Here is a 60,000-nt window from a genome sequence, read left to right on the forward strand (position 1 = left end):
AGATGACTGCTAACATGTGTGTGAAGGAATTCACTTTCATAAAGTTTGCAAACTCCGATTGGCGCGTACACAGCCATAAAAGATACGAAGCCAAAAACAAGCTTCAGTCTCAATACCACAATACGCTCATCAGCTGGTGTTACCTCTACTACCGAGGGTTGAAGTCGGCTGGCATGGCTATAGCTACCCACTGCAGAGGATGAACATATATAGATAGATAGATATAGAGAGAAAGAGATTTATACTTTCATGTATATATGTGTATATATAAATATATATATATATATATATATATATATGTGTGTGTGTGTGTGTGTGTGTGTGTGTGTGTGTGTGTGTGTGTGTGTGTATGTAGAGAGAGAGAGATTTATAAAGCATGAATATATATATGTATATATATATAAATGCGCGTGTGTGTGTGTGTGTGTGTGTGTGTGTGTGTGTGTGTACATATATATGTATGTATGTATATATGCAGAGACATATACATATATATACATATGTATATATACATATACATATATATACACACATATGCGCAGACAAACACACGCACACACGCTCAGAGGCAATGTAGCAAGCACAGCTAAATGGCACAGCGATCGATTTACAATCGCAAGGTCATGATGTCACAACCAGACAAGTTCTCTTAGTCGACTCAGCAAGAGAGTACTGGCTTCATGCTGGGGTCAAAGTCGGATCGGAAAGCAACTGGCCACCCTATCGCATCATCCCGTGTTCCTCTGCTGACACGCTGCGGTTGTTCAGTAAAATAATCTCACCGTTATTTGATGATGATATATGCATATATACAATACATCTATCGATCCTTCTATTCATCTGTACTTGCATATATATATATATATATATATATATATATATATATATATATTTATACACACACACACACACACACACACACACATATATATATATATATATATATATATATATACATGTATCTTTATCTATCTTTCAGCGCGCGCCTGCGTATGTGCGTGTGAGAGTAAATGTACCCCTAACCGTCTGAGTGGCTTGGCATGTTTTGTTCCTAGCCCTAGCATGTGAAATGTCACATTTCTCGCTTGAAAGTCATACCTTTAAAAAAAAAGGACACAAAATATCCTTGGTGACCGCATCCTCGTCTCCTCGAGTCTTGTTCACTGTTGTAACTTTCCCCCGCCCACTTGTTTCCCGTGTTCACCGCTGGGCGAAATGTTTTCTGGATGAATAATGGAGGAAAGTCTTTTGGGTTGGGGTTGGTGTCCTTCGAAATTCTTTTGTTTGTTTCGTAGGTTTTGGCACTACATGTCTGAATAACACAGGATATGATAATTAATATTGATAATACTGCCCGGTAGTGTTGGAGATGATTTTCAATAACGAAGTGCATTGATGTTGATGTTATGGATAATGAGGATAATGATGATGGCAGTCACTGATTACTGATAGTAATGAATGTAAATTTCATTAAGATCGTAGAGACAAAATTATTGTTGTCATATCAAATATCGGTAAAATGCATTATATTCTAATACAAAAAAACATACGAACAAGAACAGTGCCCGAGGTTGACATGTAATGCAAGTCAAGTGTTGTATTATGGTGCGTGTCTACATGTCATTACACACACACACACACACACACACACACACACACGCGCGCGCGCGCGCACAGATATATGTATATGAAAGATGGAATAATGCAATACCACATTGATATAGATATAAAACAGCTCTCCCTGGTCAAGACTCGAGCCTAGGTCACTCCAGGTATAAGGAGTGTGCAAGTAGGAAGGGTTGGTATATATCTATATCAATGGGGTATTATTCCATCTTTCATATTTATACACCTCAGTAGATCTGACTCCGGTTTCGAATTTCTTAAATCAATCTCGACCGAGTGCCCACGGGGAGTCTGTGTAGGGGGCGAGGGGGGGGGGGTAAACGTTGGTAACAGGGAAACTTAATACCAGCGTAAAAGACTGACTTACTTATTTTACCGGTATAGCCTCTATTCCCCAAGTTATGTTAAAAGAACATTGATACTGACACAAACGTATGTAGCACTTTGCTCCTTATTGTGTGTCTGTTTATTTGTATGTATTTTACAAATAGTGTTTACCAAGTATGCTCTACAGGTGGCACTTCTTTAGCTGTCTACATGCATTTGAAGCACATAGTTCTGGCACCCATGCAAATTTTCTTTTTCTTTTTTTACTGTTGTTTTCTATCTGACAAAATTTATTCTAATCCGCAATCTCTATTTTATGAAAAATATATCTTCCTGCACTTGCTGGAGGGCTTACAATTTTTATTTCATCAATTTTTTTTTACCTTTTTACGTAAAGTGAAATGATGAAATGGCTCAAAGTGGAAGAATAAAAAACGCGGAAATGTGGAGCGCATTTATTTTATCACTCAAATTTAGAATTCATTATTTTCGAATAATTCTTAATTATCTCTTCTCATTCGTATATATACAACTATTTACATACATGTATACATACATATATTCTTATATATACATACACATACACACACACATATATATGTATATATAGATATATATATATATATGCATGTATGTATATATCCATATATATATATATATATATATAATATGTATACATAAATATATTTATATATATAGTATATAATATATATAAACACACACTCGCGAAAATCTTATCGACCTTGCCAGGATTCGAACCTGGAATCTTCTGATCCGTAGTCAGACGCGTTATCCGTTGCGCCACAAGGCCACTTACTTTATTGGAGTTTGTATAGGCTTATAGATATAAATTTGTTTGTGTATTGGAGGGAAGACGATCGTGCTTTTGGCCAAAATTAGCAATTTGTTGTTGCGTACCGAGAGCATGCGTGGTAATAATTAGCTTTTAAAACGCACCTCGGTACCACAGCCCGGGGCCATGATAATCTTGTTCACGACCAAGATCCGCAGTCTTTTCTTCATGAAAAATTAAACTCACATACACACACCTTTTATGTTTGATTATACATACATGCATATATATATATATATATATATATATACATATATATACATAAATACATACATATATATACATACATATATATATATATATATATATATATATACACACCCATATGTAAACATATATGTATGTATATGTATATATATACACATTATATATATATATATATATATGTATACATATATAAATATTCATATATACATACGTATATATATGTATATAAAGACATACATTTACATATATATATAATATATATGCATATATATACATATATATATATATATATATATATATATATATGCATGCACATTCATACATACACATATAAACACATACGTACATTCACATATATATAAATATATATAAATATATATATATATATATATATATATATATATGTGTGTGTGTGTGTGTGTGTGTGTATACACATATATATATACCACACATATATACACATATATTCAAATTTATAATATATTTATATATATATATATATATATATATTCAAACAAAGATACATGCATACCTACTTCTTTGGGTGGTGCATATTTTTTCTTTATTTACCTGCCATCTTGGCAGGTAAAAAAACGTCATGTTTCCGTCAAATCCAACCAATAAAATATACAGTTTTCTTAGATAAATATGATGTAACCCCACTAGTCACGGGAGCTCACAAGAAGAGTTCCCCTCTTGACAGCTGCAGCACTTGGCTCAGCACCATCTGTGGGTATATGTGGCAGCCACCTGTGTTGATCTCATCCATGGATCATTATTTTACTGTATTCTTTTATCTTTTGCTTTTTTAGCTTTTTTCAGATTCTTTAAAAAGTTGAATAAGTTTCACTTTTATTTGTATTTATTTTATTTAAAACATGCAAGACAAACGAGGATATATAAACAAGAGTCTTGCTGCCAAACTCTCTCTTGGATGTTTTGTTCGTCTGATAAGTTGTTTACGAAGCGCTAGGCCTCACTAGACGCTTCCCTCTTGTTTTTATTGAGTCTACGAGAAAGAGAGAGAAGTATATTTTAATTGCACATAAGAGGCTATTTAGGATGTGTTGTATATATTGTAAAGTTTGAGAATACAGACTGAGAGATCTCAGGTTTTCCTTTCAATGTTGGGTTTCGTTTTATCCTTGCTTTCATTATTTTACTTTTCGTTTGTTATATTTCTTATAATTACTTTTAAAGAAGTAAGCACTGACCAACTAGAAATATATTTGTGTATATAGATATAAGTAAATTAATATTGAACACACACACACACACACACACACACACACACACACACACACATTATTTAGATGGCCGCGCAGCATTTTGACAGAAGTTTAAAATGGCTGCGACATCTGCACAACTTATGAATGACATTGCAGTAAATGCGATGAGAACCGAATTCGCATCTCCTGGAAAAGCGAGGGAAAGCCGTAAGGAAGAGGAAATTTTGGAACTTATTGCCTCGTTTTAAGCACGTAACGGCGAGGGTGGCAGCGAGGCGCCGGGCGGAATGACACGTCATAGACCGAGTAGGGGACGGCGTAATGCAGATGCCAACGAGATTCTTCAAGACAAGAGTCTGCCTCTGAAAAGGGGATATGCAAATCAGATTTTGTTACATACATGTCAGGAAAATAAGGATGGACCTCGTATCAGTTAAAATGTACAGGACGGGTACAGAACGAAGATGAATGCAAGTCGTTTGCAGTTTTAACCCTGCAAATTAAAGTTAAAGTACAAAGGTACACACATTCTCTCCCTCTCTCTCTCTCTCTCTCTTTCTCTCTCTCTCACACACACACACACACACACACACAACCACACAAACATATTGTGGTGACAACAGGGGCCTCAGAATGGCAGCAGTACCGAGGACAGAGGAGTGTGTATATATAAAAGAAAATAATAGTAATTTCAGAAATCATTCTTTATAAGAAAGTAAAATATAAAAACATCAATATACTCAATAAAAATAACAATAAAACTACATACGTCCCCTGTTACTAGCTCGACTTCTGGTCGTGGACTGCCTGACAGCCGACTTCGGTGACATATCCTGCCTGGGGAGAGGGAGAGTCGTTGAGGACGACTGGCCAATTCGACCCTGAATCTACCCCTTGGCAAATATCTCAGGTTGGGCGTTTCATAACACACCAAACATACTAACGACATCCGCCCACCCTTCTATGACGAAAACCTTCGTCCCTGCTATCATTATATTGGTCTTATGGATAGTTGGAAGTAAAGTGCCTTTCACTAAAATATAAATATATATACATACAAATATGTATATACATTTATACATACATATACACTTATATATACATATAGACATCTATATATATATATATATATATATAAATATGTATTTGTAGACGCAAATATATATTGGATGGTTCATAATTTATTTCTTCTTTTACCTGCTAACTTTGGGCGAAATGTTAGTTTTACCCAAAATGCAAATCTCTCTTCTGTCAAATCCAGAGAAAATAAAATATAGTTTTCTTAAATATATATGGCCTTGTGGCGCAACGCGTCTGACTACGGATCAGAAGATTGCAGGTTCGAATCCCGGCAAGGTCGTTAACAGTCATGCAATATCACTTGCTGACTCGAATAATTTTGAATTGAAATGCACTGATCAACTAGAAATGTGTTCGTATGTGTGTATGTATATGAATAAGTAAAACCAATATTGAATATATATGTACACAAGTCCATACACACACTACACTCTTTATGCTTAATAATTAGCTAGATGGACGCGTAACATTTCGACAGTGACATCTGCAGAGCTCATGCATGAATTCCATTGCAGTAAATGTGGGGAGAGCCGAAGTCGCAACTGCTCGATTGGCGAGGGAAAGCCCCAAAGAGAGGGAAATTTTGGGACTTACTGCCTCGTTTTAAGCACGTAAAGGCGAGAGTGGCAGCGAGGCAGGAGTGTATTACAGACGTGTCAGGAAAATATGGTATGAGTTAGAATGTACAGAACGAAGATGAGATGTCTGCAGTTTTAACTCTGCAAAGTAAAGTTACAATACTTTCTCATATATATGTGTGCATACATATTTGTGCTATCACCAATACCGTGTATGACGAACTACTTGGCGGCATGATGACATGTAGTTATGTCAACATGCCTTTATATTAGAGTGGCTAACCCATGATCCTTCCCCAGGGGAGTAGTTTTTAGGTAATCATTGTTGGTGGTTCTCAACCCATATAGCTATAATAGACTCACTACCGTATCTAGGTTAGACTTACCCAATGTATGCAATTCTGCGCGCGTGCACACACACATTCCGCGTGTATAAGCACGGAGACGGATTTTATATAAATACATACATCTATATATTACTTCTATATACACATATGTGTATACATAAACATAAATATTTTTATACATTTATATATCTATCATATATATACATACATATATATGTACGTATACATACATTATATATATATTCATAAAATCAAACACACCTGCTTTTTTGGGTGGTGCATAATTCTTTTAATTTTTGTTTTGTTTTTTACCTGCTTTCTTTGAACGAAATGTTAGTTTTACTCAAAATGTAAGTTTTATTTCCGTCAAATCCAGACTATGAAATATGGCCTTGTGGCGCAACGGATAACGCGTCTGACTACGGATCAGAAGATTCCAGGTTCGAATCCTGGCAAGGTCGTTTACAGTCACGCAATAGCACTGGCTGACTTGAATAATTTTGAATTGAAATGCACTGATCACATAGTAATATGTCCGTTTGTGTGTATGTATATAAATAAGTAAACCGATATTCACGCGCACGCACACACACACACACAAACACACACACACACACACACACACACACACGCACACACACACACACACACACGCACACACACACACAATGCCGTAAGGAAAGGAATATTTTGGGACTTATTGCCTCGTTTTAGTAAAGGTAGCGAGGCCGGGCGGGGGGGGGGGGCACTCCGTAGACCTAGAAGGTCTAGAAGGGGACGGCGTAATGCTTCGTTTTACACACGTAATGGCGAGAGTGACACTCGATAGACCAAGAAGGGGACGGTGTAATGCAGCTACCAACGAAGTCATTCTTCTGTGACTGCCTTTCTAAAGGGATATGCAAATCGGATTTTATTACAGACGTGCCAGGAAAATAAGGAGGGACCTTGTATCAGTTAAAATGTAGAGGACGGGTACAAAACGAAGATGACTGCGAGTCGTTTGCATTTTTAACCTTGCAAAGCTAGGTTACAATACACAGGCACACATATTATATCACTATATATACATACATATATATACATACATATATATACATAAATATATATGCATACATATATATATACACATACATATATATACATACATATATATACATACATATATATAAATACATATATATATACATATATACATACATATATATACATACATATATATACATACATATATATACATATATACATACATATATATGCATAAATATATACTTACATACATATATATACATACATACATACATACATACATATATATACATACATACACATATATACATACATACATATATACATACATATATATACATATATATACAAACATATATATACATACACCATACATATATATACACATACACACATATATATACACATACATACATATATACATACATACATATATATATATACATACATATATATACATACATATATACATACATATATATATTATATTGGTCTTATAGTTGAAAGTAGTTTGTCAATATATATATATATAAATATACAAATATACATATATACACATGCATATATACACATTTATATATATATATATATATATATATATATATATATATATATGACCGATATATATATATACACACAAACATACATAGCTATCTTTGAAGATGAATGGGAGCCGTTTGCACATATATACTCACCTTCACTCACACATACATATACATAAAGTCACACACACATCTTTATTTCTACACACACATCTATATATCTACACACACACTTACGAGGTATGTTCAAAGAGTATCCTACTTTAATTTTGTGTGTAAACAAATGAAGCTGCTAGAACGTGGGTTGTACATGTACAAAGACGTTCCTTATGTGCATGCATTAGGCATTCGGGGAAGAATGGGCAACACACCTGGGAAACACACAAATAAAAAGTAGCACAACTGCTTCAAAGAGAGCTGCACAACAGTGGAGAGTAAGGCACATTCTAGTAGGCCTTCATCGTCCCGAAATGAGGTCGCCATTGATCATTTGGATACCGGACACATATATAAGCACATTTTTGGCAGCTCAAGTTAGAATGTATATGATGATGTAGTATGTCGGTATTGCGTGTACAAATCGTTTCGACTTTCCCAGGATTCGAACCTGGAATCTTCTTCGTAGTCAGATGCGTTATCCCCTGCAACAAGTATAAATATAAACTTCTGTGTGCATTTAAGGGAAGTCAATTGTGTTGTTTGGTCAAAATTAACATTTTGCTGCAATGTACCGAAAAAATGCAAAGTAATAATTCGTTTTTGGAACGGAACAGAGAGCTCGATAAAACGACCAGATGAGACTTAAGACACATATCGGCTTTAGGAGCTACGGGACCACTGATAATTTTTTTTGGCGGACCTTTGTTTTTCGTCAAGATCTGTAGAGTCGCTTTATTACATGACAAATGATAGAACGATTTACACACACTTGTTATTTTTGTTGATTATATATACTTTTATATACATAACGCATACATACATGCATATATATACACACATAAGTATATACATGTATCTACATACATCTATGTATACATATCTATTCATATATATACACACATATATTCATATATATATATACACACACACACCTTTGGGTGTAGATGATTTTTTTTCTTTTTTTAGCTGCTGTGAGCGAAATGTTAGTTCAACCCAAAATGCAAGTCTTTTCCCGTCAAATCCAGGCAATAAAATATAAATTTGTCTTTGATAAACATGGCCTTGTGGCGCAACGGATAACGCGTCTGACTACGGATCAGAAGATTCCAGGTTCGAATCCTGGCAAGGTCGCTTAGTTTTCTTATATGAATAAACGGTTAACGAGTCTAACTACGGATCAGAAGATTAATTTTGAATTGATATGCTCTGATCAACTATGAATATGTCCGTTTGTGTGTGCATATGAATAATTAAACCAATATTGAATATATATATGTATGTATGTATGTATATATAAATATAAATATATATATATATTTATATATATGCACACACATACACAAACACTTTTATGCTTGATAACTACCTAGATGACCGCATAACATTTCGACAGCTGTTTATAATGGCAGTAACATCTACACAACTTTAGAATGCCATTCCAGTAAATGTGATGAGAACCGAAGTCACATCTGCTCGTAAGGCGAAGGAAAGCTGCAAGGAAAGGAACAATTTGGGACTTATTGCCTCGTTTTATGCACGTAACGGCGAGGGTGGCAGCGATGCTGGCCGGGGTAACAGTCGACAGACTAAGAAATGGACAGATGGCAAAGATATTCTTTAAAACAACAGTGATTGTCTTTGTACAGGGGATATGCAAATCAGATTTTACTACAGACGTGTCAGGAAAATAAGGATGGATCTCGTATCAAGTACAATGTACAGGACGGGTACAGCATGAAGATGAATGCGAGTCGGTTGCAGTTTTCACCCTACAAAGTAAAATTACTCACTTTATACTCACTTTCCCTAATATAAATGTGTGTGCGCGGGCCATCACCAATGCGGTCTTTGATAAACTACTTGGCGGTATGTTGACATGTGGATCGATGGGTCTTTAGGCGGCTGACCTATGATTCTTCCACAGTGATTGGTAATCATTGTTGGTGGTTCCCATTCAACGATTGATTCACTCACTAGGTGATTTACATAATTTATGCAAATCCGCGTACGCACACATATATGAGTGTGTGTATTCATGCACACATCGCCCGCGCGCGCAAACGGGTATATATATATATATATATATATATATTCTTATCTATACACATGTATATGTGTACATCATACAAATATACTCATACACAAATATATATATCTATATGTATACATACATATATAAACACACACACACATTGTAAAGGATTAGTCTATTTTATGAAACCGGTACCTGGGTAGTTCACAACTGAACTAAGTCTGTGAAGCTCCACGAACCCGAACTGATTCCGGTTCGGTTTGTGTTGAGAACTATGGTCGGGCTGAAAGCTTCCGTAGACTTTCAGTTCGCTGCTGACTCGAAACGGCTGTAGTCCATCCCCCACCCCCTTATATTATTTCTTTCTTCTTTTTTATACTTCAATTTAAATCTTAATACCAACTTGATATTATATGTATATATGTATATATGTGTATATATATGTATGTATATATATGTATATATATGTATATATGTGTATATATATGTATGTATATATGTATATATATGTATAAATATGTATATATGTGTATATATATGTATAAATATGTATATATGTGTATATATATGTATGTATATATGTATGTATATATGTATATGTGTATGTATATATGTATATATATGTATATATGTATATGTGTATATATATGTCTATATGATAAATATGTATATATGTGTATATATATGTATAAATATGTATATATGTGTATATATATGTATGTATATATGTATGTATATATGTATATGTGTATGTATATATGTATATATATGTATATATGTATATGTGTATATATATGTCTATATGTATATATATGTATATATGTATATATGTATATATGTGTATATATGTGTATATATATATACCATATAGCCACAGATGTTAAGTTATTAAGGAGCGGGAAGAGTCCGAAATAAACAGAAATTAGAAGACAGAACTAGTGTTTCTGAGATCCCGTGTTTGTTCCCGTGTTGTGTGTTCCTGTGATCCCGTGTTTGTTGTGTGTTCCTGTGATCCCGTGTTTGTTGTGTGTTCCTGTGATCCCGTGTTTGTTGTGTGTTCCTGTGATCCCGTGTTTGTTCCCGTGTTGTGTGTTCCTGTGATCCCGTGTTTGTTGTGTGTTCCTGTGTTCCCGTGTTTGTTCCCGTGTTGTGTGTTCCTGTGATCCCGTGTTTGTTGTGTGTTCCTGTGATCCCGTGTTTGTTCCCGTGTTGTGTGTTTGTTGTGTGTTCCTGTGATCCCGTGTTTGTTGTGTGTTCCCGTAATCCCGTGTTTGTTCCCGTGTTGTGTGTTCCTGTGATCCTGTGTTTGTTCCCGTGTTGTGTGTCCCTGTGATCCCGTGTTTGTTGTGTGTTCCTGTGATCCCATGTTTGTTGTGTGTTCCTGTGATCCCGTGTTTGTTGTGTGTTCCTGTGATCCCGTGTTTGTTCCCGTGTTGTGTGTCCCTGTGATCCCGTGTTTGTTGTGTGTTCCTGTGATCCCGTGTTTGTTGTGTGTTCCTGTGATCCCGTGTTTGTTCCCGTGTTGTGTTCCTGTGATCCCGTGTTTGTTCCCGTGTTGTGTGTTCCTGTGATCCCGTGTTTGTTCCCGTGTTGTGTGTTCCTGTGATCCCGTGTTTGTTGTGTGTTGTGTGTTCCTATGATCCCGTGTTTGTTCCCGTGTTGTGTGTTCCTGTGATCCCGTGTTTGTTCCCGCGTTGTGTGTCCCTGTGATCCCGTGTTTGTTGTGTGTTCCTGTGATCCCGTGTTTGTTCCCGTGTTGTGTGTTCCTGTGATCCCGTGTTTGTTGTGTGTTCCTGTGATCCCGTGTTTGTTCCCGTGTTGTGTGTTCCTGTGATCCCGTGTTTGTTGTGTGTTCCTGTGAACCCGTGTTTGTTCCCGTGTTGTGTGTTCCTGTGATCCCGTGTTTGTTGTGTGTTCCTGTGATCCCGTGTTTGTTCCCGTGTTGTGTGTTCCTGTGATCCTGTGTTTGTTGTGTGTTCCTGTGATCCCGTGTTTGTTGTGTGTTGTGTGTTCCTGTGATCCCGTGTTTGTTCCCGTGTTGTGTGTTCCTGTGATCCCGTGTTTGTTATGTGTTCCTGTGATCCCGTGTTTGTTCCCGTGTTGTGTGTTCCTGTGATCCCGTGTTTGTTGTGTGTTCCTGTGATCCCGTGTTTGTTCCCGTGTTGTGTGTTCCTGTGATCCCGTGTTTGTTGTGTGTTCCTGTGATCCCATGTTTGTTCCCGTGCTGTGTGTTTGTTGTGTGTTCCTGTGATCCCGTGTTTGTTGTGTGTTGTGTGTTCCTGTGATCCCGTGTTTGTTCCCGTGTTGTGTGTTCCTGTGATCCCGTGTTTGTTCCCGCGTTGTGTGTCCCTGTGATCCCGTGTTTGTTGTGTGTTCCTGTGATCCCGTGTTTGTTCCCGTGTTGTGTGTTCCTGTGATCCCGTGTTTGTTCCCGTGTTGTGTGTTCCTGTGATCCCGTGTTTGTTGTGCGTTCCTGTGATCCCGTGTTTGTTCCCGTGTTGTGTGTTCCTGTGATCCCGTGTTTGTTTTGTGTTCCTGTGATCCCGTGTTTGTTCCCGTGTTGTGTGTTCCTGTGATCCCGTGTTTGTTGTGTGTTCCTGTGATCCCGTGTTTGTTCCCGTGTTGTGTGTTTGTTGTGTGTTCCTGTGATCCCGTGTTTGTTGTGTGTTCCCGTGATCCCGTGTTTGTTCCCGTGTTGTGTGTTCCTGTGATCCTGTGTTTGTTCCCGTGTTGTGTGTCCCTGTGATCCCGTGTTTGTTGTGTGTTCCTGGGATCCCGTGTTTGTGTGTTCCTGTGATCCCGTGTTTGTTGTGTGTTCCTGTGATCCCGTGTTTGTTCCCGTGTTGTGTGTCCCTGTGATCCCGTGTTTGTTGTGTGTTCCTGTGATCCCGTGTTTGTTGTGTGTTCCTGTGATCCCGTGTTTGTTCCCGTGTTGTGTTCCTGTGATCCCGTGTTTGTTCCCGTGTTGTGTGTTCCTGTGATCCCGTGTTGTGTGTTCCTGTGATCCCGTGTTTGTTGTGTGTTCCTGTGATCCCGTGTTTGTTCCCGTGTTGTGTGTTCCTGTGATCCCGTGTTTGTTCCCGCGTTGTGTGTCCCTGTGATCCCGTGTTTGTTGTGTGTTCCTGTGATCCCGTGTGTGTTCCCGTGTTGTGTGTTCCTGTGATCCCGTGTTTGTTCCCGTGTTGTGTGTTCCTGTGATCCCGTGTTTGTTGTGTGTTCCTGTGATCCCGTGTTTGTTCCCGTGTTGTGTGTTCCTGTGATCCCGTGTTTGTTGTGTGTTCCTGTGATCCCGTGTTTGTTCCCGTGTTGTGTGTTCCTGTGATCCCGTGTTTGTTGTGTGTTCCTGTGATCCCGTGTTTGTTCCCGTGTTGTGTGTTCCTGTGATCCTGTGTTTGTTCCCGTGTTGTGTGTCCCTGTGATCCCGTGTTTGTTGTGTGTTCCTGTGATCCCGTGTTTGTTGTGTGTTCCCGTGATCCCGTGTTTGTTGTGTGTTCCCGTGATCCCGTGTTTGTTCCCGTGTTGTGTGTTCCTGAGATCCTGTGTTTGTTCCCGTGTCCCTGTGATCCCGTGTTTGTTGTGTGTTCCTGTGATCCCGTGTTTGTTGTGTGTTCCTGTGATCCCGTGTTTGTTGTGTGTTCCTGTGATCCCGTGTTTGTTCCCGTGTTGTGTGTCCCTGTGATCCCGTGTTTGTTGTGTGTTCCTGTGATCCCGTGTTTTTTGTGTGTTGTGTGTTCCTGTGATCCCGTGTTTGTTCCCGTGTTGTGTGTTCCTGTGATCCCGTGTTTGTTCCCGCGTTGTGTGTTCCTGTGATCCCGTGTTTGTTGTGTGTTGTGTGTTCCTGTGATCCCGTGTTTGTTCCCGTGTTGTGTGTTCCTGTGATCCCGTGTTTGTTGTGTGTTCCTGTGATCCCGTGTTTGTTCCCGTGTTGTGTGTTCCTGTGATCCCGTGTTTGTTGTGTTCCTGTGATCCCGTGTTTGTTCCCGTGTTGTGTGTTTGTTGTGTGTTCCTGTGATCCCGTGTTTGTTGTGTGTTCCCGTGATCCCGTGTTTGTTCCCGTGTTGTGTGTTCCTGTGATCCTGTGTTTGTTCCCGTGTTGTGTGTTCCTGTGATCCCGTGTTTGTTGTGTGTTCCTGTGATCCCGTGTTTGTTCCCGTGTTGTGTCCCTGTGATCCCGTGTTTGTTGTGTGTTCCTGTGATCCCGTGTTTGTTGTGTGTTGTGTGTTCCTGTGATCCCGTGTTTGTTCCCGTGTTGTGTGTTCCTGTGATCCCGTGTTTGTTCCCGCGTTGTGTGTCCCTGTGATCCCGTGTTTGTTGTGTGTCCCTGTGATCCCGTGTTTGTTGTGTGTTCCTGTGATCCCGTGTTGTGTGTTCCTGTGATCCCGTGTTTGTTGTGTGTCCCTGTGATCCCGTGTTTGTTCCCGTTTTGTGTGTTCGTGTGATCCCGTGTTGTTCCTGTGTTCTCGTTATATTTGTTATATCCTATATCCTATTTTGTGTAAAGTTGGTAGGATAACAAAAATCCGTCGCGTTATTTTCCTGTAATCCTAGAGAAGATTCTTACTTAAATTAAAAATCAAAATAAAATTCATACTAATGAAGTATAACAAAGCAAGATTTAAATTAAACAAACAGTAACGTGAAACAAAAGAAACAAAAATGAAACAAAATCGTAACATTCATACAACCTATCATACATTTTTTTTTTTTTTTTTTTTTTTTACCTGCTATCTTTCAGGGAAATGTTACTTTGAACACAAATGCCAGTATCATTTCCGTCAAATCCAAAAGTTTTCTTAGATAAATATGGCCTTCTGACTACGGATCAGAAGATTCCAGGTTCGAATCCTGGCAAGGTCGCTTAAAGGTTCGCAATATCACTTGCTTACTTGAAAGTTTTTGATATGAAATGCACTGATCAAAAGAAATGTGTCCGTTTGTATGTATATGAATAAATAAACCAATATTGAAAACACTCACAAGCACGTAAATGTAGCGAGGTCGGGCGGGACACTCCACAGACCGAGAATGCAGATGCCAACGAGGACATTCTTCAAAAAAAATTGACAGTCTCTCTGCAAGGGAAATACAATTCACATTTTATTAATGAAATGCCAGGGAAAAAAAGATTAATACAATACACAGATACACATATATATATATCGATAATACATACTGATATATATATATATAAATATATATTGTGAATGGTCAAACGGCTTCGGTGACGCCAGAGGTTCACCAACCGTGGATATATAGAGGCTGTAAAATGGTTAAGTAGCAGTACCGAGGACTGAGTGTATATAAAAGAAAAGAAAAGTAATTTATGAAATCATTCTTTACACATAAATAAAAAGGAAATAATAACAAATAAAAAGATAAATAATAAAATTACATGAACCCTGTTATTACCTCGACTGCTGCAGGTGGACTGCCTACGAGCCAACTTTGACGACACACCCTGCCTGGGAAGTGGGAGAGGCGTTTGAGAGCGAATGGCCAATTCGACCCTCAAACTACCTCAGGTTGGGAGCTCCCTAACCGCTGCCCGAAAGGCGAGGGAAAGCCGTACGGAAAGGAAAATTTTGGGACTTATTGCCTCGTTTTATGCACGTAACGGCGAGGGTGGAAGCGGGACTGGGCGGGAATGACACTCGATAAACCAAGAGGTGGACGGCGTAACGCAGATGCCCCTCTACAGTGGATATGCAAATCGGATTTTTATTTTAGACGTGTCAAGACAATAGAAATGGATCTCGTATCGGTTAAAATGTACAGGTACACAACGAAGATCGATGCGAGTCGTTTGCTGTTACAATACACAGGCGCACACATTTTGTACTTACAATTATATATATATATATATATATATATTTATATATATATACCTTTATATATATGTATATATACATACATACATATATATGTATATATACATACATACATATATATGTATATATACATACATACATATATATATCCATACACATTCATATATCTTTATCTATCTATATATTCATATATATGTGTATATATATACACATGTATATACATAATATATATATATATATATATTATATATAACATACTTCTATGGGTGGTGTATAATTCCTTTTTTTCTCTCATTTTCTTTCCTTACCTGCTATCTTTGAGCGAAATGTTTGTTATACCCAAAATGGAAGTCTCTTTTCCGTCAAATCCAGATAATAATATGTATTTTATTCTTATAGGAATATGGGCTTGCGGCGCAACGGATAACCCGTCTGACTACGGATCAGAAGATTCCAGGTTCAAATCCTGGCAAGGTCGTTTACCGTCACTCATTAATACTCTTTCTGACTGAATAATATGATACGACGGGGAAAACTGTTGGAAAAAGTGCTGTGAGCTCGACCTCATACTGGTATCCCTGAGAGGAGCGTCATTTGGGAAAAAGGGGCATTTGTCCCTCTTTAAACTGTCCCCCCCTGGCCCTCATTTTTTAACTTTTTTACTAATTGCATCCATATAGATCCGGTTATAGCTTAAAATGTTCCTAGAATAACTAATTTTACTCACTTCGCTCGGCTACATTTTAAAAATTTAGTGTTTTGAAATGTATAATGCTATTAATACTTCGTGTTACCGCCACCAGCTGGCAAGTCTGGATGCCACTAATGTCCCATTAACTGGCGTCCCTCTACAGAGCGCAATCACTCCTATGTGTGTGTGTGTGTGTGTGTGTGTTGATAGATAGATAAAAACAAAAATAATATATTTGTATATATGTATAATATAAATATATATATGTGTGTGTGTGTGTGTGTGTATATATATATAGTGTCTGTGTGTTTCTATGTATATATATGTATATACATATACTTATACTCACATACATTCACACACATATATATGAATGTATATATATTTATGTATATATATATGTATGTATGTATGTATATATACATACATACATACATACATACATATATACATATAAATACATGTATGTATGATTGTTCATAAAATGTGTGTTTGTGTGATCGTTCTATATTTTGGCATGTAATAAAGCGACTCTACAGATTTTGCCTGTAAACAAGAGTCCCCCCCAAAATAATATCAAGGAACCCATAGCTCCTAAAGCCGATGTGTGTCTCATCTCTCATCGTTTTATCGGGCTCTCGCTTCCGTTCGAAAACCTAATTACCACACATGGTTTCGGTTAACAACAGCAAAATTTCAATTTTGGCCAAAAATACGATGGTCTTCCCTCAAATGGACAAATAAGTTTATATGTATACTCAACATCCGTAAATATGTGGCCTTGTGGCGCAATAACGCGGATAACGCGTCTGACCAAGAATCAGAAGATTCAGGATTGAAAGCAATGTTATTTTCTTTGGATTTTACAAAAAACCGGCTTGCATTTTGGGTAAAACTAACATTTCCCTGGAAAACAGCAGATAAAAGAAATACATTATGCACCACCTAAAGTAGGTACATATGTGTTTTATATGTATATATGAATATATATTCACACATTTTTATGTATTTATCTATTTAAATGCATATATATACATACATATACATATTTATAATGAGATCTGCATTTTGGATATACAAAAAATTCACCATCCAAAGTATGTTTCCGTGTATGGATATATAGGTATATAGATCCATCCTTATTTTCCTGACAGGTCTGTAATGATTACTTGCATATCTCCTGTAGAGCGGCGATCACTGATGTTTTCAAGAATGTCCTCGTTGGCATTTGCGTTACGCCGTCCAATTCTCGGTATATCGAGTGTCACTCCGACCCGGCCTCGCTGCCACCCTCGCCGTTACGGCTTACGGACATCTAGGTAATTATCAAACATAAAATGTATGTGTGTGAATGTGTGTACATATATATTTATGTATATATTAAATATTGGTTTACTTATTCATGTGCATATACACAGACGGATACATACCTAGTTGATCAGTGTGTTTCAATTCAAAATCATTGAAGTCAGCAAGTGGTACTGCGTGACAATAAACGACCTTGCCAGGATTCGAACCTGGAATCTTCTGATCCGTAGTCAGACGCGTTATCCGTTGCGCCACAAGGCCATATTTAGCGATGTTATTGAATTTAACCTACAGAAGACTTGCCTTTTGAATGAAACTAACATATCGCTCAAAGATGACAGGTAAAAAGGAAAGAAAAAAATATGCACCACCAAAAGAGGTAGGTAAGAAATCTATAATTAGTGGATTTTACCGGATTTGCCCCCCATAAAACAAGATTTTGGATAAAACTAACATTTCGCTCAAAGACGGCAGGTAAGAAAAAAAAGTTTGCACCACCCAAAAAATAGGTATATATGTTTTCATGTATGAATATACATATATATATATATATATGTACATATATGATTTCATAAACAACTTTATATATATACTCCTCTGCTCTCGGTACTGCTGGTTAACTATTTTGCAGCCTCTATCTCCAAGTAAGACCCTGGTGTTACTGATGATGATTTGCCCTTCACAATATATATATATATATATATATATAAATATATACTTGTGAAAGTATGAGTGAAAGTGTGAATATGTACCTGTTTATTGTAACTTTACTTTGCAGGGTTAAAACTGCAAACGACTCGCATTCATTGTCATTCTGTATCTGCCTGTACAATCTAATTGGTACAAGATCTATCCTTATTTTCATGACAATGTGATTTACATACCCCCTGTAGACAGACGATCATTGTTATTTAGAAAAATGTCCTCGTTATTTTGAAAATTTTTCGGTTTATTGAGTGTCACTCCAGCCCGGCCATGCTACTGCCCTCTCCGTTGCGTGCATAAAACGAGGCAATAAGTCCCAGAATTTCCCTTTCCTTACGGCTTTCCCTCGCCTTTCGAGCAGATGCGACATTGGTTCTCATCACATTTACTGCATTCCTGAACTGTGCAAATGTCGCACCCACTATAAACTGCTGTAGTAGTATTATGCTGCCATCTAGGTCATTATCAAGCATAAAATGTAAGCGTAAATGTGTACATGTATATATTCAGTAATGGATTACTTATTCATATACATACATGCACAAACGGATACATTTCTATGTGATCAGTCCATTCTAATTCAGAATGATTCGTCAAGCAAGTGATACTGCGTGACGGGAAACGACCTTGCCAGGATTCGAACCTGGAATCTTCTGATCCGTAGTCGGACGCGTTATAAGTTGCGCCATAAGGACTTATTTATCTAAGAAAACTGTATATTTTTTTTCAGGATTAGACGGAAAAGAGACTAGTATTTTTGGTAAAACTAACATTTTGCTCAAAGATGACAAGTAAAAATATACAGGTATATGTAGGTACATGCCAAAATATAAAACGATTCACACAAACATTCACTAACTTTTTTATGTTTGATAAAAAATTATACATAAGTTTATATATACACATATGCATGTGTGTATACACACATGTATATACATACATAAATTTATATATATACACACATAAATACATATAGGCATACACATAAGTGTGTATATGTAAGTATATATATTTAATATATGTATGTGTGTACGTACATGTATGTATATATACACATATATTATACATATATATATATATATATATATATATATATATATATATATATATGAATATATCAACAAATGTTTTACATAAAATTTTATATATCAATATATGCATATATATTATTATATATACACATATACAAATATATCTATAAACACACATATTCATACAAGTAAACACATACATACAGAACGAAGATGCATGCAAGTCGTTTGTAGTCTTAATCCTACAAAGGGAAGTTACAATACACAGACACACATTCTCACTTTCACTCACACACGTGTGTGTGTGTTTGTGTGTGTGTGTGTGTGTGTGTGTGTGTGTGTGTGTGTGTTTGTGTGTGTGTTTGTGTGTGTGTGTGTGTGTGTGTGTGTGTGTGTGTGTGTGTGTGTGTGTGTGTGTGTGTGTGTGTGTGTGTGTGTGTGTGTGTGTGGCAGCGAGGGTGGCAGCGAGGCTGGGCTGGAGTGACATTCGATATACTGAAATGTGGACGGTGTAATGCAGTTACCAACGAGATTCTTCAAAGCAGTGATTGCCTCTCTACAGGGGATATGCAAATCAGATTTTATTACAGACGTATCAGGAAAATAAGGAAGTTCAGTAGACAGGTATACATTCGCTTATATATATATATATATATATATATATATATATATATATATAAATATATATATATACATATATATACATATATACATATATATACATATATATTCATATATATACATGTATATATATATATATGCATGTATATTAGTGCCATCATCGATGCGGTGTTTGACAAACTACTTGTAGTTGGCTTGTCATCCTGAGGTGGCTGACCCATGATCTTTCCCAAGGGGAATAGTTGGTTAGGTAATCACTGTTGGTTCCCAACTAACGATGGATTTACCCATTACCGAACGTATGGGTAAATTTACCCATTTCCGAGCGTATGCACACACACATTGCAGTGCATATGTGTGTTCATGACGCACATCGGCCGCGCGCGCTTAAGTACATGCACAAATTATGCATATATATATATATATATATATATATATATATATATATATATATTATATATGCATATATACAGATATATATACATATTTATATCTATCTGTATGTATATGTATACATACATATATATATATAAACATACATATATATGAACACAGTAATGTTTACACAAAAAGGAAAAGGAAAACATCTACAATAAAAAAATGAAACGAAATCTTAACATTTCGAACTCTTCATGTGTTCCTCTTTAGACGAATAAATAACCAAAATGGAATAATTTAACCCGAAATGGATCAATTTCGGTTAATTAATCGTCTGGAGAGTGATTTCTGAAGAATTGGAAACGTTACGATCGTTTCATTTTTTTGATTGTGGGTGTTTTCCTTTACATGTATATGTGTATATATATTCATACAAACAAACATACATACTTCTTTGGTGGTGCATAATTCTTTATCTTTTTTTTTTTTATTTATCTTTTACCTGCTATACTTGAGCGAAATGTTAGTTTTATCCAAAATGCAAGTTTCACTTCCGTCAAATCCAGACAATAAAATATACCTTTTCTTAAATAAACAAGGGGGGGGGGGGGTTGGTTTGCGAAGTTCTAGCTTCGCCCGGGCCTTCTAGATATGGCCCGGCCTGTCAGCTTTTTTACGGCTGTCTCATTGAGTTGTCTGACACTCGGTGCTTACCGTGGCGGCGGGATTGCCAGCAAGCGCTCCTGCCGCCATGGTGTAAGCATTTCGCATAGCCTCTTTAACAGCACGGCGGCTGTTGTGGGCGGTCCATGTCTCAGGAATTGTGTATGGTTACAATTTTCTAGGTAGTGGACTAGTGTGGCGTTCGGCTCGCCGCAGTGCTTGCAGCACCATTCATCGCGTTCGATTGTTGGGATAATCTGCCATGCACAGTGGTAACCTAGGCGCATTCTGTGAAGAATGACTTCGGTACCTCTGTTGCTTACTTCAGAGAGTGCCAGTGGTTCAGAGCCTGTGGCGTCTGAGTACCAGCTGGCCGAGGGGGAGGTTCTCGTTTCCTCTCTGTGGAGCTGCCGTAGGAAGGTACGACCGACCAAGGCACACTTCTCCATAAGTAATTTTCGGCTCGGTTTTATCGTCATGGGATTTGGGGGCATACCCCTGCCAGCGGCGGCTAGTCTGTCAGCAAGCTCGTTCCCTCTGATGCCGATGTGGTTTGGGACCCAATTGATGATAATTCTTCTACCCTGAGCAAGAATTCTCTGTGACATTGTGAGAATCGTGGTCAGTAGGTAGATGTTGTCTGTGGGTGAGCTGTGCTGAAGACAGTCAATGGCTGCCCTGGAGTCTGTGTGTATGACCACGTGTCCTTCCCTTAGGGACGCGTGGCCTAGGGCTCCCATGATTGCAACTGCCTCTGCCTGTAGCGAGGAGGCGTTGTCTGTTACCCTCATGGATCGCGTGGCATCCCTAGCTGCAAAGCCGGCGCCTGCAGTGTGGCTCAAGGGATCGACCGATCCATCCGTGTAGTATGTTCTACTACCCGGAGGAGTGATGGCTGCAATGACCCTGTGGGCTTCTGCCTTTAGGCTAGGCATGGGGTATAGGCTCTTTTTCATTGACAGGTTCATTATGTTGAACTCTATCAGGCTCAGTGCCCACGGCGGGGCTTCGGCAAAGTCGGGGTGGGGGGAGTCCATGCCCTTAGCAAGAAGCTGTTCTTTGAGCTGATGGCGTATCAACACCCTGGCTGTATGAGACAGCCAGGAGTTGTTTGCAACGAGCTCGTTGTCTTGTTCGAGGCATCTGACTAATTTTTGTCTTAGGCTTGTGTTCCTGGGAGCCTGGATGACCTTTGACAGAAATTGTGTTGCCGTTAGATCGATTCGTGAGTCCAGGGGGAGAAGGTTTGCCTCCATCAGGAGGTTGAGAACCTTCGTCCACCTCGGGGCACCCAGAAGGATCCTGGCAGCTTCATTTTGGACTGTTTCTAATTTGTCTGTGTGCTTTTTCTTTGCAGCAATTAGAGCGACTGAGGCATAGTCCACAATGGGCCGGACAGCATGTACATAGAATGATCTTAGTACTTTGTGTCTGGCCCCTATGCGTCTCCCAGTCATTGCTCTCATGACAGACAGTCTTGCTTTGGTTCGGTCAACCAGGTACTGGACCTCCTTATGGAAGGAGAGGGTCCGGTCTATCCTTACCCCAAGGTATAGGTAGTCCTTGACCCATTCTAATTCCACTCCCTGGATTTTCAGTCTTGTGCCTCGAACTCTCTGTCTCAAAGCCATGGCTTTGGATTTGGCAGCAGAGATCTTTAGTCCCGTCCTACAACACTCCTCTGACACGAGGTCCAGACAACGCTGGGCTTTATTCTGGCTGCGTGGTCCAGTGGAGGTGATAGCGAGATCGTCTGCATACGAGATGATCTGGCACCCCACTGGGAGGTTTATGTTGAGGATGCAGGACATTAAAGTGTTGAATAGGGCTGGACTGAGAACCCCACCCTGTGGCGTTCCATTTTCGAGCGGCATGTGCTGCGATAGGTGACCCTGGAATTTGACATTGGCAGTCCTGTTCCTGAAGTAGTCACCTATCCAAGCCAAGAGCTTTCCTCTGATTCCCTTCTGGATCAGGCTTTCCTGAATGGCAAGCGGACTTGCCAGTTCAAAAGCCTTCTCCAGGTCAAGGAATACCACCACAGCTGGGCCCAAACAAGGCCTTGTGGCGCAACGGATAACGCGTCTGACTACGGATCAGAAGATTCCAGGTTCGAATCCTGGCAAGGTCGTTTACCGTCACGCAGTATCACTTGCTGGCTTGAAGAATTTTGAATTGAAATGCACTGATCAAAACACACACACACACACACACACACACACACACACACACACACACACACACACACACACACACACACAAACATTACTTTGATAATTACCTAGATGGCCGCGAAACATTTTGGTAGCAATTTATAATGGTAGTGAGAAAGGGAACGTGGACTACCTGACAGCCAGCCGACTTCGACAACATACCCTGCCTGGGGAGTGGGAGAGTCGTTTGAAGGCGAATGGCCAATTCGACCCTCAAACTACCCCATGGCAAATAACTCAGTTTGGGCGCTCCCTAATACTTCAATTAAGCTAACGACATCCACTCACCCTTCTATGTCGAAAACCTTCGTCCCTGCTATTATATTGATCTCATGGATAATTGAAAGTAGTATGCTTGTAACTACTATATGTACCTATATATATACTTTTATATATATATATAAATATATATATATATATATTCATACACGCAAACATACCTACCTCTTTGGGTGGTGCATTCTTTTTTCTTACTTTGAGTGAAATGTTAGTTTCATCCAAAATGCAAGCCTTCTAGTCAAATTCAATAAATTATATAAATATGGCCTTGTGGCGCAACGGATAACGCGTCTGACTACGGATCAGAAGATTCCAGGTTCGAATCCTGGCAAGGTCGTTTACTATCACGCAATATCACTTGCTGACTTGAATGTTTTTGAAATGAAATGCACTGATCAACTTGAAATGTATCCGTTGGTGTGTATACATATAAGTAAACCAATATATGTGTGTGCAAGTATGCATATATATATATATATATATATATATATATATATGCACACACTTACATTTCGACAACAGTAACATTTCGACAGCAGTAACATTTCGACAGCAGTTTATAATGGCAGCGACATCTGCACAACTCAAGAATGTCATTGTAGTTAATACGATGAGAACCGAAGTCATCCGCTCGAAAGAAGGGAAAGCCGTAAGGAAAGGGAAATTTTGCCTCGTTTTTGCCGAGAAGGGGACGGCGTAAAGCAGCTACTAACGAGGGCATTCTTCAAAACAACAGTGATCACCTCTGTACAGGGGATATGCTAATCATATTTCATTAGAGACGAGTCAGGAAAATACGGATGGACCTTAGTATCAATTAAGGTGTATAGGGCGGGTACAGAACGAAGAATCATGCGAGTCCTCTGCAGTTTTATCTCTTCAAAGTAAGGTTACAATACACAGACACAAACACGCGCGCACACGTGTACACACACACACACACACACACACACACACACACACACACACACACACACACACACACATGGAAAGCTCAAATCTATTTCTCAGATTCAGTCAAAATAGTATTTGCTTATTATATACATTGTCCATCATATGAAAAGTGGAAGTTGCATAAGAGGTTTTGGACCATATCATATTCACCGCGACTGATTTCCGTGTCAGTCAGCTTGGCAATTCCAATGATCACGAACAGTAAAATACAAAGCATTTTCTTGGATCATTTTTGAGCTTGATTTTCGTCAATACCACGACATATAACTCGGACACGTTCCAACGACCGTCATGATTGACTTCAAATCTTCACTTATATAGAGTGAAATTGTATTTAATGTACTGCTAAAAAGTCATAAACATTTTATGAACCTTTTAATTAAAAATTATATAAAAAACGTACGATGCAATTCATAATTAATTAAAATATAAATCCCGACCTGAGACTATTTGAAATATATCTGTAAAATATCGCGCTCTGATTGGCCGGTCGGATAACAGAAACATATATAAGCATATAATTTGTGTTTGTTCATTGCATTTCTGCTCAAAAGTTATATAAAATAAGAATAAACAAGGTGATGTAATGTGTCGTTAACACTCGCGAAAATCGTATCGACCTTGCCAGGATTCAAACCTGGAATCGTCTGATCCGTTATAAGACGCGTTATCCTTTGCGCCACAAGGCCACACACTGTACTGAGATTGAGTACAGTTATAAACTTCTTTCTGTATTTCTGGGAAGACAATCGTGTTTTTAGCCAAAATTTACATTTTGCTGTAGAGTCTCTTTCTTACATGACAAATTATATGATTCATATAAAATTACATACACACAGACACGCACACGTTTTATGTTTGATGGTTAAGCATACATACATAAATATATGTATGTATATATATATATATTATACATATACGAATATATATATATATATATTTATATGTATATATACACATATATACATCTGTATATGTATACATTTATACACACACACATGCACACACACACACACACACACACACATATATATATATATATATATATATATATATATATATTCAGTGTGTGTATATATATATTCATATATATATATATGAATATATATGAATATATATATATATGAATATATATATGAATATATATTTATAATCGTTGACATACATACATACATATAGAGAGAGAGACATATACATACCCACACATATATAAACATATATATACCTACATTGAGTCTCTATTCCGTCATATCCAAACAATAAAATGTAGTTTTCTTAATATGGCCTTGTCGCCCACCGCCTCTGACTACGGATCATAAGATTCCAGGTTCGAATCCTGGCAAGGTCGTTTACCGTCACGCAATATCGCTTGCTGACTTTGAATTGAAAAGCACTGATCAATTAGAAATGTGTCTGTTTTTGTGTATGTATATGAATAAGAAAATTACTATTAAACACACAAACACACGCGCGCGCTCTTTTATGCCTGATCATTCCCTAGATGGCCATGTAACATTTCGACAGCAGTTTATAGTGGCAGAGACATCTGCACAGCTCAAGAATTCCATTGCAATAAATGTGCCTTATTGCCTCGTTTTAAGCACATAACGGCGAGGGTGGCTGCGAGGCCGGGCGGGAATGACACTCGATAGACCGAGTAGTGGATGGTGCCATACGGATGCCAACGAGAACAGTGATCGCTTCTGTACAGGGGATATGCAAATCAGATTTTATTACTGACGTGTCAGGAGAGTAAGGATGGACCTTGTATCAATTAAAGTGTACAAGACAAAGATGAATGCGCAGTTTTAATCCTGCAAAGGAAAGTTACAATACACAGGCACACATATACTCATTTTCACTCATATAGGTTGTGGTGAATGTGGCCTGTTATGAATATTGGTAGCGTGGGGCCAAGAGGCTACAGTGACACCAGGGGCTCGCCATATGGTTAAGCAGCAGTACCGTGGGCAGAGGAGTATATATATATATATATATATATATATAAATTAAAATAAAAGAAATTTATGAAATCGCCGTTTATGATTTTTAAAAAATAAAAATAAAACGGAACTCTGCATAAAAACAACGATAAAATGCAAATTAAAACAAAGGTACAAAAAAACCGTTACTCACCCGACTGCTGGACGTGGACGTTGGCCTGACAGCTAGGGTGAGTCGTTTTGAGGGCTAATGGCCATTTCGACCCTCAAACTACCCCATGACAACTATCTGCCGTCATTATAATGGTCTTATGACTAGCTGATAGTAAGCTAATCACTACAATATATATGATATATACACATTTATTTGAATACATATATATACACATTTATATAAATACATATATATATGCACACATTTTATATATATATATATTTATATAAGCATTTATATAAATACATATATAAACATTTATACATATATACATATAAATAAATATCTATACACACTTACGTAAATACATATATATTTACATGTATATATTCATACACGCAAACATACCCACTTGTTTGGGTGGCGCATAATTTTTTTTTTTGTTTTCTTTTTTTACCTGCTCTAAGATAATTTAATCCAAAATGCAAGACTCTTTTCCGTCAAATCCTTAGACCATAAAATATACAGTTTTCTTAGATAAATATGGCCTTGTGGTGCAACGTATAATGCTAGATGGCCGCGTAACATATCGAGAGTAGTTTATAGTGTCAGCAATATCTGCACAGCTCAAGAATGCCACTGCAGTAAATGTGATGAGAGCCGAAGTCACATCTGCTCGGAAGGCGAGAGAAAGCCGCACGGGAAGGGAATTATTTGCCCCGTTTTAAGCTCGAGTTTGGCGGCGAGGCCGGGCGGGAGTGACACTCGATATACCGAGAAGTGGACGGCGTAACGCAGATGCCAACGAGATTCTTCAAAACAACAATGATTGCCTCTCTACATAGAATGTGCAAATCAGATTTTATTAAAGACGTGTCTGGAAAATAAGGATAGATCTCCTCATATTACTTAAAATGTACAGGACAGGCACAAAAGATGGATGCGTGTCGTTTGTAGTTTTAACCCTGCTAATTTCTAGTTGCAACACACAGGTACACATATACTTATTTTCGCTCATATATATATGTGTGTGTGTGTGTGTGTGTGTGTGTGTGTGTGTGTGTGTGTGTGTGTGTGTGTCTATGCGCACGCATATTTGTGCCATCTCCGATGCAATAATTGAAGAACTACTTTTTAGTCTTCTGACTAAACAACTACTTCCCAAGGGAAGTTGGTTTGAGATTTGCAAAGTTCTAGCTTCGCCCGGCATACAGGGGAAGTAATTGGTTAGGTAATCATTGTTAATGGTTCCCAACCAACGACGGTCACCCACTACCGTTTCCAGGTTAGGACACACAGATTATGTATCTATCTATCTATCTATCTCTCTCTATATATATTTATATTTACTTATACATTTATATGTATACACACCACACATATATATACCCATTTATATATCTGTCTATCTATATGTATATGTTTACATAAATATATATATAGACATGTATACATATAGAGGTATATGTATATATATGAACACAAACACAGTAACGTGTACACAAAGATGAAAAGTAAAACGGCCATAATAATAAATGAATAAAAATCTCGACGTTTCGAATCCATTTCGGTTAACTATTCGTCTGAAGAGTAACGTTACGAAACGTTACGATTTTGTTCAGTTTTTTATTGTGGGTGTTTATTTATATATATATATATATATATATATTAATTCAAGCAAACATACACTCCTACTTCTTTGGATGGTGTATAATTATTTTTCTTTTACCTGCTATATTTCAGCGAAATGTTACTTTTACCCAAAATGCAAGTTGCATTCCTGTCAAATCAAGGCAATAAAATATAAGTTTTCTTAAATAAATATGGCCTTGTGGCGCAACGGATAACGCGTCTGACTACGGATCAGAAGATTCCAGGTTCGAATCCTGGCAAGGTCGTTTACCGTCACTTGCTGACTTGATGTTTGAATTGAAATGCACTGATCAACTAGAAATGTCTGTTTGTATGTGTGTATGTATATATATATATATGAATAAGTTAACTAATGTTAAATATTCACACACACACAATACAGTGTTTGATAACATTTTAACAGTAGTCTATAATGGCAGCGACATCTGCACAGCTCAAGAATGCCATTGCAGTAAATGTGATGACAACCGAAGTTACATCTCCTGGAAAGGATAGGGAAACCCGTAGAGAAAGATTAATTTTGGAAGTGCCTATTTTATGCAGGTAACGGCGAGGGATGCAGCGAGTTCGGGCGGAGGGGACACCTTCCAACGAGGACATTGTTCAAAGCAACAGTGATCGCCTCTGTACAGGGGATATGCAAATCAGATTTCATTACACACATGTCACCAAAATAAGGACAGACCTTGTATCACTGAAGATGTACAGAGCGGGTACAGAGCAAAGATGAATGTGAGTCATTTGCAGTTTTAACCCTGCAAAGGAGAGTTACAATACTCAGCGGGCAGACATACCCAATTTCACTTATATGTGTGTGTGTGTGTGTGTGTGTGTGTGTGTGTGTATGTATGTGTGTGATATATGAAGGGTCAAGAGGCTTCAGTGACGCTATTGGTGCGCCAACCGTGAAGGTAGAGCTGCAAAATGTTTAAGCAGTAGTACCGAGGGCATAGGAGTATATAAAAGAAAATAAATTATATTTGTGAAATCATCCTTTATGATAAAAATACAAAATCAACAAGATATAAACAATAATAAAAATGCAAATTAAAATAATAAAATTATAAAGACCTGTTACTTACTCGACTGCTATCATTATATTTATCTTATGGATTGCTCGGCACTACAATATATATATATATGTATATATTTATATCCCTACATATATATGTAGGTATGTACGCAAACATACATACCTACTATTTTGGGTGGTGCATAATTTTTTCTTTCCTGCCACCTTTGAGCGAAATGTTAATTTTATCTAAACTGCAAGCTCTCTTTTGGTCAAATCTAATAAAATATGCAGTTTTCATAGAAAAATATGGCCTTGTGGCGCAACGGATAACGCGTCTGACTACGGATCAGAAGATTCCAGGTTCGAATCCTGGCAAGGTCGTTTACGATCCGCAATATCAATTGTTGACTTGAACAATTTTAAAGTGAAATGAATTGATCAACTAGAAATGTGTCTATCTGTGTGTATGAATATGAATAATTAAACGAACATTGAAAACACACACACACACACACACACACACACACACACACACACACACACACACACACACACACATACACACACACATACACACACACACACACACACACACACACACACACACACACACACACACTTACATTTTATACCTGATAACAGTAACAGTTTAACAGCAGTTTATAATGGCAACTACATCCGCGTATGCCAACGAGATTCTTCAAAACCACTCATCGCCCCTCTATAAGGGATATGTAAATATACAGTCATGTCAGGTTAATGTACAGAACTAAGATGATTGCGAGTCGTTTGCTGGATTAAGCCTGCAAATTAAAGTTTATACATACATACTTCCATATACATACATATATACACACATACACACACATATATATATATATATATGTGTGTGTGTGTGTGTGTGTGTGTGTGTGTGTGTGTGTGTGTGTGTGTGTGTGTGTGTTTGTACACGCAAAATTCCATGCCTACTTCATTGCTTTTGTTTTTTCTTTCTTTTTTTCTTTCTCTCTTTTTTTCTTTCTCTTTTACCTGCTATCTTTGAGCGAAAATCTAGTTTTACTAAAAATGCAAGTCTCTTTTCTGTCAAATCCAGAGACAATAGATATAGTTATCAAAGGTAAATATGGCCTTGTGGCGCAACGGATAACGCGTCTGACTACGGATCAGAAGATTCCAGGTTCGAATCCTGGCAAGGTCGTTTACAGTCATGCAATACCACTTGCTGACTTAAATAATTTCACTGATCAACTAGAAATGTGTTCGTTTATGTGTATGTATATGAATAAATAAATGTGTGTGTGTGTCTATATATATATATATATATATATATATATATACATACATACACACATTTAATACTGGGTGACAGATGGCGGCATAGCATTTAAATAGCAGTGTATAATTGCAGCGACATCTGCACAGTTCAGAAATGCAATTGAAGTCGCATCTGCTCGAAAGGCGAGGGAAAGCCGTGAGGGAAGGAATATTTTGGGACTTACTGCCTGGTTAATTCACGGAACAGCACGGGTGGCAGCGAAAAGGGAACGGCTTAAAACAGATGCCAACGAGGACATTCTTCAAAACAACAGTGATATGCAAATAATTATTACAGACGTGTCAGGAAAATAAGGCTGGATCCCATATCTCATCTCGTTTGAGATATGAGATACACATATACTCACTTTACTCAGAAACACACACACACACACACACACACACACACACACACACACACACACACACACACACACACACACACACACACACACACACACACACAGAGAGAGAGAGAGAGAGAGAGAGAGAGAGAGAGAGAGAGACAGAGAGAGAGAGAGACGCCCACGCACATACACAGTTCAGTTACGCGTTATATAGAATTAAGGAAACTGAATTACTAGAAACGGTAATTGGACGCAGTGGTTCTTCGCTACTCATTTGCAAAGGAAGCGATCGCAGCCCCAACTTTGTATTCCTTTGCAGACTGCCTTTTTGCCCAGCGCATAGGCCTGACCAACATTACTCTATCGATTCGCCGTATATTTCGTAAGTAAAATACCTGGTTAGAGATAGTGCGACAGATTATTCTCAGTTATTATACGATAATCAATTCAAGAGTTTATGTATATTTTAATTCGTGATTCTATAATTTACTACTACCGATTATAATTATTTTCCAAAAAATACCTTGTTTTGTATTTTTATATAACTTTAATATGTTATTTTTTCTATCATTCCATTTGAAAATCTGTTTATTTATTCATTTAATCAATCTAAGTAGAAATCTTCTCTAAGGTTATATGAAAATCCTGTTGTACTGGTGGATTTACTTTTAAAAGTTTATAAAATAAAATAAAATTCCTGTAAAATCCAGCCGCACCAACACAGTCATCGGAATAAACAAAACACAGAACACGGGAACATTGTCACTGGAACACAGGGAAATCAGAAACAAGAACAAACACAGTACGTCACAATTTAAAAATAAATTTGTTGCTTGGAGACTCGGTTCCCTTGTTCGCTTCTTATTGGCTTACTCAAGGTAAACAATCCTTGAAACTCAGAACATGGCGATCGGGGACGGGATTCACTAACAAGCAATTATAACACATTTACCACCACCCGTCAGTTATCATCACGTTTGCCAGCAATGGTAAATCGGGATTCTCGCGGAGATCGTAACTCGCCTATGATAATTAAATAATATAATATACCTCATATTATCTAACTGAAGGTGAAATTCTATTTTTTTTAAGTTACCCATGTAAGAGTATGTTTCTTTTAAATACAGTTAACCAAACCGCCACGGATTTATGTTCTGTCTCCTATAGCTTTCTGTAAATTGTCACATACAGATGGCTCCACGTGTGCTCGGCCGGCAAGGAGTCTAATGGTAGGCCGTAGTGACCAATCCTGATTTCCCCATTCCTTGAATTAGGGGGAAAATGTGCTTTTCTTTTTGGCACAATTGATATCAATACTGTTATCATTGTTATTGACGTTATGATTATTAAATTGTTATTAATATCTTGGTAACATTTGAGACAATTAAATAATACGAAAGACCCTTTCCAAAAGTCAAGGAAAAGGATAAACAGATGAGATAAGTAGGACTAGTAACCGACTCCTTGGTGATTGGGCACTTGTGGAACCATCTTTGTGTAAATACAATAAATAAACGTATATTACAGTGGGCATTGGAATGTATTCTTACCACCCGTGCCGATTGCGTTAAGAGCAGCAACTGATCTCCACGTGTCATATAGGGTTTATGTAAATTATATGTGATGTATGACTCTGGTATTGATGATTCGCGACCTTGACTGCAATCATTCTCTAATATTTATTACTTTTTGAAATTGGATTATTTATCCTCGCTCTCCCTCGACTGTCACCTGTAAACTAGGTGGTCGGTCATTTTGCCACTGACGCTGCTTGCGTTTAAAGTACGTTGCACCTACTCGTGAGTTTTCTGTGTTCTTGCTTTTTGTATTGTTCCATTATTTCTTCATTGTGTCGATGATACAGTGGTATTCAATTTATGTATTATTTGCAGACTTTGTAGTCCATGTGATAGCTGGAGATTAAGCCAAGATTTGCGGTGCATGTGTGTTTACGTCCCCTTCTCTGACCCAGGTGTGCTTCAAGTGGCTGTTCCACCAATATCCATGGTTATGGTTGTGTAATATATATGAACTAAATTGAATATGGTAAAATCGTTATCCATATCCCTCTAAATTAAACAGATATCTGCACAGTTCAGAAATGCAATTGAAGTCGCATCTGCTCGAAAGGCGAGGGAAAGCCGTAAGGGAAGGAATATTTTGGGACTTACTGCCTGGTTAATTTACGGAACAGCACGGGTGGCAGCGAGAAGGGAACGGCGTAAAGCAGAGGCCGACGAGGACATTCTTCAAAACAACAGTGATATGCAAATAATTATTACAGACGTGTCAGGAAAATAAGGCTGGATCTCATATCAGTTAAAATAAAGAAAGGTACAGAGTCGTTTGCAGTTTTAAAGTTACAACACACACACACACACACACACACACACACACACACACACACACACACACACATATATATTGACACCCACGTACATACACAGTTACGCGTTATATAGAATTAAGGAAACTGAATTACTAGAAACGGTAATTCGACGCAGTGGTTCTTCGCTACTCATTTGCAAAGGGAGCAATCGCAGCCCCAACTTTGTATTCCTTTGCAGGCTGCCTTTTTGCTCAGCACAGGCTCTATCGATTCGCCGTATATATCGTAGGTAAAATATCTGGTTAGAGATAGTGCGATAGATTATTCTCAGTTATAATTATTGCATAGGCAGGATTTTTTTTTTTTTTTTTTTTTTTTTTTTTTTTCTTAACTGGAAAAGAAAAAAAAAAAACGATAAACAATTCAAGAGTTTATGTATATTTCAATTCGTGATTATATCATTTACTACTACCGATGAGAACAAATTTTCCCAAAAAGGCCTTGTTTTGTATTTTGATATAACTTTAATATGTTATTTTTTTATATCATTCCATTAGAAAATCTGTTTATTTCTTCATTCAATTAATCTAAGTAGAAATCTTCTCTAAGGTTATACGAGAACCATTTTGTAGTGATGTATTCACTTTTAAAAGTTTATAAAATAAAAACAAAATTCCTGTAAAATCCAGCCGCACCAACACAGTCACCGGAATAAACAAAACACAGAACACGGGAACATTGTCACTGGAACTCAGGGAAAACAGAAACAAGAACAAACACAGAGACACAAAACAGGTCACAGAGAGGTACAGGTTAAGTTTCAACTAGCCTCCACTTTGAAGGCAAATAACTTAGGGAAACGATAGAGCGAAGGAATCTAGGAAACTTATCTCTTGTTATTTACCATAGAATAATGGGGAAGCGCGAATATAACCTCTTACTGTTAAAAATGTTACTGTTGATACACGGGACATGGAACAAACATGAAAAGTCACAATTTAAAAATAAATTTGTTGCTTGGAGACTCGGTTCCCTTGTTCGCTTCTTATTGGCTTACTCAAGGTAAACAATCCTTGAAACTCAGAACATGGCGATCGGGGACGGGATTCACTAACAAGCAATCATAACACATTTACCACCACCCGTCAGTTATCATCACGTTTGCCAGCAATGGTAAAGCGGGATTCTCGCGGAGATCGTAACTCGCCTATGATAATTAGATAATATGATATACCTCATATTATCTAACTAAAGGGGATTCTATATTGTTAAGTTAACCATGTAAGAGTATGTTTCTTTTAAGTATGCCATCTAACGGCAAAGTCATACATCGGCAATGTAAGCAACCCTCTGTTGTGCCACGTATATCCTCCTTAATACAGTTAACCCAACCACCACGGATTTATGTTCTGTCTTCTGTAGCTTTCTGTAAATTGTCACATACAGATGGCTCCACGTGTGCTCGGCCGGCAAGGACTCTATTGGTAGGCCGTAGTGACCAATCCTGATTTCCCTATCCCTTGAATTGGGAGGGAAATGTGCTTTTCTTTTTTATATAATTGATATCAATACTGTTATTGTTGTTATTGACGTTATGATTATTGTTATTAATATCTTGGTAATATTTAAGACAATGATATAATACGAAAGACCATCCCAAAAGTCATGGAAAAGGAAAACAGATGAGATAAGTTGGACTAATAACCGACTCTTTGGTGATCTATGTGTAAATACAATAAATAAACTTATATTACAGTGGGCATTGGAATGTATTCCTACCACCCGTGCCGATTTAGTAAAGCGGAGTAACTCGGTGTTTTACTGATCCCCACGAGTCATATATGCATTGACCAAACTTGCTTAGTACATGCAGGGAGGATGAGTTCTGTCATATCAACAGTTACAATCATAAATCGAATCATTCTTATGGTAGCCAACAGAGTACTCAAGTAAGCCATTCCACCAATCAGGAAGTACCATAGGTAGTCTTTCAGGTTCCTTCAATGAATCATGTTAACTTGTAAACAGATCTCGACACACCGCAATATTTTTAAAAATTATGGTTGCTGCTATTACACTATTTAACATATGTACAAAATCTTAACTACAGACTTGTTAAATTATGCTAACCATGTGGGATGTTAATAGACATCCCTGGTTATTATTTGTATAAGAAGGGAAAAATTGTGTGGATTTTATTCTTGTAATTTTCATGTAAAATCTGCATTTCTTCGCCATAATATGTGTTTGCCATACTAATAATATCAGTTATAAAAACAGATCAGAAATTATCAGTTAATACCACTGATGCCTGTTTACGATCGTAACTGTAGTTACCACCAATTTCATCATCGTTAGCGAATTTGGCTCCAGAAAAGTAGTACAAATGCTACTATCTATTTCTTTAAAAATACGTATAATTTCATGTAATTAAACCCAAATTTGCCGCCCAAAGTTATGACGCTCCATTAATTTTCACTTGATTCATTTATCTGAAACCAAATTACATTTTACGCTTGAGAATATTTGGTGTGACATTGTATGGCACAATGATGGGCGATGAGCAAATCAAACTGGGTACAGAAGGCGTGTCGTTCTGGTAGCTTATAGTATATAAACTTATAAGCAAAGCGAAATGCAGTGGTGATAAGTTTTGAGAAATAAAATGATCACATAGAAATATTAAATTGGCTCACCACCATTGTATAGGGTTTGTGTAAATTATATGTGATGTATGACTCTGGTTTTGATGATTCGCGACCTTGAATACAATCATTTTCTAATATTTATTTTTGAAATTGGATTATTTATACTCGCTCGACTGTCACCTGTAAACTAGGTGGTCGGTCATTTTGCCACTGACCCTGCTTGCGTTAGCAGTACTTTGCACCTACTCGTGGGTTTTCAGTGTGTACTTGCTTTTTGTATTGTTTAATTATTTTTACATTGTGTCGGTGATACAGTGGTATTAACATTAATTTAATGTATTATTTGCAGCCTTTGTAGTCCATGTGATAGCCGGAGATTCAGCCAAGATTTGCGGTGCATGTGTGTTACGTCCCCTTCTCTGACCCAGGTGTGCTTCAAGTGGCTGTTCCACCAATATCCATGGTTATAGTTGTGTAATATATATGGAATAAATTGAATATGGTAAAATTGTTTTCCATATCCCTCCAAATTAAACTCAAACTACCCCATGACAAATATCTCAGTTTGGGCGGTCCCTAATACTCCAAACAAGCTAACGACATCCACTCACCCTTCTATGTCGAACACCTTCGTCCCTGCTATTATATTAATCTCATTGATAATTGATAGTAGTATGCTTGTAACTACTTTATGTACCTATTTATATACTTATATATATACATATATATATATATATTCATACACGCAAACATACCTACCTCTTTGGGTGGTGCATATTTTTGTTTCTTACTTTGAGCGAATTGTTAGTTTCATCCAAAATGCAAGCCTTCTAGTCAAATTCAATAAATTATATAAATATGGCCTTGTGGCGCAACGGATAACGCGTCTGACTACGGATCAGAAGATTCCAGGTTCGAATCCTTGCAAGGTCGTTTACAATCACGCAATATCACTTGCTGACTTGAATACTTTTGAAATGAAATGCACTAATCAACTTGAAATGTATCCGTTGGTGTGTATACATATAAGTAAACCAATATATGTGTGTGTGTATGTATGCATATATATATGTATATATTATATATATATATATATGCACACACTTACATTTCGACAACAGTAACATTTCGACAGCAGTTTATAATGGCAGCGACATCTGCACAACTCAAGAATGCCATTGTAGAAAATACGATGAGAACCGAAGTCATCCGCTCGAAAGAAGGGAAAGCCGTAAGGAAAGGAAATTTTGCCTCTTTTTTTGCCGAGAAGCATACGGCGTAATGCAGCTACTGACGAGGGCATTCTTCAGAACAACAGTGATCACTTCTGTACAGGGGATATGCTAATCATATTTCATTAGAGACGAGTCAGGAAAATACGGATGGACCTTGGTATCAATTAAGGTGTATAGGGCGGGTACAGAACGAAGAATCATGCGAGTCGTCTGCAGTTTTATCTCTTCAAAGTAAGGTTACAATACACAGACACAAACACGCGCGCACACGTGTACACACACACACACACACACACACACACACACACACACACACACACACACACACATGGAAAGCTCAAATCTATTTCTCAGATTCAGTCAAAATAGTATTTGCTTATTATATACATTGTCCATCATATGAAAAGTGGAAGTTGCATAAGAGGTTTTGGACCATATCATATTCACCGCGACTGATTTCCGTGTCAGTCAGCTTGGCAATTCCAATGATCACGAACAGTAAAATACAAAGCATTTTCTTGGATCATTTTTGAGCTTGATTTTCGTCAATACCACGACATATAACTCGGACACGTTCCAACGACCGTCATGATTGACTTCAAATCTTACCCATATAGAGTGAAATTGTATTTAAGGTACTGCTAAAAAGTCACAAACATTTTATGAACCTTTTAATTAAAAGTTATATAAAAAACGTACGATGCAATTCGTAATTAATTAAAATATAAATCCCGACCTGAGACTATTTGAAATATATCTGTAAAATATCGCGCTCTGATTGGCCGGTCGGATAACAGAAACATATATAAGCATATAATTTTTGTCTGTTCATTCATTTCTGCTCAAAAGTTATATAAAATAAGAATAAACAAGGTGATGTAATATGTCGTTAACACTCGCGAAAATCGTATCGACCTTGCCAGGATTCAAACCTGGAATCGTCTGATCCGATATAAGACGCGTTATCCTTTGCGTCACAAGGCCACACACTGTACAGATATTGAGTACAGTTATAAACTTCTTTCTGTATTTCTGGGAAGACAATCGTGTTTTTAGCCAAAATTTACATTTTGCTGTAGAGTCTCTTTCTTACATGACAAATTATTAGATTCACATAAAATTACATACACACAGACACGCACAATTTTTATGTTTGATGGTTAAACATACATAAATATATGTATGTATATATATTATACATATACGAATATATATATATATATATATATATATATATATTTATATGTATATATACACATACATCTGTATATGTATACATTTATACACACACACATGCACACACACATATATATTCAGTGTATGTGTATATATATATATATTCATATATATATACATATATATACACATTCATATATATGAATATATATATATATGAATATATATATATATATATATATGAATATATATTTATAATCGTTAACATACATACATACATATATAGAGAGAGACATACATACTCACACATATATAAACATATATATACCTACATTGAGTCTCTATTCCGTCATATCCAGACAATAAAATATAGTTTTCTTAATAAGGCCTTGTCGCCCACCGCCTCTGACTACGGATCAGAAGATTCCAGGTTCGAATCCTGGCAAGGTCGTTTACCGTCACGCAATATCGCTTGCTGACTTTGAATTGAAAAGCACTGATCAATTAGAAATGTGTCTGTTTCTGTGTATGTATATGAATAAGTAAATTACTATTAAACACACAAACACGCGCGCGCTCTTTTATGCCTGATCATTCCCTAGATGGCCATATAACATTTCGACAGCAGTTAATAGTGGCAGAGACATCTGCACAGCTCAAGAATTCCATTGCAATAAATGTGCCTTATTGCCTCGTTTTAAGCACATACCGGCGAGGGTGGCTGCGAGGCCGGGCGGGAATGACACTCGATAGACCGAGTAGTGGATGGTGCCATACGGATGCCAACGAGAACAGTGATCGCTTCTGTACAGGGGATATGCAAATCAGATTTTATTACTGACGTGTCAGGAGATTATGGATGGACCTTGTATCAATTAAAGTGTACAAGACAAAGATGAATGCGCAGTTTTAATCCTGCAAAGGAAAGTTACAATACACAGGCACACATATACTCATTTTCACTCATATAGGTTGTGGTGAATGTGGCCTGTTATGAATATTGGTAGCGTGGGGCCAAGAGGCTACAGTGACACCAGGGGCTCGCCAGCCGTAGAGGTAGAGGCTGCAATATGGTTTATGGTTAAGCAGCAGTACCGTGGGCAGTGGAGTATATATATAAATGAAAATAAAAGCAATTTATGAAATCGCCGTTTATGATTTTAAAAAATCAAAATAAAACGGAACTCTGCATAAAAACAACGATAAAATGCAAATTAAAACAAAAGTACAAAAAACCGTTACTCACTCGACTGCTGGACGTGGACGTGGGCCTGACAGCTAGGGTGAGTCGTTTTGAGGGCTAATGGCCATTTCGACCCTCAAACTACCCCATGACAACTATCTGCCATCATTATAATGGTCTTATGACTAGCTGATAGTAAGCTTATCACTACAATATATATGTTATATACACATTATATATATATGTGTGTATATAAATATATATAAGCATTTATATAAATACAATATATAAACATTTATACATATATACATATAAATAAATATCTATACACATTTATGTAAATACATTATATATATATATATATATATATATATATATATATATATATATATATATATATATATATATACATGTATATATTCATACACGCAAACATACCCACTTGTTTGGGTGGCGCATAATTTTTTTTCGTTTTTTTTTTTACCTACTCTTAGCTAATTTACTCCAAAATGCAAGACTCTTTTCCGTCAAATCCTGAAACAATGAAATATGGCCTTGTGGTGTAATGTATAATGCTAGATGGCCGCGTAACATATCGAGAGTAGTTTATAGTGTCAGCAATATCTGCACAGCTCAAGAATGCCACTGCAGTAAATGTGATGAGAGCCGAAGTCACATCAGCTCGGAAGGCGAGAGAAAGTCGCACGGGAAGCATGAGTTTGGCAGCGAGGCCGGGCGGGAGTGACACTCGATATACCGAGAAGTGGACGGCGTAACGCAGATGCCAACGAGATTCTTCAAAACAACAATGATTGCCTCTCTACATAGGATGTGCAAATCAGATTTTATTAAAGACGTGTCTGGAAAATAAGGATAGATCTCCTCATATTACTTAAAATGTACAGGACAGGCACAAAAGATGGATGCGTGTCGTTTGTAGTTTTAACCCTGCAAATTTCTAGTTGCAACACACAGGTACACATATACTTATTTTCGCTCATATATGTGTGTGTGTGTGTGTGTGTGCGCGCGCGCGCACGAGCGCGCATATTTGTGCTATCACCGATGCAATAATTGAAGAACTACTTTTTAGTCTTCTGACTAAACAACTACTTCCCAAGGGAAGTTGCTTTGAGATTTGCAAAGTTCTAGCTTCGCCGGGCCTTCCATATATGGCCCGGCATACAGGGTAAGTAGTTGGTTAGGTAATCATTGTCGGTGGTTCCCAACCAACGATAGTCACCCACTACCGTTTCCAGGTTAGGACTTACGCGCGCGCATGATTGCACACACAGATTATGTATCAATCTATCTATCTCTCTATATATATTTATATTTACACACCACACATATATATATACACATTTATATATCTGTCTATCTATATGTATATGTATACATAAATATATATAGACATGTATACATATAGAGGTATATGTATATATATGAACACAAACACAGTAACGTGTACACAAAGATGAAAAGTAAAACGGCCATAATAATAAATTAATACAAATCTCAACGTTTCGAACACTTCACGTATTCCTCTTCAGACGAATAATTAACCGAAACTATTTGTCTAAAGAGTAACGTTAGGAAACGTTACGATTTTGTTCCTTTTCATATATATATATACATTTATATATATATATTCATTCAAGCAAACATACATTCCTACTTCTTTGGATGGTGTATAATTATTGTTCTTTTACCTGCTATCTTTCAGCGAAATGTTACTTTTACCTAAAATGCAAGTTGCATTCCTGTCAAATCCAGACAATAAAATATAAGTTTTCTTAAATAAATATGGCCTTGTGGCGCAACGGATAACGCGTCTGACTACGGATCAGAAGATTCCAGGTTCGAATCCTGGCAAGGTCGTTTACCATCACTTGCTGACTTGATGTTTGAATTGAAATGCACTGATCAACTAGAAATGTCTGTTTGTGTGTGTGTATATATATATTTATATATATATATATGAATAAGTTAACTAATGTTAAATATTCACACACACTGCAGTGTTTGATAACATTTTAACAGTAGTCTATAATGGCAGCGACATCTGCACAGCTCAAGAATGCCATTGCAGTAAATGTGATGACAACCGAAGTTACATCTCCTGGAAAGGATAGGGAAACCCGTAGGGAAAGGGAAATTTTGGAAGTGCCTATTTTATGCAGGTAACGGCGAGGGATGCAGCAAGTTCGGGCGGAGGGGACACCTTCCAACGAGGGCATTGTTCAAAGCAACAGTGATCGCCTCTGTACAGGGGATATGCAAATCAGATTTCATTACACACATGTCACCAAAATAAGGACAGACCTTGTATCAATGAAGATGTACAGGGCGGGTACAGAGCAAAGATGAATGCGAGTCATTTGCAGTTTTAACACTGCAAAGGAGAGTTACAATACTCAGCAGGCAGACATACCCAATTTCACTGATATATATATATATATGTGTGTGTGTGTGTGTGTGTGATTTATGAAGGGTCAAGAGGCTTTAGTGACGCTATTGGTGCGCCAACCATGGAGGTAGAGCTGTAAAATGTTTAAGCAGCAGTACCGAGGGCATAGGAGTATATAAAAGAAAATTAATTATGTTTTTGAAATCATCCTTTATGATAAATAAAAACAAATCAATAATATATAAACAATAATAAAAATGCAAATTAAAATAATAAAATTATAAAGACCTGTTACTTACTCGACTGCTATCATTATATTTATCTTATGGATTTCTCGTCACTACAATATATAGGTATATATACACATTTATATACCTACATATATATGTAGGTATGTACGCAAACATACATACCTACTATTTTGGGTGGTGCATAATTTTTTCTTTCTTGCCACCTTTGAGCGAAATATCAGTTTTATCTAAACTGTAAGCTCTCTTTTGGTCAAATCCAATAAAATATGCAGTTTTCATAGAAAAATATGGCCTTGTGGCGCAACGGATAACGCGTCTGACTACGGATCAGAAGATTCCAGGTTCAAATCCTGGCAAGGTCGTTTACAATCCGCAATATCAATTGTTGACTTGAATACTTTTGAAATGAAATGCACTAATCAACTTGAAATGTATCCGTTGGTGTGTATACATATAAGTAAACCAATATATGTGTGTGTATGTATGCATATATATATGTATACATTATATATATATATATATATATATATAATTTTAAAGTGAAATGAATTGATCAACTAGAAATGTATCTATTTGTGTGTATGTATATGAATAACTAAACGAACATTAAACACACACACACACACACACACACACACACACACACACACACACACACACACACACTTACAATTTATACCTGATAATTACCTAGATGGCCGCGTAACAGTTTAACAACAGTTTATAATGGCAGCTACATCCGCATATGCCAACGAGATTCTTCAAGACAACGCATCGCCTCGCTATAAGGGATATGCAAATATACAGTCATGTCAGGATATTGTACAGAACTAAGATGATTGCGAGTCGTTTCCTGGATTAAGCCTGCAAATTAAAGTTACAATACACAGGCACACATATTCTCACTTACATATATATACATATATACACACATACGCACACATATTATATATATATATATATATATATATGTTCATACACGTAAAATTCCATGCCTACTTCATTGTTTTTGTTTGTTTCTCTCTTTTTTTCTTTCTCTTCTACCTGCTATATTTAAGCGAAATTTAGTTAAACCCAAAATGCAAGTCTCTTTTCTGTCAAATCCAGAGACAATAGATATAGTTTTCAAAGATAAATATGGCCTTGTGGCGCAACGGATAACGCGTCTGACTACGGATCAGAAGATTCCAGGTTCGAATCCTGGCAAGGTCGTTTACAGTCATGCAATACCACTTGCTGACTAGAATAATTTTGAATTGAAATGCACTGATCAACTAGAAATGTGTTCGTTTGTGTGTAAGTATATGAATAAATAAATGTGTGTGTGTATATATATGTATGTATACACACATTTTATACTGGGTGACCTAGATGGCGGCATAACATTTAAATAGCAGTTTATAATTGCAGCGACATCTGCACAGTTCAGAAATGCAATTGAAGTCGCATCTGCACGAAAGGCGAGGGAAAGCTGGTTAATTCACGGAACAGCGAGGGTGGCAGCGAGAAGGGAACGGCGTAAAACAGAGGCCAACGAGGACATTCTTCAAAACAACAGTGATATGCAAATAACTATTACAGACGTGTCAGGAAAATAAGGCTGGATCTCATATCAGTTAAAATAAAGAAAGGTACAGAGTCGTTTGCAGTTTTAAAGTTACAACACACACACACACACACACACACACACACACACACACACACACACACACATATATATTGACACCCACGTACATACACAGTTACGCGTTATATAGAATTAAGGAAACTGAATTACTAGAAACGGTAATTCGACGCAGTGGTTCTTCGCTACTCATTTGCAAAGGGAGCAATCGCAGCCCCAACTTTGTATTCCTTTGCAGGCTGCCTTTTTGCTCAGCACAGGCTCTATCGATTCGCCGTATATATCGTAGGTAAAATATCTGGTTAGAGATAGTGCGATAGATTATTCTCAGTTATAATTATTGCATAGGCAGGATTTTTTTTTTTTTTTTTTTTTTTTTTTTTGCTTAACTGGAAAAGAAAAAAAAAAACGATAAACAATTCAAGAGTTTATGTATATTTCAATTCGTGATTATATCATTTACTACTACCGATGAGAACAAATTTTCCCAAAAAGGCCTTGTTTTGTATTTTGATATAACTTTAATATGTTATTTTTTTATATCATTCCATTAGAAAATCTGTTTATTTCTTCATTCAATTAATCTAAGTAGAAATCTTCTCTAAGGTTATACGAGAACCATTTTGTAGTGATGTATTCACTTTTAAAAGTTTATAAAATAAAAACAAAATTCCTGTAAAATCCAGCCGCACCAACACAGTCACCGGAATAAACAAAACACAGAACACGGGAACATTGTCACTGGAACTCAGGGAAAACAGAAACAAGAACAAACACAGAGACACAAAACAGGTCACAGAGAGGTACAGGTTAAGTTTCAACTAGCCTCCACTTTGAAGGCAAATAACTTAGGGAAACGATAGAGCGAAGGAATCTAGGAAACTTATCTCTTGTTATTTACCATAGAATAATGGGGAAGCGCGAATATAACCTCTTACTGTTAAAAATGTTACTGTTGATACACGGGACATGGAACAAACATGAAAAGTCACAATTTAAAAATAAATTTGTTGCTTGGAGACTCGGTTCCCTTGTTCGCTTCTTATTGGCTTACTCAAGGTAAACAATCCTTGAAACTCAGAACATGGCGATCGGGGACGGGATTCACTAACAAGCAATCATAACACATTTACCACCACCCGTCAGTTATCATCACGTTTGCCAGCAATGGTAAAGCGGGATTCTCGCGGAGATCGTAACTCGCCTATGATAATTAGATAATATGATATACCTCATATTATCTAACTAAAGGGGATTCTATATTGTTAAGTTAACCATGTAAGAGTATGTTTCTTTTAAGTATGCCATCTAACGGCAAAGTCATACATCGGCAATGTAAGCAACCCTCTGTTGTGCCACGTATATCCTCCTTAATACAGTTAACCCAACCACCACGGATTTATGTTCTGTCTTCTGTAGCTTTCTGTAAATTGTCACATACAGATGGCTCCACGTGTGCTCGGCCGGCAAGGACTCTATTGGTAGGCCGTAGTGACCAATCCTGATTTCCCTATCCCTTGAATTGGGAGGGAAATGTGCTTTTCTTTTTTATATAATTGATATCAATACTGTTATTGTTGTTATTGACGTTATGATTATTGTTATTAATATCTTGGTAATATTTAAGACAATGATATAATACGAAAGACCATCCCAAAAGTCATGGAAAAGGAAAACAGATGAGATAAGTTGGACTAATAACCGACTCTTTGGTGATCTATGTGTAAATACAATAAATAAACTTATATTACAGTGGGCATTGGAATGTATTCCTACCACCCGTGCCGATTTAGTAAAGCGGAGTAACTCGGTGTTTTACTGATCCCCACGAGTCATATATGCATTGACCAAACTTGCTTAGTACATGCAGGGAGGATGAGTTCTGTCATATCAACAGTTACAATCATAAATCGAATCATTCTTATGGTAGCCAACAGAGTACTCAAGTAAGCCATTCCACCAATCAGGAAGTACCATAGGTAGTCTTTCAGGTTCCTTCAATGAATCATGTTAACTTGTAAACAGATCTCGACACACCGCAATATTTTTAAAAATTATGGTTGCTGCTATTACACTATTTAACATATGTACAAAATCTTAACTACAGACTTGTTAAATTATGCTAACCATGTGGGATGTTAATAGACATCCCTGGTTATTATTTGTATAAGAAGGGAAAAATTGTGTGGATTTTATTCTTGTAATTTTCATGTAAAATCTGCATTTCTTCGCCATAATATGTGTTTGCCATACTAATAATATCAGTTATAAAAACAGATCAGAAATTATCAGTTAATACCACTGATGCCTGTTTACGATCGTAACTGTAGTTACCACCAATTTCATCATCGTTAGCGAATTTGGCTCCAGAAAAGTAGTACAAATGCTACTATCTATTTCTTTAAAAATACGTATAATTTCATGTAATTAAACCCAAATTTGCCGCCCAAAGTTATGACGCTCCATTAATTTTCACTTGATTCATTTATCTGAAACCAAATTACATTTTACGCTTGAGAATATTTGGTGTGACATTGTATGGCACAATGATGGGCGATGAGCAAATCAAACTGGGTACAGAAGGCGTGTCGTTCTGGTAGCTTATAGTATATAAACTTATAAGCAAAGCGAAATGCAGTGGTGATAAGTTTTGAGAAATAAAATGATCACATAGAAATATTAAATTGGCTCACCACCATTGTATAGGGTTTGTGTAAATTATATGTGATGTATGACTCTGGTTTTGATGATTCGCGACCTTGAATACAATCATTTTCTAATATTTATTTTTGAAATTGGATTATTTATACTCGCTCGACTGTCACCTGTAAACTAGGTGGTCGGTCATTTTGCCACTGACCCTGCTTGCGTTAGCAGTACTTTGCACCTACTCGTGGGTTTTCAGTGTGTACTTGCTTTTTGTATTGTTTAATTATTTTTACATTGTGTCGGTGATACAGTGGTATTAACATTAATTTAATGTATTATTTGCAGCCTTTGTAGTCCATGTGATAGCCGGAGATTCAGCCAAGATTTGCGGTGCATGTGTGTTACGTCCCCTTCTCTGACCCAGGTGTGCTTCAAGTGGCTGTTCCACCAATATCCATGGTTATAGTTGTGTAATATATATGGAATAAATTGAATATGGTAAAATTGTTTTCCATATCCCTCCAAATTAAACTCAAACTACCCCATGACAAATATCTCAGTTTGGGCGGTCCCTAATACTCCAAACAAGCTAACGACATCCACTCACCCTTCTATGTCGAACACCTTCGTCCCTGCTATTATATTAATCTCATTGATAATTGATAGTAGTATGCTTGTAACTACTTTATGTACCTATTTATATACTTATATATATACATATATATATATATATTCATACACGCAAACATACCTACCTCTTTGGGTGGTGCATATTTTTGTTTCTTACTTTGAGCGAATTGTTAGTTTCATCCAAAATGCAAGCCTTCTAGTCAAATTCAATAAATTATATAAATATGGCCTTGTGGCGCAACGGATAACGCGTCTGACTACGGATCAGAAGATTCCAGGTTCGAATCCTTGCAAGGTCGTTTACAATCACGCAATATCACTTGCTGACTTGAATACTTTTGAAATGAAATGCACTAATCAACTTGAAATGTATCCGTTGGTGTGTATACATATAAGTAAACCAATATATGTGTGTGTGTATGTATGCATATATATATGTATATATTATATATATATATATATGCACACACTTACATTTCGACAACAGTAACATTTCGACAGCAGTTTATAATGGCAGCGACATCTGCACAACTCAAGAATGCCATTGTAGAAAATACGATGAGAACCGAAGTCATCCGCTCGAAAGAAGGGAAAGCCGTAAGGAAAGGAAATTTTGCCTCTTTTTTTGCCGAGAAGCATACGGCGTAATGCAGCTACTGACGAGGGCATTCTTCAGAACAACAGTGATCACTTCTGTACAGGGGATATGCTAATCATATTTCATTAGAGACGAGTCAGGAAAATACGGATGGACCTTGGTATCAATTAAGGTGTATAGGGCGGGTACAGAACGAAGAATCATGCGAGTCGTCTGCAGTTTTATCTCTTCAAAGTAAGGTTACAATACACAGACACAAACACGCGCGCACACGTGCACACACACACACACACACACACACACACACACACACACACACACACACACACACACATGGAAAGCTCAAATCTATTTCTCAGATTCAGTCAAAATAGTATTTGCTTATTATATACATTGTCCATCATATGAAAAGTGGAAGTTGCATAAGAGGTTTTGGACCATATCATATTCACCGCGACTGATTTCCGTGTCAGTCAGCTTGGCAATTCCAATGATCACGAACAGTAAAATACAAAGCATTTTCTTGGATCATTTTTGAGCTTGATTTTCGTCAATACCACGACATATAACTCGGACACGTTCCAACGACCGTCATGATTGACTTCAAATCTTACCCATATAGAGTGAAATTGTATTTAAGGTACTGCTAAAAAGTCACAAACATTTTATGAACCTTTTAATTAAAAGTTATATAAAAAACGTACGATGCAATTCGTAATTAATTAACATATAAATCCCGACCTGAGACTATTTGAAATATATCTGTAAAATATCGCGCTCTGATTGGACGGTCGGATAACAGAAACATATATAAGCATATAATTTTTGTCTGTTCATTCATTTCTGCTCAAAAGTTATATAAAATAAGAATAAACAAGGTGATGTAATATGTCGTTAACACTCGCGAAAATCGTATCGACCTTGCCAGGATTCAAACCTGGAATCGTCTGATCCGATATAAGACGCGTTATCCTTTGCGTCACAAGGCCACACACTGTACAGATATTGAGTACAGTTATAAACTTCTTTCTGTATTTCTGGGAAGACAATCGTGTTTTTAGCCAAAATTTACATTTTGCTGTAGAGTCTCTTTCTTACATGACAAATTAATAGATTCACATAAAATTACATACACACAGACACGCACAATTTTTATGTTTGATGGTTAGACATACATACATAAATATATGTATGTATATATATTATACATATACGAATATATATATATATATATATATTTATATGTATATATACACATACATCTGTATATGTATACATTTATACACACACACATGCACACACACATATATATTCAGTGTATGTGTATATATATATATTCATATATATACATATATATACACATTCATATATATGAATATATATATATATATATGAATATATATATATATATGAATATATATTTATAATCGTTAACATACATACATACATATATAGAGAGAGACATACATACTCACACATATATAAACATATATATACCTACATTGAGTCTCTATTCCGTCATATCCAGACAATAAAATATAGTTTTCTTAATAAGGCCTTGTCGCCCACCGCCTCTGACTACGGATCAGAAGATTCCAGGTTCGAATCCTGGCAAGGTCGTTTACCGTCACGCAATATCGCTTGCTGACTTTGAATTGAAAAGCACTGATCAATTAGAAATGTGTCTGTTTCTGTGTATGTATATGAATAAGTAAATTACTATTAAACACACAAACACGCGCGCGCTCTTTTATGCCTGATCATTCCCTAGATGGCCATATAACATTTCGACAGCAGTTAATAGTGGCAGAGACATCTGCACAGCTCAAGAATTCCATTGCAATAAATGTGCCTTATTGCCTCGTTTTAAGCACATACCGGCGAGGGTGGCTGCGAGGCCGGGCGGGAATGACACTCGATAGACCGAGTAGTGGATGGTGCCATACGGATGCCAACGAGAACAGTGATCGCTTCTGTACAGGGGATATGCAAATCAGATTTTATTACTGACGTGTCAGGAGATTATGGATGGACCTTGTATCAATTAAAGTGTACAAGACAAAGATGAATGCGCAGTTTTAATCCTGCAAAGGAAAGTTACAATACACAGGCACACATATACTCATTTTCACTCATATACGTTGTGGTGAATGTGGCCTGTTATGAATATTGGTAGCGTGGGGCCAAGAGGCTACAGTGACACCAGGGGCTCGCCAACCGTAGAGGTAGAGGCTGCAATATGGTTTATGGTTAAGCAGCAGTACCGTGGGCAGTGGAGTATATATATAAATGAAAATAAAAGCAATTTATGAAATCGCCGTTTATGATTTTAAAAAATCAAAATAAAACGGAACTCTGCATAAAAACAACGATAAAATGCAAATTAAAACAAAAGTACAAAAAACCGTTACTCACTCGACTGCTGGACGTGGACGTGGGCCTGACAGCTAGGGTGAGTCGTTTTGAGGGCTAATGGCCATTTCGACCCTCAAACTACCCCATGACAACTATCTGCCATCATTATAATGGTCTTATGACTAGCTGATAGTAAGCTTATCACTACAATATATATGTTATATACACATTATATATATATATATATGTGTATATAAATATATATAAGCATTTATATAAATACAATATATAAACATTTATACATATATACATATAAATAAATATCTATACACATTTATGTAAATACATGTATATATATATATATATATATATATATATATATATATATATATGTATATATTCATACACGCAAACATACCCACTTGTTTGGGTGGCGCATAATTTTTTTTTCGTTTTTTTTTTACCTACTCTTAGCTAATTTACTCCAAAATGCAAGACTCTTTTCCGTCAAATCCTGAAACAATGAAATATGGCCTTGTGGTGTAATGTATAATGCTAGATGGCCGCGTAACATATCGAGAGTAGTTTATAGTGTCAGCAATATCTGCACAGCTCAAGAATGCCACTGCAGTAAATGTGATGAGAGCCGAAGTCACATCTGCTCGGAAGGCGAGAGAAAGCCGCACGGGAAGGGAATTATTTGCCCCGTTTTAAGCTCGAGTTTGGCGGCGAGGCCGGGCGGGAGTGACACTCGATATACCGAGAAGTGGACGGCGTAACGCAGATGCCAACGAGATTCTTCAAAACAACAATGATTGCCTCTCTACATAGAATGTGCAAATCAGATTTTATTAAAGACGTGTCTGGAAAATAAGGATAGATCTCCTCATATTACTTAAAATGTACAGGACAGGCACAAAAGATGGATGCGTGTCGTTTGTAGTTTTAACCCTGCTAATTTCTAGTTGCAACACACAGGTACACATATACTTATTTTCGCTCATATATGTGTGTGTGTGTGTGTGTGCGCGCGCGCGCACGAGCGCGCATATTTGTGCTATCACCGATGCAATAATTGAAGAACTACTTTTTAGTCTTCTGACTAAACAACTACTTCCCAAGGGAAGTTGCTTTGAGATTTGCAAAGTTCTAGCTTCGCCGGGCCTTCCATATATGGCCCGGCATACAGGGTAAGTAGTTGGTTAGGTAATCATTGTCGGTGGTTCCCAACCAACGATAGTCACCCACTACCGTTTCCAGGTTAGGACTTACGCGCGCGCATGATTGCACACACAGATTATGTATCAATCTATCTATCTCTCTATATATATTTATATTTACACACCACACATATATATATACACATTTATAGATCTGTCTATCTATATGTATATGTATACATAAATATATATAGACATGTATACATATAGAGGTATATGTATATACATGAACACAAACACAGTAACGTGTACACAAAGATGAAAAGTAAAACGGCCATAATAATAAATTAATACAAATCTCAACGTTTCGAACACTTCACGTATTCCTCTTCAGACGAATAATTAACCGAAAATATTTGTCTAAAGAGTAACGTTAGGAAACGTTACGATTTTGTTCAGTTTTTTTTTTTTTTATTGTGGGTGTTTTCCTTTTCATATATATATATACATTTATATATATATATATTCATTCAAGCAAACATACATTCCTACTTCTTTGGATGGCGTATAATTATTTTTCTTTTACCTGCTATCTTTCAGCGAAATGTTACTTTTACCTAAAATGCAAGTTGCATTCCTGTCAAATCCAGACAATAAAATATAAGTTTTCTTAAATAAATATGGCCTTGTGGCGCAACGGATAACGCGTCTGACTACGGATCAGAAGATTCCAGGTTCGAATCCTGGCAAGGTCGTTTACCATCACTTGCTGACTTGATGTTTGAATTGAAATGCACTGATCAACTAGAAATGTCTGTTTGTGTGTGTGTATATATATATTTATATATATATATGAATAAGTTAACTAATGTTAAATATTCACACACACTGCAGTGTTTGATAACATTTTAACAGTAGTCTATAATGGCAGCGACATCTGCACAGCTCAAGAATGCCATTGCAGTAAATGTGATGACAACCGAAGTTACATCTCCTGGAAAGGATAGGGAAACCCGTAGGGAAAGGGAAATTTTGGAAGTGCCTATTTTATGCAGGTAACGGCGAGGGATGCAGCAAGTTCGGGCGGAGGGGACACCTTCCAACGAGGGCATTGTTCAAAGCAACAGTGATCGCCTCTGTACAGGGGATATGCAAATCAGATTTCATTACACACATGTCACCAAAATAAGGACAGACCTTGTATCAATGAAGATGTACAGGGCGGGTACAGAGCAAAGATGAATGCGAGTCATTTGCAGTTTTAACACTGCAAAGGAGAGTTACAATACTCAGCAGGCAGACATACCCAATTTCACTGATATATATATATATATGTGTGTGTGTGTGTGTGTGTGTGTGTGTGTGTGATTTATGAAGGGTCAAGAGGCTTCAGTGACGCTATTGGTGCGCCAACCATGGAGGTAGAGCTGTAAAATGTTTAAGCAGCAGTACCGAGGGCATAGGAGTATATAAAAGAAAATTAATTATGTTTTTGAAATCATCCTTTATGATAAATAAAAACAAATCAATAATATATAAACAATAATAAAAATGCAAATTAAAATAATAAAATTATAAAGACCTGTTACTTACTCGACTGCTATCATTATATTTATCTTATGGATTTCTCGTCACTACAATATATAGGTATATATACACATTTATATACCTACATATATATGTAGGTATGTACGCAAACATACATACCTACTATTTTGGGTGGTGCATAATTTTTTCTTTCTTGCCACCTTTGAGCGAAATATTAGTTTTATCTAAACTGTAAGCTCTCTTTTGGTCAAATCCAATAAAATATGCAGTTTTCATAGAAAAATATGGCCTTGTGGCGCAACGGATAACGCGTCTGACTACGGATCAGAAGATTCCAGGTTCAAATCCTGGCAAGGTCGTTTACAATCCGCAATATCAATTGTTGACTTGAATACTTTTGAAATGAAATGCACTAATCAACTTGAAATGTATCCGTTGGTGTGTATACATATAAGTAAACCAATATATGTGTGTGTATGTATGCATATATATATGTATAAATTATATATATATATATATATATATATATATATATATAATTTTAAAGTGAAATGAATTGATCAACTAGAAATGTATCTATTTGTGTGTATGTATATGAATAACTAAACGAACATTAAACACACACACACACACACACACACACACACACACACACACACACACACACTTACAATTTATACCTGATAATTACCTAGATGGCCGCGTAACAGTTTAACAACAGTTTATAATGGCAGCTACATCCGCATATGCCAACGAGATTCTTCAAGACAACGCATCGCCTCGCTATAAGGGATATGCAAATATACAGTCATGTCAGGATATTGTACAGAACTAAGATGATTGCGAGTCGTTTCCTGGATTAAGCCTGCAAATTAAAGTTACAATACACAGGCACACATATTCTCACTTACATATATATACATATATACACACATACGCACACATATTATATATATATATATATATATGTTCATACACGTAAAATTCCATGCCTACTTCATTGTTTTTGTTTGTTTCTCTCTTTTTTTCTTTCTCTTCTACCTGCTATATTTAAGCGAAAATCTAGTTAAACCCAAAATGCAAGTCTCTTTTCTGTCAAATCCAGAGACAATAGATATAATTTTCAAAGATAAATATGGCCTTGTGGCGCAACGGATAACGCGTCTGACTACGGATCAGAAGATTCCAGGTTCGAATCCTGGCAAGGTCGTTTACAGTCTTGCAATACCACTTGCTGACTAGAATAATTTTGAATTGAAATGCACTGATCAACTAGAAATGTGTTCGTTTGTGTGTAAGTATATGAATAAATAAATGTGTGTGTGTGTATATATATATGTATGTATACACACATTTTATACTGGGTGACCTAGATGGCGGCATAACATTTAAATAGCAGTTTATAATTGCAGCGACATCTGCACAGTTCAGAAATGCAATTGAAGTCGCATCTGCACGAAAGGCGAGGGAAAGCTGGTTAATTCACGGAACAGCGAGGGTGGCAGCGAGAAGGGAACGGCGTAAAACAGAGGCCAACGAGGACATTCTTCAAAACAACAGTGATATGCAAATAACTATTACAGACGTGTCAGGAAAATAAGGCTGGATCTCATATCTCATCTCGTTTGCAGTTTGAAAATTACAATACACAGGTACACATATACTGACTCTACTCACTTTACTCACAAACACACACACACACACACACACACGCGCGCGCACACACACACACACACACACACACACACACACACATACACACACACACACACACATATATATATATATATATATAGAGAGAGAGAGAGAGAGAGAGAGAGAGAGAGAGAGAGAGAGACGCCCACTCACATACACACTTCAGTTACGCGTTATATAGAATTAAGGAAAATGAATTACTAGAAACGGTAATTCGACGCAGTGGTTCTTCGCTACTCATTTGCAAAGGAAGCGATCGCAGCCCCAACTTTGTATTCCTTTGCAGACTGCTTTTTCGCTCAGCGGATAGGCCTGACCCAAATTTCTTTATCGATTCGCTGTATATTTCGTAAGTAAAATATCTGATTAGAGATAATGCGATAGATTATTCTCAGTTATCATTATAATTATAACATAGGCAGGATTTTTCTTATATGAAAAAAACCAAAACGATAAACAATTCAAGAGTTTATGTATATTTCAATTCGTGGTTCTATCATTTACTACTACCGATAATAATTAATTTTCCAAAAAAGACCTTGTTTTGTATTTTGATATAACTTAAGTAGAAATCTTCTCTAAGGTTATATGAAAACCATGTTGTAGTGATGGATTTACTTTTAAAAGTTTACTAAATAAAACAACATTCCTATAAAATACAGCCGCACCAACACAGTCACCGGAATAAACAAAAGAACACAGTACACGGGAACATTGTCACTGGAACACAGGGAAAACAGAAACAAGAACAAACACAGAGACACAAAACAGGTCACAGGAAGGTACAGGTTAAGTTTCAACTAGCCTCCACTTTGAAGGCAAATAACATAGGGAAACGATAGAGCGAAGGAATCTAGGAAACTTATTTCTTGTTATTTGCCATAGAATAATGGGGAAGCGCGAATAGAACCTCTTACTGTTAAAATTGTTACTGTTGATACACGGGACATGGAACAAACATGAAATGCTACTAAATGGAAGAACGACATACAAACCAAGAAAGTCAATTTTAAAGGATGGAAACATAAGCACGTCACAATTGAAAAAAAAAAAAAAATGTTGGTTGGAGACTCGGTTCCCTTGTTCGCTTCTTATTGGCTTACTAAACGTAAACAATCATTGAAACTCAGAACATGGCGATCGGCGACGGGATTCACTAACAAGCAATCATAACACATTTACCACCACCCGTCAGTTATCATCACGTTTGCCAGCAATGGTAAAGCGGGATTCTCGCGGAGATCATAACTCGCCTATGATAATTAAATAATATAATATACCTCATATTATCTAACTTAAGGTGAAATTCTATTTTGTTAAGTTACCCATGTAAGAGTATGTTTCTTTTAAGTACGCCATCTAACGGCAAAGTCATACATCGGCAATGTAAGCAACCCTCTGTTGTTCCACGTATATCCTCCTTAATACAGTTAACCCAACCACCACGGATTTATGTTCTGTCTCCTGTAGCTTTCTGTAAATTGTCACATACAGATGGCTCCACGTGTGCTCGGCCGGCAAGGACTCTATTGGTAGGCCGTAGTGACCAATCCTGATTTCCCAATTCCTTAAATTAGGGGGAAAATGTGCTTTCTTATTGGCACAACTGATATCAATACTGTTATTATTGTTATTGACGTTATGATTATTAAATTGTTCTTAATATCTTGGTAACATTTGTGACAAAAGACCCTTTCCAAAAGTCAAGGAAAAGGATAAACAGATGAGATAAGTAGGACTAATAACCGACTCCTTGGTGATTGGGCACTTGTGGAGCCATCTTTGTGTAAATACAATAAATAAACTTACATTACAGTGGGCCTTGGAATGTATTCTTACCACCCGTGCCGATTGCGTTAAGCGCAGCAACTGATCCCCACGAGTCATATATGCATTGACCAAACGTGCTTAATACATGCAGGGAAGATGAGTTCTGTCATATCAACTGTTACAATCATGAATCGATATATCGATATCGATTTAGCCAACAGAGGACTCAAGTAAGCCATTCCACCAATCAGGAAGTACCATACGTAGTCTTTCAGGTTCCTTCAATGAATCATGTAACATGTAAACAGAACTCGACACACCGTGATTTTTTTTTAATTATGGTTGCAGCTTTAATACAATTTAAACATGTACAAAATCTTTACTAAAGACTTGTTTAATTATGCCAACCATGTGGGATGTTAATAGACATCCCTGGTTATTTTTGTATAAAAAGGGAAAATTTGTGTGGATTTTATTCCTGTAATTTTCATGTAAAATTTGCATTTCTTCGCCATGATATGTGTTTGCCATACTAATCATATCAGTTATAACAACAAATCAGAAATTATCAGTTAATACCACTGATGCCTGTTTACGATCGTAACTGTAGTTACCACCAATTTCAGCATCGTTAGCGAATCTGGCCCCAGAAAAGTAGTACAAATGCTACTATCTATTCTATGGCTTTAAAAATACGTGTAATTTCATGTAATTAAACCCAAATTTGCCGCCCAAAGTTATAAAGCCCCAATAATTTTCTCTTGATTCATTTATCTGACACCTAATCACATTTTGTGCTTGAGAATATTTGGTGTGACATTGTATGGCACAATGATGGGCGATTAGCAAATAACGCTGGGTACAGAAGGCGTGTCGTTCTGGTAGCTTATAGTATATAAACTTATAAGCAAAGCGAAATGCAGTGGTGATAAGTTTTGAGAAATAAAGTGATCACATAGAAATATTAAATTGGCTCACCACCATTGTATAGGGTTTGTGTAAATTATATGTGATGTATGACTCTGGCTTTGATGATTCGCGACCTTGAATACAATCATTTTCTAATATTTATTTTTGAAATTGGATTATTTATACTCGCTCGACTGTCACCTGTAAACTAGGTGGTCGGTCATTTTGCCACTGACCCTGCTTGCGTTAGCAGTACTTTGCACCTACTCGTGGATTTTCAGTGTGTACTTGCTTTTTGTATTGTTTAATTATATTTACATTGGGTCGGTGATACAGTGGTATTAGCATTAATTTTATGTATTAATTGCAGCCTTTGTAGTCCATGTGATAGCTGGAGATTCAGCCAAGATTTGCGGTGCATGTGTGTTACGCCCCCTTCTCTGACCCAGGTGTGCTTCAAGTGGCTGTTCCACCAATATCCATGGTTATAGTTGTGTAATATATATGGAATAAATTGAATATGGTAAAATTGTTATCCATATCCCTTCAAATTAAACACAGATAGGACATCTCAAAATTATGGGACCAATTTAAAGAAATCCCAGTCTAAAAACATCTGATTGCCCCAAATGTAAGAAAGACTGCAAATTAGACATTTTGTTTGTTTATTGAAAATGTACTGCTCCGTTAACATCTAGGGTCATTGGCAGCGTATTCAATAAAAAGTTACGGGCTTCGCTTAAGTATAGCATGATGATAAAGTAATGTGACGAAAAGGGTAAATATGAGTTAACGATTAGAATAAGTGGCCAGAAGAAGGGGATGAAGAAGAGAAGGAAAAGGAAAGGGGGAGAAAAGACCATGTAAACTTTAACTGTTGGAAAAACTATGACTGAACAAAGGGATCTACCAGCATTTGAATATATTGGAAAACCTATGACTGAACAAAGGGATCTACCAGCATTTGAATATAATCCACAAATAATTTAGCACGCAATAATAACCTTAAATCAAAGTAGAGGGGCACCTAAACTGCGAGAGATAAGATATGACCTTGGCAGTTGGGTGACCAGCATCCTTCCCAACCGACAAGCAGAAGTTGTATTAACAAGACTAAGAATCGGACACACAAGACTGACTCATGGACCAATGATGGCTAAAAATAAAGCACACTGTGAGGAATGTCAAGAGCCATTAACGTTCGCACATGTAGTGGAAAGTTATGCAACATTCTCAGACCAAAGACGTATGTACTTGTCCCCCCATATACAGTGAAACAAATATTGGGGGAGGATTGTGACATAGGTCTTATTAGTTTCCTTAGGGAAACAAATATTTTCAATAAAATTTAATTGTGCATAATGTTTGTACAATCATTTTAAACATTTAGACCATATTTATGCTTTGATTTATAATATGATACTTTTTATAGATTTTTAACGTCTTAAATATTTTATCAACATTTCAATCTACCAAGGTGTTCGCCGCTAATAACCTTAGCTGTTGATACGGCAGATGATTTTAAATAATCAATAAATCCTATCATTCTTACAAGAAGGGTACTATGAAATATTTTTTCGTCCCTTTTTCGACTCCAAACACCCACACTTTTGTCACTCATACTTGCGATTGTATTTTCGGCACAAAATGAGTCTCGTCAATCTCTACGATTACAATAATACCTTCTAATACTTTCAGATTTTTAAGCCAGTTTTCTATTGCCTCTGAACTACTCTTTCAGTTCACACATATAGCATGGACAGCTAGTAACTTTTTTATGTTTCTGAAGTTTAGGAAGCCTGTGATATTCAAAAATCAAAATTTTCGATGGAGGTAAAGGGTCCCTTGATTGATACAAGTGTAACCGCTTACTGATATGTGCACGACGACAGTGAAAGACAGATGACAGTGCGGAGACTAAATAATTCCGTTCAATTACACCCTCACTTCATGTCTGTGGCATACTCTCACCAACGAAGTAATGTGGAATTCAGTGGAGAAGATGAAACTTGATTGTTAACCGTATGGTAGCATGTGATTGTTTAAAAGTTACTCCATTCCTGCGAATGTGTATCTTTACAAATCTGTCCCGCGCATGTGCATTACCTTTTGTGAAATACCCATCGCATTTGTTTATATTTCGTGAGATATCAGATGGCGATTTTTAAAATATTGAGAAGGTAAATAATTAATGAACAGTGTCTTGTTTATGGTCATTTTGCCTACTACAGGCAAAATTTATCTTATACATGGCTGTGGGAAACTGAAACAGTATCCACGGAACGAATTCGGGAACACTGTCACAGGAACAAACTCGGGAATATCTATCACAGGAGCAAACTTAATAACCTCCTCCCATATATGTTGGAGCAAAGTCCTTTTTTGTCTTAACTTTTCTCGCTTCCTTATCAGTATTACAACATAATTACAGATATAGAACGTCTCCTCTGGCCCTCGTGTAAAATAAAATAAATAAATAAATAAGTAAAGAATAACTACAAAGCAGCTATACAAGTAATATCAAGTTCTACATTGAAGACCACGAAAATCAAGTTTCGGCAGAGATAGCAGAAGAAGGGTGGGTGATAGGGTAAAAGAAGCCTTACCTGGCCCGAGGTTGTATCGAACTCAAAACTTAAGAAAGTCTCACAACTCAACTATGGTTCTTGAAACAACTGAACCTAGAACAGTTCGGGTTCGTGGAGCTTCACAAGCTTATCTCCG

General features: G+C 37.0%; 17 non-coding genes across 17 annotated transcripts; 15 read left to right on the forward strand and 2 right to left on the reverse strand.

The window, feature by feature from the left end:
* Window positions 1-2,691: 2,691 nt before the first annotated feature.
* Trnar-acg lies at window positions 2,692-2,764 on the reverse strand. Its single transcript has one exon. It is a non-coding gene; the product is annotated as a tRNA-Arg (tRNA).
* A 3,871-nt stretch (window positions 2,765-6,635) lies between these two features.
* Trnar-acg lies at window positions 6,636-6,708 on the forward strand. The gene has a single exon. It is a non-coding gene; the product is annotated as a tRNA-Arg (tRNA).
* Window positions 6,709-9,035: 2,327 nt separating this feature from the next.
* On the forward strand, window positions 9,036-9,108 carry Trnar-acg. Its single transcript has one exon. It is a non-coding gene; the product is annotated as a tRNA-Arg (tRNA).
* An 8,916-nt stretch (window positions 9,109-18,024) lies between these two features.
* Window positions 18,025-18,097, reverse strand: Trnar-acg. Its single transcript has one exon. It is a non-coding gene; the product is annotated as a tRNA-Arg (tRNA).
* A 5,195-nt stretch (window positions 18,098-23,292) lies between these two features.
* On the forward strand, window positions 23,293-23,365 carry Trnar-acg. Its single transcript has one exon. It is a non-coding gene; the product is annotated as a tRNA-Arg (tRNA).
* Window positions 23,366-23,990: 625 nt separating this feature from the next.
* Window positions 23,991-24,063, forward strand: Trnar-acg. The gene has a single exon. It is a non-coding gene; the product is annotated as a tRNA-Arg (tRNA).
* Window positions 24,064-28,602: 4,539 nt separating this feature from the next.
* Trnar-acg lies at window positions 28,603-28,675 on the forward strand. Its single transcript has one exon. It is a non-coding gene; the product is annotated as a tRNA-Arg (tRNA).
* Window positions 28,676-29,753: 1,078 nt separating this feature from the next.
* Window positions 29,754-29,826, forward strand: Trnar-acg. The gene has a single exon. It is a non-coding gene; the product is annotated as a tRNA-Arg (tRNA).
* A 744-nt stretch (window positions 29,827-30,570) lies between these two features.
* Trnar-acg lies at window positions 30,571-30,643 on the forward strand. Its single transcript has one exon. It is a non-coding gene; the product is annotated as a tRNA-Arg (tRNA).
* A 6,300-nt stretch (window positions 30,644-36,943) lies between these two features.
* Trnar-acg lies at window positions 36,944-37,016 on the forward strand. Its single transcript has one exon. It is a non-coding gene; the product is annotated as a tRNA-Arg (tRNA).
* A 4,469-nt stretch (window positions 37,017-41,485) lies between these two features.
* Trnar-acg lies at window positions 41,486-41,558 on the forward strand. Its single transcript has one exon. It is a non-coding gene; the product is annotated as a tRNA-Arg (tRNA).
* A 1,069-nt stretch (window positions 41,559-42,627) lies between these two features.
* Window positions 42,628-42,700, forward strand: Trnar-acg. The gene has a single exon. It is a non-coding gene; the product is annotated as a tRNA-Arg (tRNA).
* A 777-nt stretch (window positions 42,701-43,477) lies between these two features.
* On the forward strand, window positions 43,478-43,550 carry Trnar-acg. The gene has a single exon. It is a non-coding gene; the product is annotated as a tRNA-Arg (tRNA).
* A 3,917-nt stretch (window positions 43,551-47,467) lies between these two features.
* Window positions 47,468-47,540, forward strand: Trnar-acg. The gene has a single exon. It is a non-coding gene; the product is annotated as a tRNA-Arg (tRNA).
* A 4,496-nt stretch (window positions 47,541-52,036) lies between these two features.
* Window positions 52,037-52,109, forward strand: Trnar-acg. The gene has a single exon. It is a non-coding gene; the product is annotated as a tRNA-Arg (tRNA).
* A 1,079-nt stretch (window positions 52,110-53,188) lies between these two features.
* On the forward strand, window positions 53,189-53,261 carry Trnar-acg. Its single transcript has one exon. It is a non-coding gene; the product is annotated as a tRNA-Arg (tRNA).
* A 778-nt stretch (window positions 53,262-54,039) lies between these two features.
* On the forward strand, window positions 54,040-54,112 carry Trnar-acg. The gene has a single exon. It is a non-coding gene; the product is annotated as a tRNA-Arg (tRNA).
* The last annotated feature ends 5,888 nt before the right edge of the window (window positions 54,113-60,000 follow it).

The sequence above is a fragment of the Penaeus chinensis genome, chromosome 2 (assembly GCF_019202785.1).
Source record: "Penaeus chinensis breed Huanghai No. 1 chromosome 2, ASM1920278v2, whole genome shotgun sequence".
Lineage (NCBI taxonomy): Eukaryota > Metazoa > Arthropoda > Malacostraca > Decapoda > Penaeidae > Penaeus > Penaeus chinensis.